Source organism: Mya arenaria, chromosome 5 (assembly GCF_026914265.1).
Source record: "Mya arenaria isolate MELC-2E11 chromosome 5, ASM2691426v1".
Classification (NCBI taxonomy): Eukaryota; Metazoa; Mollusca; class Bivalvia; order Myida; family Myidae; genus Mya; species Mya arenaria.
The window spans coordinates 49608258-49680346 of NC_069126.1; the positions used below are offsets into that span (position 1 = coordinate 49608258).

General features: G+C 33.0%; 1 protein-coding gene across 6 annotated transcripts; it reads right to left on the minus strand.

Annotated features, from left to right (window-relative positions):
- Window positions 1-295: 295 nt before the first annotated feature.
- On the minus strand, window positions 296-41549 carry LOC128234693 (uncharacterized). 6 transcript variants are annotated; one of them, XM_052949102.1, is made up of 10 exons: window positions 41454-41549; window positions 37990-38052; window positions 29549-30604; window positions 29161-29223; window positions 27986-28048; window positions 26479-26541; window positions 22357-22408; window positions 21905-22005; window positions 12207-12400; window positions 296-3902 (listed from the first exon to the last, which is right to left on the minus strand). In XM_052949102.1, exons 3-10 carry the CDS (start codon window positions 30458-30460, stop codon window positions 3776-3778), a joined length of 1575 nt encoding a protein of 524 aa, XP_052805062.1. In that variant the 5' UTR covers window positions 30461-30604; window positions 37990-38052; window positions 41454-41549; the 3' UTR covers window positions 296-3775. The 6 variants fall into 6 exon arrangements, with proteins under 6 accessions (XP_052805062.1, XP_052805060.1, XP_052805065.1 ...); XM_052949100.1 differs by lacking the exons at window positions 37990-38052; window positions 41454-41549 and adding an exon at window positions 37239-37475; XM_052949105.1 differs by lacking the exons at window positions 37990-38052; window positions 41454-41549 and adding an exon at window positions 37049-37183.
- Window positions 41550-72089: the final 30540 nt, after the last annotated feature.

Here is a 72089-nt window from a genome sequence, read left to right on the forward strand (position 1 = left end):
TACCAGTACGTAGTTTGCCCAGTTCTAGTTTGTTGCCTCGACAACAAAATGAGTGTTTTTGATATTGTCGTTGATACGAGATGCTTTTTATTGGGAATTATAGCCTATACCTTTGGTTTTGGACGCCTAACAACGGAGGCATACGGGCGATTTTAATTGCATGTACATATGTTTATAAGAAACAGAGGATAGAGAAATGACAAACCGTTCAGATATAGAACTAACAAGTTAAAGTTTTACCACATAATTTTGAAACAAGGTGTTGGGGATGCAAGGTCAAGTTGGTACACAAACATGCATTATATGTCCGTCTTTATTTTCCGATTAATATGTTAATTTAAAATACATATATGATATCGACTAATACAAGTATGACAATTTTTAACATTCAGAGATTGTAGTATGATACGGCTACATACATTGAATACAAAAGCATGATATTATACGATTGCAATGGATACTTGCAGCGCTTTCAAAACAAAAATATTCATTGTAAGATAGAATACGACAATATAAGATTTTACATGAAACTTTCGTGTATATACAATTCATTTATATCGTATTAAACTGCATAGCAGTACTTTTGTTTGTTTAACACAGTTTATCACGTTTGTATTACATTTACCTCACAATCATTTACTAGTATCACTTCCAAACTGTTTATTGCAGTACTATGATTGGTCGTAGATGATAAAGGTATAGTACACCTAAAATTAAACGATATAGGTGTGCGAATGTAAAAAATATCATTACCTAGATAATTGACGTATGCACTAACGGTTACAAGTGATATGCATGTTAATACCTGTATTGCTCTAAGTTTTAATGATTTATTTTACATAAAAACACATTGCTCCACAGAATATCGCTGAAAATGTAAGAACTAATATCGCTCTAAGCTGTGACGTATCTTATCTACAAATTTGTATTCAGTGTGTGACTACTGCGGGTTGTACTAAGTACAAAATGCATTTTGATCATTTTTTCAAATACAATGAAAACTGCATGGTCAAGCCCGGTAGTCAAACATTTAAGTAACAATTGTCTTTAGTTGCAAAACGCTAGGACCCAAAATACACAAACAACACAGTTGGAACAAAGAGGCATGAAAAAATATTTATTTATACCAGTTACGATTACCGCCATAAAACGGTCAATGAGAGATAAACTATTTAAGGGTTTACCTGTATGCACACAACCTCACAGTTGACTTAAAGTGACACTCTTATTCAAATTTAATACATTCACGTGTATAACAAACATGAGTGATAAACCTTTAAATACTTACCAAATACTGCATTGATGGATAATAATAATTACTGATAACATGATTGCAACCATGTATTAAATAGCTGAAAACGCAAACAAACAAATAAATGATGGTGAGTGCTAAAAGATGAAGTATGATCTACCATCGTCTCATGAGAAATATCGGGTTTTCTGCTACGTTCTTTCAAATTAAACTCGGTGTCCTTCTAAAGAACGACAAAATTCATCATTTTCAGTATATAAAAAAACAATAGTATTAGTTGTGGTAAATTGTATTCGGTAGCAATGGTGCATCTTTAAATAAACATAATAATACCAAGCGCCTGTCAAGGGCGTTATTGGTACAAAAAACCTCGAAACATTTTATGACTCGGTAGGGTATTAAATCGTATCTTTCTTCAACCGAATGCTAACGTAAATAAAACAAATTCGCACATTATGTACGAGTTCGGTAAGGTCAAAAGATTGGCTTAACCCCAAAGGAAAAAAGCGTTTCATTTTTTACTGAATTTTAAACAGATGATAAGCTTGATATTTGTTTATTTGAAGATCCATAGATTTCGCTATGGTGCGATGTTATAATGTTGTTGAGGATGATTTAAGTATGTTGTATTGTAACTTTGAACAATGCTACAGATAAAGGATTGCATGTTTTAATCTGTTTCATGACCGTTTATTGCTGCTTTATTAAAATGTGAGCATTCTTATCAGAACAATATAAACCTATACGATATAGTTGTGTTTAATTATATCTTCTATATATGGGTAGGTATCAGACTTCTTTTATTTTATTTAAAGTTTAATGAAAAGTACACACTGTTTTCAATGAAGCACATTTTCATATATATTAAGAAAGACTTATAATTAAAAAAGGAAATAGATTATCCTCACTAACGCACTTTTGGAACTATTTTTACGTGAAAAGTGTTCCGAAATCACTACACGGCATCATTTCAGTAAGCAACAGCACTCGCGCTTTTTTGGTAAACGTTTACACACATGAGTTATCTACGTCTGTTTTTCCACACATTGGTAATTGTAGGTATATAAGAAATATAATATATATATATATATATATATAATGTTTTACTCGCACTGATAAAAACGCTGAGTGGAGCCTCGAAACCAGCTCACTAGTGGGTCCTCGGTTCGCATTTTTCTATCTGGACCCGGAAAAAATAATATATAAAATATTTTTATGACTTAGATGCAAACTGGTCATTTCTAACTGACATTTAACGAGGGACAGACAACAGAGCATCCTAAAACAGCCACACAAAACAAGTGTCTAAAATGTCTAAGAAGTACATATAGTGGATTGACAATGTTATTAAAATTAATTACATTAACAAAGCACATTTGAACTAATAAAATACAGTATGAACAAAATGTGATCAAAATAAATGATATATGACGATTAACATTATCAACATGGTTCACGCTTAGCCAATATGTCTGACATATGGCTTCCATGTGTATCATCTTATGGAATATTACTTATCTGAAAGTATATTTAATGACAAAAAAAAATCATCAAGAGTAATAAATTGTAATTTCGATTTAAAACAATAAATATTATCTGATTTAATTTTGGAACATCTTTAGATAAACATCTCCCTAAAACATCCTTTATAACACGTTTTAAACATTACAATACGTTAAATATTTTTAACAATTATACTTTGATAATAAATTTATCCACAGACGACCATGGACAATAGACAGACGACCATGAACGTTTGTTTTCAATATTTAAGTTTTACATTCGTCTCCATTATTTTTTCGTCTGTAAATTCCGCTTATGTTGCATACTATAACTCAGCGCAGCTTCGAGCACATTTGAACTTGAAATAATTAACCATATTTAATGTACTACAATGCTTAAAGTAAAATATATATATATATATACATATAGAAATACTCATCATGTTACTGGATATCACATTTAATTCTCTAAAATATAAAACGATATGAAAGCTAAGCTACTACATCAATTATACAATATTGAGACATTGAAAAACAAAATTGTCTAGATGAACAAAATACTGTCACAATCTGACTAATTTTAATACATTTTATAATAAAAGCTTACATGCAAATTGCCAAAAACGTATAGATTACATATATTACATATATTGATTCAATTTCTTAAAGATGATATTTAATAAAAAAAAAAGTTCGATTAAGTTTTCATAAAAAGACTCATATAGTTGGTAGTAAAGTAATAATTATTTGTATATCTGATGTAAACATGACAAAACATTTAATAGAAAGAAATCGATGCCGTAACGAAGAGCTCAGTTTTAAATCAACTCTCCCTCTTTTCGACAAGCATTTCAAAACAAAGTTCACTAAATGCACAAAAGCAATTTCGATTTTTGGGAGATCGATTCTAGATTGGCATATCATGTTATACACAATCTATATACAATAACAACATGCACCTTTTTAATATATGCCATAATCCTTTGCAGTGGGTGTTTCGACAACATAACACTAATGCAAGTTACCGACCGTCAACTGTCAATGTCTCGTACAGCTCCTCCGTCTGCTCTATATTCGCCGCTGTGATACCTTTGGCTGACAGCTCCGCTTTCAATGTCTGTGTGTATGCATCGTATACCTCCCATTCTCTAAAAATAGAATTTAACTACATATATACATGTACTCAACGTAATGCAAAGGTGATCCGCAACTTTGTTAGATTCACGGTATACTATAACTTTACACACACTGTTTATGTTTATAGGTAACATCTGAGGTCACACTCATCGCGAGTCTCATTAGTTGGATAGTTACGTTTATAATATACAAATACATGTTACTCATACTCACCACGTATTATATGATAATTTGAACTTTGTTTCAAATGCAACGTATAAATCAAAAAAAGCAAACAGTACACATATAGTTGTTCCTGACCTCTTTAAATCTGTCTACATTCTACAGTATATATAATAATACATTTCAATTATAGTGTGTAATTGAAAAGTTTAATTAAACAGTATAAATCAGTAACTTGTTTAGCTTGAGTACTGGGGAAACGATTTGAGGCATTTAAACAAAAGAGCTGCATTGCAGTTTATTTATTTTTTGAAAATTCTTGAATTCAGTGCTGCAGTGTTCAACAGTGTTAAATTTCACGGCAATTGTGACAGTGACATACAGGATATTTGTTCAATTAAGTATAAGAGAGTAATTTATTTCATGAGCTTCATGGAAAAACATATCTTTACGATTGGCGAATCCACGAGTAAAACTATAGTATTTCTTTGATCAAGGTCGAAATTAAAAAAAAACAAACCATGTTTCAATAAAATAAAAATAAAAATATTTTCGGAGTTTATTTAGTATTAACTTTTTCTAAATACCCATTTTAAAAAGTATTTTCCCCACCGCTACCCAACGGACGCACTTAACGCCCTTAACGCAAAATTATAGCTGATGACGTAGCGTTGGGGAAAAGTTAGCCGATTGTTTATAGTTTATTATTCAATAGTTTTTGTTTGTGCAAACATTTCATGAACATGAATTATTGAACTTTCTTTTATGCATCGAATAATAACGAAAGCAGTTTCAAATAAAACAGGGCATTGGTACATAACCAAATTACTACGTGGCCATTTATTGAGCCAACATTTGAAAGATCGTATTTAAAATGATATTTGATAACATTGATATAATATCCTATTTATATCCGAGCTGTTGTTGTCGTCGGTTTTAATGAAAGCAAATGTTCGCACATTCAGCTTCAAGGTTCATGAAAAGTTTGAAAAACATTATTACCATTTTCCTAATAAACGGTAAGTTGTTTATTGCCAAATATATATTTATTTAAACTTATGCAACTTCATGCTATCTTTAATTGTTTTGACAACATTTTGTGTTTCAAAGCTGACGTGATTAGTTTTGATCAAGAGGAAGTACCTACACTGTAACTGTAAAGGAGTTCTGAAAGTTGATAGTTTCACTCCTTATTTTTTCACTGATATAACTTCGTATTGCATCGAAAGGCATAACATAAAGTAGTTTAATTCTCATTTATTTTCACACCTGAGGTATGTTAAATATGAAATATTTTCGCCACCGTCTGAATTAATATAGCTCTACGGTACAATACGGTGACTTAACTGTACTGCATTTGTATTTTTATATTTCACTCCATGAATAGTTTGCGTGAAGACAACCCATTGTTCAAATGCTATTTTGTTTCAATAGATGGAAAAAAAAATTCTGCTGGTTTAAAAACATATGCATCTTATCATTAAGTGCACATGGTATAAGTCATAAAACATACGGACGGTATACAAGCAATATAATTATTTAACAAGAGTATCATAATGGGGTGCTCAACGCTCGTCCGTTTGTGTTTACTGTATCAGGCGGCGTAACTTAAGGTGATGGGATACGTTGCTCCGTCAAAATTGACGTTCAAAATTAAATATATTTCAACTTCTTTGACAATTGGCCAGAATGATGTGTCAGTCATGTTTTTCTCATTTTTGCTAAAATGACTTATATCGGCGGCGTCGGTTAGTGCAAAAAGACGCTATCTAACACCATACCCCTTTTTTACAATTTTGATTAGTGTCACTCAACTGCCGTTTGTCATTATAAAGTTATGAAAACTGTTGTAAAGATGCCTTACTACAGTTATATAACTATTACAATATGTATTTTCAACAAATGTGTCTATTAGTTCATGTGCAGAAGATAAGCTGCGTGTCATTACATAATTGTGCACGTTAATTTACGTTCAACGACTGGCCTGTAATGAAAAACACTTCACTAGATGCCTGGCACTTCTAATATTTTTTTCTAACATTTTGTAGCCTGATATTTAGCCTTTCGTGTTATGTAATAACCTATATGTGTTGTCGGGCTAATTAAGCAACCAATTTTAAACAATGGGTTCAGAAACGTTTGTTTTAAACGTTACTGACGTCAACGTTGTTTTGATGTACGTAGTCGTAATGCTGGCGATAAATTGTGATATTTTGAAAACGGAATGCAAAGAAACCGTAATGTCGTCCAATAACTAAGAAAAAAAGTCAAAACAACATTAAGCAAATGGAACGGAAATATGATTTTCTATAACAAAATGTGTTTTTGATAGATTTGCATTCATGTTTGATAAATTTATCGGTTGCATGAACGATGGCGATTATGCATATTCACGTACATGCGTATTGGTAAAGGTAAGTTTTATTAAAATTTGCGATGATCATCTATACATAAACATGATATATAACTTTATAAAGATATGTCATATACATGAAATCATAACCATTTAACATTCCTGGATGATAACCAGAACTATCATCAAACGATGCTCCGAGTGGGGATCAAACCCGGGACCTTCTGATCAAGAGTCCGATACGTGCAATCTGAGTTAGCAAGTTCGCGTTTTGTCGAAACCGTGCACGTGCTTAATAAAACCGGAAACAGCGTCCTAAAAATACAAATGCAGAAGAACGAAGCAGACGACATGAATATTTGGAAAAAATGGAAAGTTTACCAAAGAAAACATTAAGAAACGGATGCAGAAGCTGGTATAGATTCGTAAGAAATGCAAGCGTGACCTTCTGGATTGAAGACGAGTTGTTGAGTAAAAGATTTTAATAGACGAATTGAAAAAAAATGCTGCAAGTGCGCGGAACAGTTGTTGTTTACTAACATAACTTCAGAAACAAAATACGTTCTCGGGAGTATTCTTCATAAAGAATGCATGTCATGTCTGGCTGACAACACAGTGCCGACTGGAAAACGACACAAGGCTTGTGATCACAAAACCGTAACTACTGCTGTAACTACAAAGTTAGCTGCAGGTAAATGGTTCTTTCGAAAATTACAAAAGTAAAGCTAAGCAATAGTTCAGTATGCATCAATATTACTATAATCTCAATGAATTTTACCCCTAAAACTACCTAAATGACGTCAAATAGCTTGTATATATTGTTTGAAAAGCTTCAAGTCTTTCAGCCATGATCAACGCTGGCGTTGGGGAACAAGAAATCAATAATATTCTGCCTACATGAACCTTCGCTTTGTTAATAAGAAGAAACTCAAGAACAGGGAGCGAAAAATCGGCGAGAGCTTTGAGGTAGTTGCCGCCCAGTCATGTTCACGTGCAGTGGAATATGAAATTCGAAATTCTAAGTAACTTTTCATACATCACAAATGAAAATATGGTATACAAATAAACTGTACTAAAGTCAAGTAAAAGCTTTCCAATGACGGATATAATTAAACTGACAGTAGAACTATAGTTGTACAAGGAAATGCTTGTGACTCTTTGTTGACATATTTCTTCTGAATACATACAATCTAAACAGCGGAGTCTCCACTATGACAAATTAATGTATACACTCTATCCTCCGCCGGAAGTATCTTTCTTATTGTACTAAAATGTTATAATTAATGGAATTGTAGGGAAACAGATGAACAGTGGGTGGAGGTTTCGGCGGATGGCGGCTGGCAGAAACAAGGAACTGGTCACAGTAACAACAGCTTGTCCGATAAATAGGATTTCAGTTACTATTCATATTGTAAGCTTGCATCAAGCGCAGTATGCTCCTTAATGAGGGGGCGGGTGGGGCGCACCCCCCCCCCCCTCGCTTAAACTCATCCAAGTTTCCTTTTATTTCAATACAGAAGGAAAAAAAATAGTACGCCCAAAATGTAGCATTTTGGACTAGATATTGTTATTTTTTTTAAGGGGGGAATACGCCCCCACACGCTAACTCTTTAAACCAAATAAATTTCTGTTCTGAGGGAGGGACACGTGTCAAAAGTGAACGCTTCCTAACGTATCCTGGATTCGCCCTGCCATGTCATGTACAAGCATGTCTGCCAATCATATTCATAAAGATTTCAACCGAAAAGTGAGATTATCTTCAGTGTCCATATTTTGATACTTTTTTTTTGATACTTTGCAAAATATTTATATAAATACAATTTTCGTCTTAAAGATTCTTAAGTATATTTTGATAAAAACGAATTAATGAATTCATGCACTTTTGAAAAAGTCTTTAATGCATGTATTCTTCGTTTCATCAGGGCACGTGACAGTTGTCGGCAAATCTTCAAGAAATGTTCGAGATTTGGCGTTGCTAAAAAATGTAGATTTTGCAAGAATGCAATCAGAAGAAAAGTTCCAGCAACAAAGCACAAATGCGGGAAGAACTGGACGGGCTCGTCAAAAGCGATGGGGCATTCCTGACATTAAAATGCCTTCAGGATTTGAAAAGGAAAGGCCTCGAGGTGAATGCATTAACAATGGACGACGACATGTCAACATATACTAGATTGAAACGATGCCTTTTTTCCGTCCCTTCGAAAAATAATACAATAATGATATAAACCATGTTGTGAAAAACGTGTCCAATTTACTTTACAAAGTAAAATCAAACAACAAAAACAAACCATTTCATTTGTGAAGAAGTGCTTTTCTTACGCTGTATCTTACGGATCGGGCCGTACGAGAGAACCTTGAAAAAGTGATAGACCCCTACACCACCACAAAAATGACGGAAATGCGGGCAACACTTTCAACAACGAGTCCAAACGAGAACATAGACATGATCATATCAAGAAAAGCGCCTAAAGGGTCCCATTACTCTGAGTCTGAGAGCCTTGATTTTCGTCTTTCGGCGACAGTAGCACAAAATAATGAAGGACACGCTTATATATTAAAGGTTTGTTTGTGTAAACAACTACGACCTCAAACTTACATATTTATGAAATAAATGTAAAAAAAATTGCAATACCCTATACAATGAAGACGATGATAATGCTGATGCTGCTGATGATGATGTTGTTGTTGCCGTTGTTGTTGGTGGTGGTGGTGATGGTGATGATGATGATGATGATGATGATGATGATGGTGGTGGTGGTGGTGGTGGTGGTGGTTGTGATGATGATGTTGTTGGTGGTGGTTGTGGTGGTGGTGGTGGTGGTGGTGGTGATGATGATGATGTTGTTGTTGTTGGTGGTGGTGGTGGTGGTGGTGGTGGTGATGATGATGATGATGATGATGATGATGATGATGATGATGATGATGATGATGAATGATTTCCTTTCAGGTGTACGATGCCCATGGTCTATTAACAGGACATATCACAATGAAACGTTGCCATGAGTTAGATAAGGTCTAGCGTACCACCGTTCCGGGTGCGATTGACTATCTGTAGTGCTTATTTAAAAACAGATTAGTTAAATCGGCAAAAACAATCGCGGCATTATCATCTTATTTTTCTGAGTTAAATATTAATTCAGGTTGTTAAACTGCTTCGCATGAACAGAATAAAGTAGTGTTTTGAAATGAATATGTGAATTTTTGTCAACATTCTGCAATCGCTGTACAATTAACGAGCGCATTTGTATTGTTTAGTAAATATTATTATTATCGTTATTTATTTATTATTAATATCATTAGTCAGTATATAGACGTTTAACGTGATTGAATATGCTAGTTAGTTCATTATAAACAATAATGTCGACGTTCAACACTTATAATGACGTTGAAGACAATAAGGGTACTTTTAAAATTGAACAAAATGAATGTTAAAAATGCGAATTATTCTGAAATTTTAAATTTATCTTTATTTTGTGTGAAAATATCAAAATCAAAATAAATTATGCTTGTTTCAGTGCATATATATAGCAATCTACATGTTTTTTTCGATGAAATTTAAATATTTTATGTCGTGTTTTACGATGAAATTAAAGAAATTACGGTGCCTTATAAGATAGCTGGTGTTTGCACTTAACTTCATAGGAAAGGTATTTTATTTCGCATAAATGATTAAAGGAAGCTTAGCAATTTATGATGACCAATATTCAGTACAATATTTCATTTTTGACGTCGAAATATTGTTGAGCAACGTATCCCACCATTGCACTCAATCTTATTATTTAGCATGAAACAAACACAATTTTAAAGTTTCATATTATGATTTTATAATTGAAAGTGATTTTTTTTTATCAACAGGTCTTATTTAAAAAAAAACAACAACATCTTTCAATGTTTGACGGCATTCTGTATTATCAGATCCTGTACATGATCATAGAAAGTGATTTTGTTTTTAAAATTTTGAATAATTAAATTAATTCCTATAGGGCTGTTCAATGCAATGAGAACTAGAATATAAAAGAAACGAAAGAACAAAAAGAATATTTAAATGAACTTAAATAATGAATCACAGTAATCGCAAATGCACTACTTCTTATAGATCATGAAAAATTATGGAGTCATAAGGTGTGACATATAATACTTTTCAGTATCTGTGTCGTTCAGGACATATTTTACTCTATGTATCTTACTGTTTTACTGTCACCAGTCCTTTAAATATACTGAAACCTGTGCGATTAAATCAAAGACTACGAAGGGAGGACTGAAATATTCTACAGTCAGGCGAAACACCTGACTGTCTATAAAATGACGAACCAGCGTTAACGTACAATTTGACCAATTTAAAGACCTCCCGCGGAGAACGCGGAAATACCCTATTAACACAGAAGATACATTAATTATTTCACTATACCGCATTGTATCTTACTAAAAATATCACTGAGGAGCAACTGCTATTAAGGTAACACTATTTGTATAACTGTTTATGATTTCCAATTTCAATTCAAACTAATGTCTACATATTTAGAATTTGACTGCAAACACCCTAGAATCTATGGCGTCAATCGTAAGGCGACATCTCTGCCGAGCTTATTGTGTGTCACTGATTCGTATCTCGTGAATACGTATAAACGGGTTGAAAACACGTCAAGATTAGTAGTGCAGGAAAGACAGTTAATGATTAGACTAAGGTTACACACTCAATGTTACGTTACGAATATGGACCTCATTTTATACGAGGACAACATAAATACTCAATCTCATGGACGGCGACGTTGTGTTCCGTGAGTCGTATATATGGTTGTTATTATACTATAAATACCAAAACATGTTGATTAAACGTTGTATTAATGTTCTAGATCATTTGCGCATTCTTTTGTATAAGTAATTATATAAGAAGTCCAATCATTACGTAAGTTTGTTATCGTCCGCAAATTTACCGACATACACTTTTCATACATAATAGTTAATAGATGATGAGTAGTCATTCAGTACTACATTTATTAAAAGAGTCTAAGGTAGTATCAATAAGTGTTAAACACATCTTAACTGTTCCTCTAATGAGCAATATGATATCAATACTTTTGATCGCCGTATTTTAGCAGAACTACATTGCCTTCTTCACCACGCTTCTTCGGTTGAGATAACGATTGGCGATGATTTTTTATTTCATTATAGGGTATTTTAATTAAACAGTCAAATAGTTTTGAAACAAAAACGTTCAAGAATTAGGATTGCCATTTCCGTAATAAGCTATCAGTTTTTATTATTTATAAGAAAATATTTATTCATCGTTATAATCAATTATTATTTTTCATACTTTAAAGATTCAAAAGTGCCGTTTTCATTTGAGTTAAAGGGACGGTAAAACATTTGCAAGTAGTTCTTGAAGTTGATATTTTCACTCCTTAGTTTGAAGGGTTCTTTTATTTATATTTTAGCTGCTGTTAGTTTACTGATTAAACTTCTTATCTTACCGAAAAAAGTAGAAACATTCATTCGCTGCTTTAGTTATACTTCATGTATACCTAACTAATTTTACCTATATTAAACTCGACCACAGACCTATGAAAGCGGTATATGCTTTCAAAAATGGCGTACCCTTTCTACCACTTATAACATGCTTTATACATGTGATGCATATAATAACTGTACATTAAAAAGTAATACCTGCATAAAAACGTTCATACATGACTCTTAACGTAACGGCATTCAGAACATATTTCTTTACTTCACAACAAGTAACTCTAATCCTCTTCTGAACATCCTAAACTGACTCTTATTATACCTATAAGATTATTCTTACCCGTAAAACACTGCACCATTATACAATGAGATGCCATCCAGGTCAACTTTCCCTTCCTTCCTCAAGTTGAACATCAACCCTCTCCTGAATGCCGCCTTTAACATCCTACATATCAGCTCGCCCTCAGGGTCTCTTCTCAAGTGTCCTGTGAACGTGCCGCCTTTATACGGTTTTCCCGGGGACGGATGGTGCGTCTGCAAGTAGGGAAGACAAACGTTGTATTAGACGTGATGGAATGGATATAAGTACAATTATACCATACAATACATTGAAAATTTACTGGTCAGGAGATTTGATGGCCAGATACGAACGAACCATTTTGATTGTAATTTAAGCATCCTTGAGATTTCAGTTCTGATGGATGTTTTTTTCGGCATATGTTTATCCCTAAACTGTACAATTAAGGCGGGGGGATAAAGGGAAGAACATGATTGATTCAATTAAAACAAACGCACGGGAATTGAAATAGGTTTTGCGTAAATGGAATAAATTTTGATATCTACACGTTTAAGTACTCGTATTTTAAGAAAAAGTTCAGGCAAAAATATTCATATTGCTTTACTTTATATAGATTATACTGGTTAAATTAAATTACCATAACGGAATAGGTGTTTGCTGGTGTGTAATTTCTTTTTGACTCAAATATATATCGAGTTTCCAGTAATATCTATATAATAATAGATTGCACTGTGCTTCATGATCATGGATTAGAAAAGATTATATTTGCTATATAAACGATCCTACGTACATGAACCTACCAAAAAAAAATTCCATATAAACATAATTGCAGCCTAATATTCTGAAATGAGCATAATGTGATTGCGGAATACAAATTGGTATCTTTATATAAGAGCGGAATGTAATGTCATGATTTAAATAAACTTTGGTATAAACATCGTTAAAGATGTTAATGGTGTTAAGAAATTTAGCGAAAAAAAATGATGTAAATTTAATTTAAATTCTGCTGAAACAAAGAATAACACATTGTTGATTATTTCCTATTCTACTGTTGTTATATTTATAAAGTTATACTTCATTCATTTTACCAATTTAATTTTGATATGCTTGCCATGTAAAGATTTAGGGATGCATACTTACATGCATTATGAAGTATTATGACGAACTTTTTCTTTGTATTTGCAAGTAAAATATGTCAATTTCAATCTTCACAATAAATAAAATGTTCTTTATAAAAATAAATGAGGAGAAGCAAATAGCTTTCTGAATGACTTTTAATGAATTAGTGCTATTGCGGAAAAATATCAATATTGGTTAAATAAACATGGGCGCAAAAGTGAATAGTTCCAATATTTTTTGCCTAACTTGTTTGGATGTGTTTTTGATATAATTTAAACAAATATGTTTATACATTTGTTTTCTAAGGAAAAATGTTTTATAATTAGACCAAGATAAAGATTTGATTTAAATTCAATAAACAAACACTACCGACAATTAATTCCGAGTAAAAACACATTAACACGTATAGAACAAATATTCCTTTTATTATACGCCTATATTCAAATCTTCAACTTAATAGGAATCTTGTCATTTATTTAGTTTGTGCATCGTAGTATATGCAAACGTAGCATTCACTCATTAAGAGTGCCATTAAATTAGTTTATTTTATTCTTTGTAAAAAGACATTAGTATTATCAACTATCTTAGTGCGGATTTCAACATGATAAGTGACATTTGCAACCATGCTGAATTTCCCGTGGCAAAAATAGTCTTATTGCATGTCATATTATCAGTGTATATTATCCCCAAGAGCTTTAAATGCATAGCAAAATAATATTGGCACGCATGATGACATCAATGAATATGACGTACGGTGCAAAATCGTATACTTGTGAAAAATATTATTTTATTATATGTATTTTCGGAGAGCTCCGTCTCTATTCTCCTTCACCCGACAGCCTTTTAAGCTTGTGTTTTACATAAACCATTTAAAATAAAATTTACGATGTATTATGTATGAGTTTCATCACATTACCATAAAGACTTAACTAGCTTATGATTTATAACACTTTTCTGTAAGTTACGTCAGTAAAATACTTAATGTTGCATACAGTGTACAGCATGATGTATATATTCATGTATACTAAATGAATTGTTAACTAAATGAAAAAACAAAAACATTTATATTGTCAACAAATTATATAGTTTATCTAAAGGATTAACAACCAGGTGGCGCTTCATAAGCACGAGTGATTCATACGCACGTGCATTTCGTGCGCATATAAATGTAAAAGCAATAAGCTTTGGGGAACCGATACGTTCAAATCGATACAATTGATTGTTAAATTTGAGGTTGTATCGGGCAGTAGGCAGACGTCCGTGTTTAGAGAAATGACCGGACAAAGCATGCTTTTAATCCTCTTACAGAGGATAAGTCGTATTGATAATACATGTATTATCATGATGATTCAAACTATGCAGTGGAAAAATGGAACATGTAGATATTATGAGTTAATTCAGTTCATAAATAATGTATAACCAGTGAGAACATGTTTCTTTTGTTTTTAAAGGCATCAATTAAAGTGTCTTAAAGGGAGTTATTTTCGCCACTTAAATATTACGTGCTTCAGTTTTACTTTGAAAGTGACTGTTCTATTGGAATACTATTAAAGAAATGTATATGTGATTTTTGTTTTTGTTTTGCAATAAACACGTAGGCGATCGCTCCAAAACAATAAGGTCGGGGCTACACGGAATCCGCGTTTCTACCACGTGGCTGGAACCACATGAGGTGTATCACAGCTGTTCTTCGTTGACGTCACTTCCTGTCCAGGTACCCGTTCCGATCGTGTTCCCTCGCCTATTGTGGTTTTCTGTTACATTATTACCTCCTGTCAGCATCAGCCAATGATTTAGCCATATAGTAAACATATAAAGATAAGTATTATAAATGAAATTTACTCTTCTCTATTAATTGAACGAGAAAGATTTGAAGCAATGCTTAATAATTCTGGATTGTTTGGTTTAGAAGATTTCAAATTCAGAATGATGGCATTAAAATACGTTAATTTTAAGAATACTTATTTTTTTTTTTTTATAAGTTGAGTTGTTAAAACACTGAGAGATAATAAAGAATGTGTTATGTAAGTTTCAAGGATTTGATCTGTATCTGCTAATGAATATTGTTTTATATTTTTATATGATGGAAAGTACTTTGCCTTGGCTGCCATTATAATCTCTAAACAGATGAATTGCCTGTCTTGGCTGACAAGCAATTATAGTATGTGTTCCTTATAAAAAGATTGGATTTGTAGATTGTGTTTAGTTCTGTTACATATTGAATGCATACGATCATGTCTTATGATATTGTAAAGATGCGTTATTCAAAGATTGTTATACACAATTATGATACGCTTAATGTGACTGCACTACATAATTCTTGCATTATTAAGGAATATAATCTGAATATCATATGAGCTGCATCGCTGATTCACGGCGGAATCGCCAGAAATAAATAAGTAATACTTAGATGATATGAAGTAAATTCGCAATGATTGAGAAGGGGCGGAGTGAGTTTCAACCTCATTGGTTGACCTATTGTCAGTGACGCAGGGAGTGTGTATTGAATGAGAGGCAGAAGGCGGACTTTTAAACACGCGCGAAAGATGAAAGTTTGAATTGTAAAGCTTAGCACTTAATAACTGCTTATCAGCAGTTCCGTTAGCTGAAAATCAAGGCTGTATTGTAATCAAAGTATACGGTGGCCTTCTAGTTACGGTACTAGTAAATATGCAAATATTGTTATGAAGTTATAAAATTCGGCATTGATGATTTATGGCGGAATCGCCAGAGATGAATCATAATGACATTGTACACGGTACACGGTGGAATCACCAGTGCTAGTGTATATATAAATATTGTTATGAAGTGAAGTAATAAAAAGCGGCATCGCTGATTTAAGGCGGAATCGCCAGAGATGAATTGTTAAAGAATACGGCGACGTCATCAGTAACAGTTTAAATGTATAATTGTTGTTTTATTGATTGATACGAATGTACTAATTCTAAGTCATAAGTCATGATTGCTAACCGAATTAATTTATCTGAATACGTTATAAATTATGTTTTTAGAAATAGTTTCTCCCGGATCTTCTACAGAAGTTGATGGTCACAGATATTATTCATCAAAACGGAAGTTGTTCTTTCAGTTAGAAAGTTTGATTTAACTTACGGTCTAGGGAGAAGGAATATTTTGCCTGCTAAACTTTTAACTTTTGCATTATATTTATTTTCATTAATAAGAAGTGCTAAAAATGAAGGCAAGTGTTTAGTGATTTGCTGGTTTCATCTGTAATGGCTGTAGTACAGAAGTCTTCAATGGTATGTATTTGATACAACTTAATAAAATAAAAACAATGTGTGCACAAAAAAAAACATTTATAAGATCATCATAGCAAGAACTCGATCCAGGTTGTGTCAAGTTTAACTAACGATTCATTGATCTAAAATAAAGGATGAGTGTATCCATATTTGTATTATCTATACATTATTTTACTGTTTATCTATATGTTATATGAACATTTGAAATGTATTTATTCAGGCACTTGCCCCTGAAGTTGACAATATTAAGACATATAGTGTTCATTGATTAAAATTTGCTGGTGAAACGTATGTTGTCATCTATCGTGTTAACGAGAGGATATCGAAAAACATGGATGTTATTTTAAGTGAATCTAGTAAAAATAGATATGTGTCAAGGTTTCTTTAATATTAGTCTTCAGCCTTTAGTTTGTATGTACAGAAGTTTAAAATGATTTTACCAATCAACAATGGGTATATTTGAAAAAGATCATCAAACTAAAAAAAATGGATTATTTATATAAGATTTCTCGTTCTTTTAATTCTACCGGTTTCCTAAGTGCTTCTCTGAAACTTCCAACATAATAACATTGAAAAAGTATTAATTTTGTTGTTTTCAATAAGAGTTTATAGAATGGTATTAAGGAAAATATTATTTTCTACGTTTGAGTAAAACAAATAGGAAGAAAACTCATTTCCCTTGTTTTAAACGGAATAACAAATAGGTGGCGTTTTGTAAGCACGAGTGATTCTAACGCACGGGTATTTCGTGTGCATAAACATGTTAAGACAACGAATCAATTGATTGATCAATTTTATAAGAAATGTTTATAGTAAAAGTTTTCTGTAATTATGCAAATTCATTATATAAATGCTCTATTCGTTTTCAATTATCTACAAAAAACATAGCAATACAATAAACACTTGTACAAATTGATATAGTTCGTATACATGAATAATGTAAATGATATGTTTTTAAACATCATTGTTAAGGAGCTGATGGGTAGTGAGGCCTGACATCTAGTGGTACAAGAAAAATCCTGTATATCTGGATGCTAATTGGGCAGTTTCTGAGTTTTCCTAACAGGGAGGGTTTTATCTCAGTTTTTCCTCGGCCATTCGACCACGTCTGTAAGGTCCATTTTGGTTAAGCATGTTGTTATATAGACATTCTTTGCTGAAGTTGCAAGTTCATGCTGTATGTATTAATCGGTTACACAAGTTTTTCAAAGAATCTTCCATAATCATATCATTGAAATATAATTGATTTTTTTCTAGAGGAGGTAATAGAATAGTATAGAGGGAATTGATTTCTCGATTATTGGGCTTGTTCATGCCTTTTCACCTGAATTATTGTAACACACGATAGTCCTTAAAACTTTTTTATTTGTTTCTCTTACTGAAGATTAATGTCACTTTTACAGTTTTTACATTTATTGCCTCCTGTGACGAGGCTACTAGCACATTATATCACATCCCATACATGCCCTGGTTGCTATCACCAGATGTGACTCAATAAATTCTAATGTTGTGTCTAATAGTATTTTTAAACTAATCGGCATATGATTTCAAATAAAACGACACATTAAGACGTGGCATATTAACAATAAAAAATTTTATTCAATTATATAACTACATAACATTACGGTTCACAGAGCTGTTTGGTAATTTATAAAGAGAATATTTCGTGATTCCAGTGTTAGATTATTGTATTTCACAAGTTTCATCGAAATACATATTTTCACATGTACAATAAAATACACTTACACTGAATTTTAAAATAAATTGTTTGAGATACTTTGCTGCTTATTTTTGTAGTTTATTTGGTATTTTATTTAAATTTCTGAATACCCCGTTTTTGATTAACCCTTTTCTATACCCGAGGGACGTCCCTCAAGCAAAACCTTTGATCGCTAATGACGTAGACTGGCTAGCCCTCATAAACATTCATCAGTCCACTTTTTAATGCATGTACAATCCTATTTATAACAGTTTATGCACTAATAAAATAGGGTAGGGACACGTTATCAACATAACAGTTGCCACCATTTACTGAAAACAAATATTTGAAAGTGATTAATCATGAGTGGATTAACATATTTTTAGATTAAAAGCCGTTCTACCAGTTGTATAGTTTGTTTCGTGTTTCATAATAGAAAATGGGTTCATGATACATGCATATCAAATGACAGCCATTTTCAGAAAATATCGTTTACCGTTTGTAGCCGGGTTGTTTCCAAGATGGGATAAAGACCACGCTTCATTGTTGCTATCACATGTAAAGGTTATTTAAGTGTATTGGCAAGGTTGGTAACAGACATTTTAAAAACATAGTTATAACGAGTTATAGCATTGCATTTATATTCGAACAAAAGTTTTCGGCCAATGTTTTGTACCTAAACAAATATACAAGGAACGTTTGGGAGAATGGAATTGCCGTTTTCCTTATAAACGGTGAGTTTATTTCCAAAACAAATCTTTTTTTTTCAAGCGTAAGCGATATTTTTATAATCAATGCACTAATGTGCATATTTGAATAGTAAAAAAAGAAATGTATAGTTTTGGTTTTGTTCAAACGGAAGTAACTACATCTGATTTTAAAAGCAGTTTTTATAGTTGTTTTTCCACCCAATGTTATTATTATTTATATATTTGTAATTCTTACTGCATATGGTAAAGTACAATTCACGCTGCTGAAATAAAAATGCATGCCATTCTCTTAACTTAAAAATGTTATTGCTTTATATTTGTTATCTAGTGATATGAAGGCAACTTTATTTTAGAAAAGAAATAAAACTACCTTGTGATAAGACATGTGTTTCGTGAACATATACTTGTAAATCTATTGTACATACAATACAACCATGGATGCACATATACTCGATGTGGTTTTATAACATTAACTGTAATTATAAGAAACTAAAGTAGTAGCATTTTACTGAAACTTTTCGTTGTGTTATTCATCTCTCTATTTCTCAGGTTTAAGAGTTCATGGTTTTGAGTGGTTTTAATGTACATACTGTTATTACTGTTATTAACTTGAACTCCTATCATCATTCAATTCCCATATTTAATATAAGCTTTTCGTTTACGTCGTTTCCGGAACATTCCATTTTATAGGGCAGGCCAGAGGTTATAATTGTAGATTAGACTGCAGTCAATAACGGTCGATAAGGAACTGTCCTTATACCAATAAAGACAGTACGGAACGCACTGTATTGTTATATGTAACACGCATGTTTATAAAAATCTGATTTGTGTGTTGTATTTTGTTAGGCGATTTACTGTTGTGCAAACACAGTTCGATCAACATGTGCTTTAATATGTACTTTAATACAGACAGGGCTGTTTAAGGGCCTTACGTGCCTAAGTTTAATAGAACATGTCATTTACAATAAATCGTTTCCAATTAGTAAGCGGGGTTACTGGCTTAGAATTTTCTTCTATTTAATACAATGCATAAAAAATGTACTTGGTATGTACAGCTATTTATTAGTTATATATTCATGTAGCAATCCTTTAAGTCGAGTATATGTATCACATGCTATACCTTGTTTTTCGTATCTTATAACCATGTCTGTTGTGTTTTAAAGCTATATGATTTAACATTGCTTTTATTTCTGATGGTCAAAATAATAAATACCCCACCACACACACACATGTATTTTAAAATAAACAGTAGGATTGCTTTTGCATAATTGTCAGTATTTCAGTAAGTCATACGTTTATATCTCATGTTCTTATATGGTAAAGATTAATTTAATACAATAAATCATTTGTTTTCTGTAAAGTGATATTTGTTTGATTTTATGAACAAATGTTTGAGGACCTTCGGTATATGCTAAAACAGGAAAGGACGTCATGCACAAATACAAATGTTTGTTGTCACACTCTAAATGAAAGCAAATTTCAATTGAGTTTCTGACTGGATATCACTTAGTATGCATTATACTTATAGACGGAGTAAAATGATCGGATGAATCTTAGGTCCAATATAAATTACTAAACATAACCAATCCTTGTATGTATCAATTCAAACAACTCATCGAAAGTACTCAAAGTACTAATCTAATAAAATTAAGTACATATTACATTAAGCATATTAAGATCAAGTTAACGAAGATAAAATCACTTAGTTTGTTGTTAAATTATGTTTCGTAACATTTACATTTATGTATTGGAAAAGCCATTCATTGTTGTGTAAGTATTGAATGGTCGATACTTGTGTCTTTGAAATGTGTATATTCAATATGTTAAAAGTTCATTTGCACTATGTTGACACTGTATATATGAGTACGTGTATTGACACCTCCGTCTATGATGTGAACATTCACATTTCAAAGTTCACGTTGTCTTTAAACATGTCCTTCCTAATCTGTATAAGGTATTGCAAAAATATCAAATTCTAAAAGCTCGTATCTTAAAATGCTCCACTTGCTTTGTTATTAGTAAATGTTTATTTGTGTATTTCGTTTTTCTCACGGGCCATGTGGCTTATTGAACCCGTCTTCAAAGATAAAGTATCTAGTATTACGGGTACAATATTTCAGTATTGCATGTAGCTAGAGCTTGATAAATGTGTTTAAATATGGTAGTAAGCTCGTCAATTCCTCAACTTGTTGGATGTAATATACATTATATGATGTTACGTGACATAATCTTAAATTCAAATCATTATCTCCGTACAAGGTGATTGTCTTTTAAGATTTAAACTGTTCTGCAAAATTAAATATATTGAAGAAAAATGGAAATACTATGTACATCGGTCTGTGTATAGATGTATTGATATTACTTACTGAAGTGTTAAAACAAATCATCTTACATGAAAAAGTTTAACATTCACAAATCGTGAATGGAATTTTAAGTAGATTATTTGAAGAAGATGTCTTGAGCTATTATACTTAAACAAAAGGTTAATACCGTCCGAGATGAGAAATTAAGATAAATAAAAGGGTAGGTTAAAATGTTTTTTAGAACAAAAGCTAGTATGGAATGATACAAAATATGACATGACCCTGATATGTACAAGCTTGTAACTTTAATTGATATAACTAAGCTTGGACTATGCCTCTTATTATTTAACGCATGTCGTGTTAGTTGAATTGTTCCCACTGCCCGTCATTTTGCCTTAGAGCTAGTCTTCCACCGATCTTGTTTTTCTATCAAAATAACGCTTTCCTTAGTTTAGAATGACTATTAAAATATATAAATAAAATCATTTTTTGCGTAGAGAATTAGTCTGATTATGGCAGTATTTCAATATAACGTAGGTAATGTTTATTTGTACAGGATTATATATTTTAGCAGTATTAAACTGTTTTTGCAAGTACTTGTTAGCTTCAAACACGTGATTATAAGTAATAAAAAACACAAAATGAATACCGTCTGAATGCCATCCGGGAAAGTAAAAACCAAGTGAATTATATGGCAACCGTATTCATCAAGGGTTTTCTTGACATCAACTGTTCCAGTTGGTTGAGTCCCTAAAAAACAAAATGAAATAAAACATGTTAGATCAATAATGGATTTAAGCACATCTTGCTAGTACGGAAATGTTTTGTTAGTAGCAACACAATTCTTTCAACAATTCGTGTCGAGCGGGTAGATGCACCGCAAATCTTATTGCTTAAAACATTGATTTTATAAATGGCATAACAACTTAATACAACAGTTACAACAGTTAACAACAGTTAATATTATCTAATTACTCGCAACAATTTACAGCAATCCATGCAATGAATAATACATAACAATTGCTTTTAATTATTTTGCATTAACATAACCATTAATGTTTTGTTACCTGCACAATATGTAGTTTATACAAGATTACTTACACGTGATATAGTCTTGCATGGGTGAAAGTTGTGCCTTGACAACTCCCCTTCCCTTAAAAAGACAAAATATGGATGACTTAAACTGTCCATTTATGGTATATACTAAGCATTTTAATCAATAGATTCATAATAAAAAAAGGTATACTAAACGAATTAGAGTATATACTTTATCAATAGAGCAACATACAAAACCAGTGCACTAAACACCACGCCTATGTTTCTGCTTTGGATTCGAAATGCAAACCTCCCTAAAATAACACACACACCAGTACACCTATTACTTACACAATCCAACGCGATTAATCAAACATGTTCACCCTTAACATTCCTACAATTACAAAACGACCATTGCGCTTAATATAAAGCCTATTTAACCATTCTCGAGGATTCAAACACCAAACCCTTCTACAAGTACTTGCATCAGTGAGGTAACATAAACGCCTATTGTACCACTCGTAGGTTCAAACACTTTACCTTCATACAAGTACGTGCACCGGTGAGCTAGCTGTCACGCCTTGTTAACCTCTCGGGGATTGGAACCCATAACCTTCGTACAATTACTAACACCGGTGCGCTAACTATCCTAGCCTTTTAACATCTCGGGAGTTCAAACATCTAACATTCCTACGATTACACAAACTAATGCGTTTCATCTCATACATATGTTCTCGCTCGGAGTTTCAACATCAAATGTTGCTAAAATTCCACAAACTAGTGCGCTTAAGATCACGCCTATAGTCCCGCTGCTAGAGAAGAACCCCTTACTTCCATAAATTGCACAAGAAACACTGCGTTTAATATCACACGTTGTCCCCGCACTTGGTTGGAACCAAAGGTATTCATATGATTAAAGTAACTAATTATTTCACAAACTTTATTATCACGACCATTGTCCCGCTGGTGGATTCGAATCCCAACCTCCATTAATTACACAAAAACCAACGCATTTTATCACACCTTTTTCCATGCACATTGGTGGCACCCAATAAATTTCTATAAATATAAGACAAAATAACAGAAGATAATGGCAACACTCTATCGAGCTAGTTTGCCATCTGTGGAATATAAATAATTTATAAGAATTCACAATTGGAAGGTAATCTATTTGTTTAAAATTGAAATTATACACTGTTCATTTTGATTTCATTTTAAGAACTAGTTTAGCACCTTCCGTCATTAACAAATGAAGAAACAATCACCATACATAATGTAAAAAGTAGTGTGTTACAACTAAATAATATGACTATATTTGGTATTTTGGTATATAAGAAAAGCCCGAGCCCATACATTACACTTTACTGGCATATTTCCGTATTTCTAGGTGAATCGTTCTTTATTGCATTGTTCAAATAATGAAAATTCAGCAGAAAAAAAGAACTAATTCTCTTATGCTGATTAATCTTGATAGAGACCATGTGTGTAACTGGCATCTGAATACATGTCCATTTAATGTTGTTTGTAAAAAAGTTGTTGTACTTAATACCACAGTATTAGGCTACTTCTCATGTACATTGAATTACTTTACAGTACAGTGATGTGTTATTTAAATGAGGCTCATATTTTTAGACAACGTATTGTTAAATGTATTTCTGTGGACTAATACCAGCACTTAAGGAATAGAAAACACACTGGACAGATCTCTGTTACTTCCAGCTAAAACCACTTCTAAACAGTTGTACATACGACCCGCTTATAAGCACGCCTTAGTTCTCGATTAAATTATATATAATAGGGGCTTTAACCCCAACCTCAACACAGTTGAACCAAAAAACTAGTACACCTAGGTTCCCGATCGGGAACGGAGCACCAAACCTTCAAACAATAACCCAAAATCAGTGTTACAATTATATACAACTGCTCTCGGAGTATCCCACTCAAATTCCCTATGCCACACAAAACTCAGTGAGTTGACCATCTTGCCCATCCATTCATCTGGTTTTTTTGTTTGAAATCTTCATTTGATATCATGCAATGGTTATAGCATCACACAAAAACAGCTAAATGCCTTAGCACAAGGACGATACCTTTATTAAAGGTTCACTCATGCATTCTGCTTGTAGCAATAGCTCCAATGTTATGTCTGAATAATCAAAGATCACGTGATACGGACAGCAATAGGATCCGTACGATATGGAGAAAAGACCATGGCTTAGTTCTTTATGCTTTATTTTATTGGAGTCTGTATACATACACATATGTCAGTATTGTTAACATTCGTTGTCTTGTTAACATTTTTAATGGGTTAGCAATTGTTGGAATGCTTAACAGATCATTCAGCTGTATTTATTTAGTGTTGTAACATATTTTTGTGACGCTTGCACCGTTTTGTATTTGAATGAATGTAGTAGTTATGTGATGATATATCTACTTTCGTAACTAACAGATGAGGGATTATGTTACTGTTGATAATCAGCATGGATATAATACAGCCACCATGAGAGAGCGATTCGGGTCTTAAGAGCGTTCAATTCTTTGAAGAAACTTGACACCAGATGTTACACCAGTCGTCTTCACAGTAAGTCCAAATTCGTATTAAATAACTTCCGTATATGTATCGACACCATCTAGTGTCTTTTACATGCTAAATAGGCAATTGTATAGCCTCCGACAATTATATGGTTCTTTTGAGGATATATTGTATTTGCCGATTACTGATCATGGTGTCGAGTCCTTTAAAATTGGGAAGATCAATATTGACGTGATGTTTTGTGTCATGTATTTAACGATTTAAAAGTACGGACTGAATACACATAATCGCCGAACATATTTGTCTTGTATACTCGTGTTTTCCATAATTGCAGCGATAGATGTTACCCAAAACAAGATATGATCCCACAGTTAGCTCAGGCTTTATCTTGATTTTCACATAAGTAAAGCATAAAACTGCGTTTATGCATCGATTTAGTTTAAAAACAACCATCTCTCTGGATCCGTAACACTATTATTCTGAGTTGAAATAGCAAGAGAACTAGATATCATGCCATTCTGTCAAGCTAATTAGAAAAGCTTTAAATATATGACTTTCGAAGTATGCTATAGTACAGAAACGTGCAGACATGGCCTTGTGCCTTATATATCTTTTCACAATGAAATCGTAATATGTATTGGTAAACATACATATTGTATATGTGCTTAACGGATCAGCATGTTTTACAAGTTTCACAATGCGTTGCACTTTATCGCGCATAATTTGAAATATATCATTTACAGCTTATTCAAAATATGACGAAAAAACAATTCCTCGATAAATGACAATGTCGATAAACATACTATTTAGTAACAGTTCCAATTACTCCATATTTCGAATGTCGTTTATGCCCTACTAAATCCATAATTATGAGATCAAATCAAAGTAAAAATGTTTATCAAAGGTCATCTCACCTTTTCCGAATTATAATGGTCTTCTTTAACGTATTTTAGCTAATGACAAGTAACTAATACTAATGAAATACGAAACATCATTTGAATTTTTTGTCGATTGATTATGTCAATGATTACACATATACAAACATTTGCTCTTGTCAGGACAAATATAGGAGTTTTACAACAAGTAATACCTCTGTTTACAGGCACGCTTTGATTCATAAAACCTCTTAGTAAATATCTCACCATCTTTTTTGTCGTCAATGTCATGTTTTACTGTTATCAGCTCATCACATAGCTCGTTCCTTGTTTGAAAAAGTGTCGGTTTGTTCTAACACCTCTGACTCTTATAAGGCACATTTATTAGCCTGTTCTGACTTAACATTTGAATAGCATGGATTTAAAAAAAATTGCCTATGTCATTTTTATGCAATTACTTGTACAAAAACTTATATTGATTAATGATCTTTTCTGATTCCTCTATGCCCGGTTTCGCTTTAAGTAAATTTTGTTCGAATCCCTTCCTTGTCTGAAAGCGGTAGAACGGCAGGAAAGTACGTATAAGGTTTTAGTTGGATTATAAGACCAAAAAGACATCACAACGCGTTTAACGAATTTTATATATAATAACTACATACAATGTACTTTTAAACATTTGTTTTATAGTGAGGGTTTACCAACGCTAAAGGTTCAGTATTCTCGCTTTCCCTTTAAATCCTTGCGATATTATCCGAAACAAATGGTTGTAAGAGGTTTTACCTTTCCTGAATGATATAGTTCTTCTTTCACTCGTTTCAGCTCATCATGCAGTTCCTTCTGTGTCTGAAATAGTAACATTACATATCAGTATGCATAACGGTGACTGTTTCTATTGAAACTAATTAAAGCATAATACTATGGCCATTTCACGACAAAAAAAAGACGATAACATATCTGACCCCCTGATATCATTAAAAGTTTCATTTCTCGCTGCGTAAGTATTCGTATGTCCTGCCGATTACAGCTTGAATTCATATTTGTCAATACGGTTTCCCTGTTAATCTTGTATGGCAACTTATTACCCCGTCAATCATACTTGACAACTGTTTTTTTTCTGGTAATCAGAAGGGACTAAACGATGGCCTTTATAAAAAGAAAATGCTTTCCGCTTTTCAAGGTTAGAGCATTATTGTGTTTTGTATGTAAGGTTGTATAATACAGGAAAAACAACGCCAACAAATACTGCGTTAAAAGACTATGGACCAACACAGGCTATGGACCAACACAGTTTAAGCCAAAGACACACAACGTGTTTAACACCACAGATCGACCGTATATGCATACATAAACTGTTTTAAGATGTTTACGCTGTGGGATTAAGTAGTTTATAATGATAAGGCGTTACTTTTGTTTCGACTTTATTAACAAATTGTTAAGATATTCAATTAAAAGGCCACAATCGAAGATACCACACACACAAACGTAAAATAAATGTTTAACAATTTATGAAGTAAGCGACCATTAATACTCAGTTAACATGCTGTCTACTGAAACATATTAGGGTACCGTCTTCAAACAAGCAAGCACAATTTTACACGGTATCATATCTCTGTATAACTTATATTGAAAACTTATCTTTTCATATTTCTCTATGTCCTGTTTCGCTTTCAGTAAATCTCGTTCGAAGAGCTTCCTTGTCGGATGCGGCAAAACGGAAGGATATTATAACGTTAGCAATTTAAATTGCACTATCAGAACAGAAAGGAAATGCAATGCGTCTATTGACTGTTATATACAATGACTAAATATTGTATGCATCCTAACAGTTGTTTTATCGTAAGGGTTTACTAATATAAGAGGTGCACTACTTTGGCTTTCTGTTTTGAAAAATAGAAAGGAAATCATAGTAAGGTATACATAAAATGGAAAATTATAATTTGACGCGCATTACTAGTGACCGGTTCACATCTCCTTCGAGGAGTTAACACATATTCGACTCGACCTGCAGTTTTGCCGGATACGTGCTTACAAACCGAGCTCGACGTGAAACAGGTCACTAGAAAAGCGTCAAATGATAAATTCCCTTATGTCTGCTGTCAGATTGAATAGTTGCCGTACCTTAATATTGGAGTTTCATTCGAACTTTTCGATGAAATATTCTTTTGTACCTTTTCTTCTTAGCATTTAAATAGCATGGTATGAATTTAGTATGCCCGTTTTACTCAGACTTCTTAAGTGTCATACATTTATTCACCTTCTTGTCAAATAACTTTTAAAGAAAACTTACGTTTTCAGATTTCTCTATGTCCTGTTTCGCTTTCAGTAACTTTTGCTCGAACTGCTTTCTTGTCTGCAAGCGGCAAAACGGCATAATATTATTAGTTATATAATATTATTATAAATATGGCGTTTTATCAGTAACATAAACAACAGTGAACATTTCACTACAAAGTAAGAAATCAGTTTATATATTGTACCCTATCTACTTGAAGTCATGATAGAATGGATAAGACAAGAATATACGTTATGTCTTGAAATTGTATTACAATTTTAAAGAAAAAATAAAAGTTTAATTAGGATGTATAAAGGGCTTTAATTCTTGTTTTGAAAGTATCCCTAGAACAGCTAAAGTAATGTTTAATTTTAAACGTTTTACTCAGGCATTCTAGCGAGTTAATACTTTGGAAATAACGAAATATTAAACACAAACCTAAACTATTTATCAACATAAACTCAAAAGATGGGTAGACAATTGAAATATTAAAGCAATACAAACCTTATCGGAGCCGACTTGATGACGCCGCACATCGTTTTAACTCAAACAGTGCATTACATACAGAAATACAAGAACTCAACGATACAGATCTCATAGCCCATTACCTTAAAGTAAAACCTTACTGTACACACTGTAAATATAGTTTGATGCAGTGTTGTTTATACATTATGTATCTGCCGTTTAGTTCATGGCTTGCCAAAGCATTGTGCCATTACACAGGGCCTCTGTCAAACATTTAGCTATTTTCAATATAGCTTCCATTCAATAGTAGGACAATGAGGTATATTGGACAAAGGGCGAAACAATTACTAAGACCTTTTCTACAATTCAATTAAATGTATTTATATAGACATCTTTCAAAAAGGTACTATCACTAGTTTTTGATTCAGTTGAAACCATAAAGTCCATTTCAAAAGGTTTACATAGTAATGCGATGGAATTATTGTTTTGTTGATCGGCTTCAATTGCTTACGAGAAGAAACAAAACAGTGTCATTCTTACCCCAACATTTGTTTGACGATGATATTGGTGTGATATTTAACCACAACATGTTATTCTGTGGCTGTTTAAGTATTCTGGCGAAGACAAAACGGCCCCGATGATACTTGATCATAGTTGCTACGTTATATTGTATCGTATTTAAGACAATGTTGAGTAATGCTTTACACGATCAGATTTGTACAAACCTTTTCTGAGTTATCTAATTCGTCTTTGGCCTGATTCAAGAGTACAGTGAGCTCTCGCCGGGTCTGAAATCAAACATGAAAACCTTTAACATTAAAAGTTATTTAAAGAAATTACACGTTTGAAAAATGATTTTACTATCGGTCAAATTTAGTGAAATCAGAATATTCTTATACGTATTAGTACGATGCAATATGGTATGTTTTCACGGCCAAAATAAATGATAATTTAGATTTTATGAATAAGTTCACAGAACACTACATGTTTCAATAAGAAGACAATTTCGTGATGTGACGCTCAAAAAAATTCGTTGATGTTACCATGCAACAGAGATAAAATGCGACTTGTGGCTGGAAAAGATTAAATAGCAACCGACATCATACGAGATACCTTGTTTATTTTCGGGGTAGATGCGAAAACATCGTTGGCATTTCCATCGTCGCTCCCAGTAACTTCGTCTTGTTGTTCACAAACTTCATCCAAATCCTCAAACAGGCATTTAAGAATAACATTGTTTTCTTTGAAGTCGAAACCTTTAAAAGTATGTTTGTGTTTCATTTCTTTCAGGTGGGATCTGACATCCGAAGCTTCTTTCTCAAAATGTCTGCTCATTAGGTACAAATGCCCAGCCAAATTATTGTCAACAAAATTGTCAATTTTACTGTCCTCATCGTCACACCACTTGGTTTTCTCATCACACAGTTTAGTAATATGGGAATGAATGGTCAAGTTTTCGTTATGTTTGTCTGTTATCCCGTCTCTAATGCCACTTGTTAGTTCATCTACCCGTCGTTTAATTGTATTACCTAACTCCATACAATCTTGCACACATTTATCTGCAGTTTTCTTGTAGTTGTCCTTGCTTTGTTCTGCCTCATTTTTCAAAAGAAGAATTTCGTCTTTTACCTCCATCAACAATGATTTCATTGTGTTGACTTTCTCGCAGTCAATGGTAATTCCTTCCTTCAACAAGTCAACAACTTCTTTTACACAAGGAATATGTTCCGAATGAAGGCATCGGCCACATATCATGGACTCATGCACATTACAAAGAAAAATAGCTCTCTCTGTCGGATGCTGCTTACATTTTTCTTCTGTGATGTCCCGCATAAATATATTTGTTTTATCTCCACCATCCTCATGCATTTTTACAGCCTCATACAACACGACAGTGTGAGTTTGAAACACCTTTCCTTTTTTGTGAATATCTACACAATTTTCTCCAACATCTCCGCAGGTTTCGCAATGTCCAACTGCGTTTTCCTTAAAGCATATTTCACACTGATTCTGCTTTGATGCCATGTTATCTGTTAATGCAGCTATGGTGAAGATATAGTGAACAATACTTGAACGTCCTTTAATGGGCAAGAGCGATATTAGTGATGTTTTTGTGTAAATTTATGATTTTATTGTTGTCACAATATATTCATATGAGAACATCTGTCACTGAAAATATGAATATTTACATGTTAAACAAGATTAAACGATAACAGTACTTTAATAACGAGTGTATTATAAAGCTGACTATCAGAAGCGTGGTTAATGACATATGTTTAAAAATGTTATTAAAAACCTTACCCCGTACCTATATGCGTATAAATCACAAATCATAAAGGCTTAATGCACATACATGAGTTAAAATATTTAAATCGTGGGCTGTGTAACGACATATTCTTTCATATTTGAATGCGTCATATATAAATAAACAATGCATGATTTAAGAGAATCAGTTATGCTTTGAATAAATACAGTGTTTTGCACTCTAAAATGTCCTTAATAAATATCGCATCAACACTTAAAGCATCCTATGAACAGCAAGCTGATTGTTACAGATGAGGTCAATGGACAGAAAAAAGGATACTTAAGACTTAAAGAAGCAGCAAAAAATATACCTTCCCTTATATGTTTTAAGTAAATACGTGTTTTTGATCAAATGACTGTCAAAGATGGACATTCGTAATGGGGATACTAACATTGTCCCATTTGGACGTCTGAATCAAAGAATTATATAAATTAGGCATCAAATTAAGCTGATGATTTCATACATATTTAATTTGGAATGTTTGTTTGAAATGTTGAGGTTTTAGGAGAGAACATTGTTTTTAAAACCTCGCGGCTTTGTCAATATACGTTAATTCAGGTTAAGTTTTAGATAATAAAACGTGAGGGGAACTTACGGTTAGTTGCATTATTTGTGTACATAAGATGTTGATTAATGTCATCACGAGGTAAGAGCTTTTCGCATTTTTTTTTTGTATTGATTTTTACAGACCCATTAGCCTATACCACGATAAGGAAAACAGATTGCTTAGAATGCATTTTAAGGAGCATTGAATATCAATCATAAAAAATATCATACACAATAGAATTAAAATCATTAACATCTAGACTTACATTTGAGAAATACTGTTCAGATTATTTAACTATGACCTAACTTATTATTTTAAGTTGCACTATCACATATTGAACGTTTTTACAACTTTTTTTTATTTTTTGTATAAGACTGCTGACAAAAAATAAGATCGCAGGCTTTAATATTTAACTTCAAAAATTGATGTTTTATGCATTTTTGTTAAACCTTTAGTAATGGTTTAAGCCATAACACATTAATTTTCATTAATTTTCGATCGGAAATATGAAAACCTGCGATCTGATCTTTTGTCAGTAGTCTTTTATCTTTGGTTTAAATATATTTACGCATAAAATTGCTCTTCTAAGACAAAATATGAAAAAGTTGTAATAATGGTATATCTGTGAGAGTGCAGCTTTAAGCTGAACGTATTGTACTGTGCTGACAATCATCGATATTGCTCAATGTACTGGCAAACAGTTCATATATATCTATTACGTCATGTGTAAACAAAATTAACTAGCTGGCAATATATCATGGCCTTTTAATCGAGTAGATGGTAATACGAAACGACCTATTCATTTTCAATTTCAGTGTACTTAGGTTTATAGTAAGAACTAATTATCGACATTTTGCCTTTTGCGTCGGTCTTGTTTAAGAAAGCAATACTTTTATTAAAATTCCGAAATAAGCACAAGTCATTTCAGTCGTCACAGCTTAGTGAAATGTATTATATTGTGTAAATTAATGAATTTAATTAAAGGATTGACTTCAAAATCTTAATTTCACATTATATACTCACTAAAGAACGGGAAACAAACCAGCATTTTATTTAGCAAAACAAATAACTTCCTTCTTTAAATTAGATCTCGATTTTAGGTTTGGTACGCTTAAAACCTATTATCACCATTCAAAACACAATAATCCAAGTATTGAACACTGTCCAAATGTGTATCTGTTTTAAACATATTGATAATAATTAAATCGGAAAGTCAAATGAAAGCACATCAAAATAACACTTAGGCTAAGTCAATGCCAAAAGTTACGCGTCAATCTTATCTTAAGTAACAATACCTTTACTAACATCCCACGTGAATTCAAGTATATTTTGACAGCAAAGCTAAGTAAAATATGTTTGAAAGTATGAATCTAAAACATTCAAAATTTGAATTCATGAAACGAATAGTGTAGATTAATCTGCATTGTATACAGAAGCAATTTATAGTATTGTTTCAGTCAGATCTTCTTTATTGTTCTGTATCGCTTAAAGCACTTGACCATTTAAAAACACATTTATCTAAATTTTAAACACGCTCCCAAATGACCTCTCTTTAAACCATTATTTACAATAATCACAACGGTTACACACAAGCAAGCTTAATTAATATAAACACCTGTCGTAGATTACGAAGGGACCAGTCAAGAGTCTTGTAAGAGTTAATAATCAGTGTCTACTTGATATTAAAGCAACGCTTTAAAAAATGATTTTAACCTCGATCGATAGTAAATTGCTTTATAAAAGGGAAGATCTAATGGTATGTAATCGTATTGCACAATCTTTAGGGGGAAAAGCCAATAGGCAACTAAATGACAAAGACCCTTTTTAAAGAAGATCATGTATGAAGAAGAATATGTATAATGAAGACTCTCTATAACGAATACCATGTACAATGAAGACTCTGTATACCGAATACCATGTATAATGAAGACTCTGTATAACGAATACCATGTATAATGAAGACTCTGTATAACGAATACCATGTATAATGAATACTCTGTATAACGAATACCATGTATAATGAATACTCTGTATAACGAATACCTTGTATAATGAAGACTCTGTATAACGAATACCATGTATAATGAAGACTCTGTATAACGAATACCATGTATAATTACATGTAATTAAAATGTAAAGCAAGAGAGTAAGTCACGGATGAAAACTCGTAGAACTGAGACTTAAGAAACGTTTACATGATATTGTCATCTAAGTGAAGCTTTCAAACGTAAGCGTGAACGTTGCATATGGCTGAGGCTTTAGAACGTTACGAAAGATATGTTTGTAGAAATTTTCCACATTTTTTATAAAACTGAGGCTTTATAAAGTGATTCAAAACAGTTTCATATAACTGAGGTTTTAGAACATATCAAACAACTTTAAACTAAGGAGATTAAAAAAGAAGATATTTTATACAATTCAAACAATTGTGATCAATGTCTACAATGTAAAAAATAATCGCCCCATAAATAAAAGAAATCCTCTACGCTCCAGCTTACTGGTAGCCGGTTATCAATCAAAGATAAAACTCTAGTAATTTGAAAGGCATTTGACCTGGTTAACACTTGAGTACATGGCATTAAGTCGGGTGCAGATTTTACGATGGCGATTTGAGAGCAGTGTACAATATAAAATATATCGCACAACCATTTGATCACAGCAATATGTATAACAGCGTAAGTTATTAAATGGCGTCAAGATTGCCCGTTATGCATGATAAATTTTTTCCCTTAAATTATATTACTTTATACATATTAACAGCAAAATTTCTATTGACATTGACATTTCTAATTTAGTAAATTGATTTCTGTTGGAAACATTCGTGTCATATTTTATGTCAAAATCTCAAGAGATCAGCTGGTCGTAAAAATTACTTGTGTGACAGTATACCGTTCTGTCTGAGTGAATGTAATACACACTTAGATATTGTCCTTTAGTGCAAGCTCAAATCAAATTGATACTGATAAAAAACCTAACGGGTTTACTAACAATTCAAGAGGCCGGCAGCGATACGAAAGTCGATTGAACGACAAAAATTTTAAACGCAGGATATATTAATTTCTATTTAGTTTTAAGGTTCAATATTTAACACGTATGATTCATATATCCGTTGTAACATAAAAAGCTGTAATTAGGAGTTAAGCATATTTAACGAAAAAATATTTTATCAGATTTCCAATCAAAAGGCATTTATGTTTTCCCGGAAATGTCTTCCTACAAAAATAATATGTTTATGATTCAAATTTATCGGAACTGCCTAATCAACAATGTCTTGGAGCTTGGTTTTGATTGCACTATTTAAATAAAAGATAATTGCATTTTTGTAACCTGGAAATGAATTACATCCACCACTTTTGATTATTTTTCTGAATAACATTGATGTAATGTTCTAACAATTGTGTTCGTCTTATGTATTGTACGGAATGAAACGTTTTGAAGCAAAAATGTTTAAAAATTAGGTTTGTCATTTCCCTAATTAGCGATCAGCTTTGTTTATTTATAGAAACATATTGAAACATTTTTACGATCAAATATTATTTGTCATAATTTACAGGTTCAAAAGTGCCGTTTTCATTTGGGTTAAAGGAACGTTAATACATTTGCTTTCAAAGTAGTTCTTGAATGTGATATTTTCACTCTTATTCTATCAATAAAGCAAATAACTTCTTTTTTTAAACAAAATCACCTCTGTAGATTTGTTACACTTAAAACAATTGTTTGTCATCATTTGAAAACACATTTATCCAAATATTGAACACGCTCCGAAATAAACATTTTAAACATATTGGATAGAATTAAAGTCTAAGACAAGAGAAAGCACTTCAACATAACAATAATAGTAAGTCCAAACTAATGCCTCGATCTAATTTAATGTAACTTAGCTTTTACTAAATTCACAGCGTAAGCACTGTAGTTAACTTAAACCATCCAATTTAGTGAATATAACTTGAAGTATAAATCGAATACGCTTACAAATTGTAATCATGAAATGAATAGCTTAAACTTCAAAATCGTAAACTTGAAAACAGAAAAACAACCTGCATTGTATTCAAAAGCAAATTACTTCCTTGTTTAAGTTAAATCGCCTTTATTGTTCTTTTTCGCTTAAAACACTTATTTGTCATCATTTAAAAACACATTTATCCAAATATTGAACACACTCACAATCGTCCTCTTTTAAAACAGCTAATTAAATTAATCATTTGGGATAAACACACACATACATATCAATGTAAACAACCTACGTTACTTACTATGGGAGCAGTCAACAGTTTTGTTAAAGGACGATATTCACTGTCTACATGTCACTTAAGGAATATTTTAAGAAATAATATTTACCACTTGCGATAAAAATCAGCTTTAATTAAAGGAATATCTATGTTGTGGTAGTAGGGACAATTTATTTATTTAAGTCTTATAAAGATTGTACGTTTTCGAAATAGATCGTGAAATGCATAAACGAAAATTTGTATTATATGTTTAATTGAAGGATTCGTGTGTTGATACTTTTCTAAGCACAAACTCGCTTTGTGAGAACACGTTTGAAAAAAAAACAGAACGGTACAAGAAACAGCAATGGTTCAAATGCAACGAAGTGGAAACAAATATTGATGAATATGAGTCCGTCGGTTATTATTATGAGGTTTTGATATTAACTCCAAACATCAGAAGATGAAACCCGGGACATCGAGCTCCATTTAAAATAGCCAGAATACTTAAATCGCGATTTCATATTTAGTAACAAAACTCATAAAACTGTCGGGACAAAGTGCTATTGGCGGCAAATGTAGATGTTACACATTTACTTAGAAGTCAATAGTTCGTATAATTTGTTTGCAACGTTTAACAATTATTTGCAATTGTTATAAAATCAAATTAAAAATAAAAACATCATGAACATCATATGATTTATATTTATTCTCGCTTGATTTTCGCTTTAACGTTTTTTGTATGGACAAACAACGGGTTACAACACCAATGGACATGGAGTAAATGATCCCAATTGTCCGATGAAGGGCGACCCAAAAGCAGCGGATAACTCAACAGCAGAGGATACTATCTTGTATCTCGAATTAAATCCCCAATATATGATTTGCTCTTGTATGTTTTTAATCTTGGTCGAAATAAGAAATGTTTCATATTTACTCTTCGTACATTGGTGGTTACAGTATCGAAAGTACGATTTAACATTCATGTACGTACAACAATTTGCTTACTCCCTAAACTATAGGCAGCATTTCATGAATTTCGGACACATTATACTTTTAACAAATTTATCAACTTGCAAGTACGACAAGGTTAAATAATAATGAGTTTATTTTTTAATTTCACACAGAATGAACGACGGTTATGCACTTATGGATCGGACAGCTACCCGCAAAGGGAGGTAATTAGTGTTCATACGTTAACAGAAGTGTTGTCTGCTTCGAGTCTATCTTGATGTAAATATTGATTTAAAGGAGTTTTCGTAATATTTTCATTGTTTTAAAGTTAGGTTTGCTAGTAATAGGTCGTATTATATGTTTGTTTTAGTAACACAATGTTGATGAGTTTTTGACGAATTTGTTTTTGCGAAAACACAGTTAATGATATATCGAAAGTAGAATTCATTTACAGCAAATAACTAATAATAAAAACCGGAAATCGAAAGTAGACGTATTTTCGGAAAGTCCACATCAAAAAGGTCTCTTTTTATTGTTATTCTTTATTTAACATTTAACTTTCTAAACAAACGAGCTTATAATGGCATTAACGAACCAACCTGAATTATATTCAGAAGCAATTCACTTCCTTGTGGAATAATCTAATTTCTGTTTTGAAGGCTTAAACTACTTATATTTCATCCTTTAGAACACACCTATCTAAATACTGACCACTACCAAACATAGTATCCTTTTTTAATCTATCGAAAAAATAATTACTTTAAAAAAAGCAATTTAAAAATTACTCACCGAAACCAATAATATCACTAAAACAACCTGCACTATATTCAGATGTAAATTACTTCCTTGTTTAAGTCAGATCTTCTTAATAGAATGATACGTTTAAACACTTATTTGATATCGTTTAAACACACATGTATCCAAACATTGCGCACACTCTAAAATATTATCTTTTTAAAACCTATTTACATCCATTATTACGGTTAAAGACATGCACACATATCAATATAAACAACTGAGGTCAATTGCAAAGGGAGCAGTCAACAGTTTGGGTAAGAGAAAATAATCAGTGTCTACTTAATTTTAAAGGAATGCTTTTAGATATTTTACAAAAGCTTTGAATAGTAAACTGCATTGGTAATTTTAGTGTGTTCAATGTATGTTTTAAAGATATAGATCATAGAAAGCATGAACTAAAAATGAAGTATTTGTTTATATTGAAGGATGTCTGTTTTGATACTTCTAAGCACAATTTCGCTTTGTGAGAACACGTCTGAATAGAAACAAAATGAAACAAGAAATAACGCATGCCTCCGATGAAGGAAAGTAGAATCGAATATTAATTAATATGTAACTGGCGAATACAACTACAATGCTGTTCTTGAGGACAATGAACCAAAACATTGAAGGTTGAAATTCAGGCAATCGAGCTTCAAACTAGCAAGAATAGCCGAATTACGATTTGATTTTTGGTAACATAACTTATTTAACTGTCGGAACACAGTGCTATGGACGGCAAATGTAGATGTTACACACTAACCTTGAAGTCAATGGTCCCGCATCTGATCCAGTTTGCAACGTTTGACTATAATTAGCACTTGTTCTGAAAAAAGGAAATAAAAACTTTGTAAAAACACATATTATGTTAATAAATATTTTTGTACATTCTCGCTTTCACGTTTGGTCTTTCGGGTGGTCGAAACACAAGCATCATTGAATTTGAAGTAATTGATCACAAGTGTCCAATGAAGGACAATTCAACAACATTGGATAGAATCCTGTACCTGGCAAGGATACAAAACCATAATGCAATTCGCCTGTTTCTTGCGTGTAGACAGAAGCAGTTTGTCCCAAACGAAGGGTTTATTATTGTGTGTTTTCTTTTGGTCGGCCACAATAACTGTAGAAGATCTCCTCTGAGAACGATGCCCATCACATTATCACAAGTTATGTTAAACAGTCATATATATATAACGATGTTCAAACGTCTAAAAATAAAGTCAGTCATGAAACTCTGATACCTAAAAAATCTTACAAGTTTACATTTTGTTAGTACGACAAGTTTAAATAATCATGAGTTTTATTCTTGGCACACATCAGTAACGCCGGTTATAGACTACAACACTATTGATCGAACAGTTCCCCGCAAAGAGAATTAACAATTGCTCTTACGTAAACAAAAGTGTTGTCTGCTTCTTAGTCTGTCCTGCTGTAAATATTAACTTGTTTTTCGTAATATGTTTAGTGTTTGGTAGTACGGTATTGCTAGTAATAGTTTGTATTAATCATGTTTGTTTGAGTTACACAAATTCGATGAATTGTTTACGAATTTGTTTATGATATATCGAAAGTGTAACTTTCACTTACAGCAGAAAACCAAGAATGTAAGCCGAAAGTAGACGTATTTTCTGAAAGTCGACAATATACATTTCTAGTCTAATACATTTAACATATTGGCCCATGGATGTAGTTTATTGAGCTTTCTTTAATAATAGTACAACGAAAAATGCAGGAATACTTCTTTTAACTTCTTAAATCAATATTTGTTCCCTCAGTTTGAGCTCTTAATTTTTCTGCAGAACGTTAAACATACTACTGTACATAAAAGACCTTGAATAAATCATATAACGCGCTTAATCTGGAGATATTTGCGTCTACAATATAGCACGCACCATCAAGTGTCGGCATAAAACCAATGAACTTAAAACAGAAGAATTATTTTTCTAGGACATACAGTTACTAGTTTCTTGTATTGAATCATTTTACAGCCCCACAGTCTTACATAGTTACTAAACTATACAAAAGTATGCGATTACTTATACAATATACATAGTTAAAGCATGGCGTAATTAACGTACAAATAATGCTCGGTCTCTGTCGTTAAAGACTAATCCATTTCCGCTTTCGAAATAATTCGACAAACTTCAATCTGTAGGCAAAACTTTTGAATGTTATGAACGTCATGTTCATAAAACTGAGTGTTTAACAACCCAACGCTAGAGAATTTCGAGGGGTGAAAGCGAAAAGTTTCTAAGTGACATTAAATAAAGAAGCAGATAGAACCTTTTCGCTTTCACCGCTCAGTTTGAAGCTTGAGCATGTTACGCAATAATGTTCCATATTACTTATGCTTTAGAAAGTTACGACGATAAGTTTAATGGGTCTGCGGTTTTATGATTAACGTCATAATAAATATTATAAGTGAGATTTTAAAACGATTGGTATGGAAATTTTAAGAACTGATTTTGTTACAGTTGCTTTAGAACCTGATGTAGCAATATAGCTTTGATTCGCATGAATAAGCATCACAGAAAGGGGGCTTCATAATGTAAAGCAGGAAAGTAAGTTATGGATAAAAACTCCTAGAACTGAGACTTAAGAATCGTACAAATGATATTGACATCAAAATGTAGCTTTAAAACGTCAAGCGTGACCGTTGAATATGACTGATGTGTTAAAACGAATGAGATGTTTGTATAAACTTGGCGAAATGTTTTATCAAACCGATAATATAGAAACGCAAGAACTCATATAACTGAGGTTTTAGAACGCCTCGCAAGACAATTTTATGGAAATGAGGGTTTAGAACGTAACAAACAACATCAAACTAAAGAGTTTAAGTTCTTTCAGTGTGATTTGAGTATTTAAAATATATTGTGAAAAGGTACATCACTTTCCTTTTTAGAAAAAATATATTTTAAACGATTCAAACATGAAAATATAATTAATGTCTACAGTGTAAAATTTAATCGCCGCATTAATAAAGAAAGCCTCATTTCCACGCTCCACCTACCTGCTACACGGCTTTCATTCAAAGATAAGACTTTATCAAGTCTGTTCGTCAGTCTATGGCTTTCAATACAAATGCTTGATCTATTAAATAGATAGGATAAAATCGCTCGGGTGTATTGCAAATAAAATCAATAATTTAAAAGGCAGTCGACCCGGGTGAATGCTTGAGTGCATTGAATTAAAGTCAATGTATATTTTTACGATGCATATTTAAGAGCAGGGAACAATATATAGTACATAAGCATATCGCACAACCATTTGATTACAGCAAGATGTCTTAAAGCGTTAAGTAATTAAAGGCGTCAACATTACCCATAATACATGATAAATATTTCCCTTAAACTGTATTACTTAATACATATTAACAGCAAAATATTTATTGACATTGACATTTTCCGATTTACTAAATTGATTTCTGCTGGAAACACTGGTGTGATTCTCTATGTCAGAATCTCAGGTAAATGGGAGCAGTAATGTTATATTATACCGTTCTCTTTGAGTGTATGCAACTCAAACTATATCTCAAGATCATGTCCTTTTGTGCAAAATGTAATTAAAATAATACTGATGAAATACCTGACGGTTTTATTTGCAATCTCAATTTGTCTTGATACATTTGATTAAAAAATGACTTATAAAATAATATCATTATTAGAATAATGTATATAAATACATTTATTTTGATAATATATTGTTGTATTTCTGCTTACAATTTGAAACCTCTTTAGAAATACAAAGATTTGCTAGAAAGTATACTTGAACAGTTGAATGAAACGCGTTTTATTTATAATTTTATAAACTGTCATTATAGTCATATTCTTATACGAAAATTAATTTTAAAAATATCGGTGCATGAACTTGTTTGAACGGTAGCAAAATTAAAAATCAATAATGCTATTTGAACAGTCGGTTTGGCCTAATACAGTTTAATAACCGACATAACACAACCAAGTTAAGTCGGTATTGCCTAATACAGTTCATTAACATACATTACAATACAAAGTTAAGTCGGTATGCCCCAATACATTTCACTTACTCAATAACCGACACAATAAAACTAAGTTCAGAATTTCTACAAATCATGTACATGATCTAGCATTGAATATTTTAAATGAAGCGGTAATATCAAAGTCAGTGTTTAATATAAGACACCGTTTGTAACATAGCTCGTATATAAATAACTTAACAAATATAAACATAATAAGATCATACCGCAGTTTAAGCTTAATCACATAAACTTGTAATGTAACACTCTAGACCGTAACTGGGAATGTAAAATGTAAAAATAAGGCAAATATTTAACTGTTCCCTCCATCCTCAATATTTGCACAAGATAAGCGGGTTAAGGTATGACCCAAGGGTAAACATATCATATCACCTCGATAGAGTGCATGTAACTAGGTCAGTAATAAACTCATGGGAGAAAACTAGGGAGTATATTATTAAATGTATTTATTATCGGAATTGATAATGTAAAATTCGGTTGTGAGGTAGATTTTGTAGGGTACTGTAGTTTATATAAGTTTTACATTTTCCTCGAGGAAATTACAAGTATCGGGTTATGTACTGATTTGGGAAATCATTCGATAAGCAAGTGGGGTACGGAGAGGATCGTGTCATCGTACACTAGTAGCGTGTTTTATTGATTACAAAAAATGATATACAAATAGATGATTGTTTCTGTGTTATTAACGCATATTTATTTTTCAGTTTGGTATTGTTTGTGTTACCAACGTACGAATGGGAGTTTATTCGTGTAGAGGGCTGTGAGTGGCATTGATTCCGGACATTACTACAATGCAGAAGCATTCATCACTGTGTATAGGAACATTGAGCCATTCACCATGTTATGGCTATTCAGGGAATCAGTGCCTGTGTGAATGTTATTGAATTGTCAGAATATACAAAATAAAATACCCCGCTTGTTGGCACACCTATATTGTGTTCCTTTGTTTGTCTCTACTTAAGGTTAAGATAATAAATATTTTATGTTTGGCATAAAATGAAATGAAATATAAAACATAAATGGTTCCAATTACCGTTTTCACGGTAGGATATAGATCAGAAAATCCGTTTTTATGGGATTGTAAGTGTATCATTTTTTTTCAATGCGTCCGTCTAATCCTAGCAAAAAATAGATATACTGACTGACAGTTTATTTCTGACATGCATATTTTATTTCGCGAAAAAACATAAGATTTACAACGAAATATTTCAACGTGTACATATATAAAAGCACTTCATACAAACGATAACAATCCAGAAACACAGCACGTAAAAATTGTTTTTAAAACTAATTTTTATTTTTTAGTGTCTTATGGATTTCAATTAAAAGGCAAATCTGCCACATTTACTTCTAATCAGATTTCTTTCATTTATATGATTAGCAGTCATCGCATTTTGAAATGGGCCGTTCATCTTTTTTCTTATATTCATTTATTTTCAGCATTTATGATAATTTGACAAGGAAAAGTTATTTTTTATTTTTTCCTCAATTTCTTTAACTTAAGCTTAGCAACTAAAGTAGCTTAGATTTAACCCCTTTTTAATTTATCCTAATTTAATGTTACCGAAAATAATGTCCTTTTAAAGTCAAGATAGTATGTGAATCGTGCACATATGAAACCAAACCAAAACCAGTTAGCTTAGCTTATTCCTGCTTCCTTAAGAATTTTCGAGACAGTTATATACGAGCGCTACCATCTGGTTCTGTATTAACATGCCGATGACGACATTACTATATACATCTCCTCAATAGCTAATCGGATGTCATAAATGCCCATGTACTATGAACGTTCATCATAAATACGTTGAAAAGCACCTGTATTGTTTGTGCTGATATTTACAAGTGTTTTACAGGTCGATTGTTCTGGTCAATACCAATGACAAGAAAAGCATGACAAAGCATTTCAATCAAAATGACACGGGCGTATGGTTCATTAACCGTGATGAAAGCATTTTTGCAAAACCGATAGGCGCACATAACCTTAACAAAGATGTGTTTCAAACTGATTGCGTCAGAGACATGCCGTCGTGTTTTTTGTAATCGTAAAGTAGTATTGATATTAAGACATAGTGTCATAAAATACATATTTTTTGTTATTTTTTATTTTAAGATTGTGCCTTCATACTGTCCCACAAAATAACCAATATAGCGGCACAGGAATTATATGATGAAATGAATACCTCAAAAGCAATGTAAACAATGGACTTTGCATATTAATTTATATCTACACGGATATATCTAAAGCCATGTATTTTAAGACGAAAATAATATAACAGCGAAACCAGATAATGTATATGATTGAAAGCATTACATTTTGGATGAGTGTCATACATGATCAATAAGAAATTCCAGATCAGACTATTGATAATGTAACTATAAACGAAGCACAATTATCAGGAAACTTGAATGTTACATCGGCTAAAGGTCGTAGGAAATGGTATAAATACGATATGACTAAGCTTTGAAATAAATGTATGATGATGCTGGTGGCCAAAATATTGGTAACATGTACGTGCATGTATACTAAATAAAGGGAGATATTCTTCTTTAAGACAATGGATATAGTATTAACGGATAGATTTATTCTTGAGCTGCAGAATAGATGATAAAAAGTCAGGGGGTCATATAATTTTCTGCGTTTGAGTGAAACGAATTAGAAGAAAATTATTTTCCCTTGTAATGGAATAACCGCTAAATGGCGTTTTATATGCACGAGTGGTTCATATGCAAAAGTATTCCGTAGGCATATGAATGTAAAGTCATTCAGCGCTTGTATGCCGATACGCTCACTTCGATACAATTGATTGTAAAATTACAAACAAATGTTTAAGGTGAAGGTTTTCTGTTAATATGCAATTTCATCATATGAATGATCTTTTTGTTCTCACTTGTATACATAGCGTTGTAATTGGCACTTTCATAATTTGATATAGTAAGTGTACATGAAGCATATAAATGATATGTAATTTTTACCTAATTGTTAAGGAGCTTACGGATGATGAAGCCCGACATCTAGTGGTACGATACATATTCTGTTAATCTGAATGTAAACCCTGCCAGTCGACCACGTCTGTAAGCTCCATTTTTGTCAGGCATGTTGTTAATAAGACATTTTTTGCTCATGTTGCAAGTTTATGCTGTATCGGTTTCCCAAATCGCTTCACTGAGACTTCCAAAATAAAACCATTGAAAAGTATTGAATTTGTTGTTTTCTTTAGGTTAGGTTATAAAGTTGTATTAAGCGAATAATATGCTAAGCTTGGAATTATTGTACAAATAAAGGACCAACTTTACGGAATTATATAAACGTAAATTTGGCGTTTAAAAGTGATGGCATTGTCACGATAAAGGATAAACGTAAAGAACCAATACAGATTGGCGACTTGGCAGTACAAAAGATTCAGCCCCCGCGAAAGGGTTTGTCGCTTCCAAACACGTCCACAATCAAAATGCTGAAGTACTTGAGTATCAAAGTTTCTAGTTGGACATTCATGTGAGGCATTTGCAGGACAAAGTGATAGCTTTAATTCAACATTGACTGACCTGTTCACATCGTTCACTCTCACCGTTTACCCCTCCTATTATTCATATTATATCCACCTTATTCATTCTACTAATCATTTGCCACATATCCCCCCTTTTATTCATCATACCTTATTTTGATAATATTGGAACGTATGTGTGAACGTATGGATGAACACAAGTAGGAAGATGAAGATGGTACTTCTCGGAAATAAATCGAGCTCTGCAAAGATTAACACAATAATAAAACAGCTTTATTTTTCCATTACATCAATTTAAGAAAATATGCCTGAATTAAAATCGAAGAACTATGCAACACTTGAAGTAAAACAGAATTTCAGCATAGTGAAAAACCTAAATTTTAGGCGAGTTTCATGGAACCTTAACATACATTGAGAGAGTATGACAACACATATTATCTATCAACGAGATTAAATTACTTACAACTAAAATTGCAATTACTTATAAAAGTTCGGATACATATTTATAACAACGTTTGCTTCCATGCTTCCATACTGGTTATTTTATTAAAAATGAAAAGCAGATATATATTTTAACGGAAAGAACAATGACAACAAATATAAATAAATTAGAATACAGCTGCGTAACCAGTCCTTGGTTATTCTATAGCAGATTTGAAGAAGCATCGTAGTAAAAAGTAAAAAATGACTGATTCACGTTAGCAGAAAACAATCGCATATCACTAAGATTTCTTACTCTAATCATTGAGTTAATAATTGTATTTTCAGCATTCATCAACGCTGAACATTTCGAGGTTGTATATTTGTGTATATGCTAAATATATATGCTATGCAAATGTCACTTATTGTTTTATCAAACTCTTGCCAACCAACACATTTTTAAATGATGAAACTTAACCTAAAGATGAAAACATGTAATTATTTAGGCTAATCTTGATGATGTCAAAACAGAGGTACACTTTCATTTGCAGCAATTAAACAACTTCTGAAAAAAACATTTGTCGTAAAATTAATATGACTATTCACTGTGCATCAAAATAAGCACCATCACCTGAACAAACCACCTACATCAAACGGGAAAATTCTAAGAAATGGCAAAGCAGATGCCCCGCTTTTGTCATTTTTCTTTTGACGTTTAGTTAGCAAACGATTCTTTAGACACTGTTCGGATAGTCTCAAAACATTGATGCATGGTAGTTGTTCCTTTAAATTATATTAATGAGCAGCTTAAAATAAGATTAACTATATGTACTTGACATGACATCATTTTGCTTCAGGATCCCGAACCCATTTAAATGACCAACTTCTATCGAGGTCAAACCAGCAATACAATACAGAGCTTCAAAATAAAAAAAAATAAAAAAATTAGATTGAATAACATACTCATTTAGAAAATGATCAGCTCATCAATGAAATGTATGGAATTACAAGATCAATTGGTATAGTATTCAATGCAGCACAAACAAGCATATATTTTACATGTATACACAGTTTCACATCATAGATTGATATTCGTTGTAACACAGAATTGGGATGAATAAACAAAGGGTTTTCCGAACAAAAAGGCGTATCCAGCTTCAAAGCTCAGGCTAGTGGATTCAACCTATATTCACATAAGTTTAAAAGTAATTTTCATTATAAAGATTGTGCATGGATAGTTGTTCTTGTAAATATAAGTTGAATTATGAATATTGCTGCTGCTGCATGTAAGAACGGTGAAACACAGCGATACAAATAAATTAAGATGTACAAGACCATTTACATTCCTTGATGACCTGGAACTGATTAAGTTATACAACAAAATAAAAGATAACATTCCTGCATGTCCCTTGAAAAACCTTTTTATAAACATGTTCACGATAATCATATTCGATGGTTTTCATTAATCTTCAGTTTTGTCTATCTAGATTGTATACATTTTAAATTTCTCTCACTCCAGCAATACTAGTAAACAAAGTTTTGGACTTGTATTGGCAAAATAAATGTTTCACAACTTAAGACACCAATATTTTCAAGCCGTAATCCGAATTTCTGTATTATTAAGTCAAGAACCAATCATCTTACCAGCCCAACTCTATATGAATTATAGTAATATTTTAGTTGACCGAAATTATATAAATTATATTTTTTCGGGTGTATGCTTTTTCAGTCATTCTGAGCGTATATTTTTACAATCATTTTTTGTGAAGTTTTAATACAAAGTTCTCTTTCGTGCTTTTCGATGAAATATGGGGTTTTAACAGTGAAATAACAACAGTGAAAATATCAAATTGATTTTTTCACTGCAAAATATGGAGTGAAAATAGCAACTTTAAAATTCCTGTAGTTATTTCCCTTGATCAAAACAAAACACTTCACTTTACATCAGTAAATGTTGGCATTTTTTTCAAATTTAAAGAAACGTTTTATAAATTTGAATAAATATATATATGAAAATTAAAAACTTACCGTTTAGTCCCGGTTATCCCGTTTTTCAAATATTTTATGATCTGGAAGCTGAGTGTTCGAACATTTGCTTTCATAGCACATTACAGACGAGAACAACTGTTCGAACATAAATATGATTTTATATCATCGTTCAAATGTATTTTGAACTGTTTGACGTTGTAATACGTTGGATGAGCTTTCCGGAAAATGTACACAACAATTTACAGATAATCCGATAGTTTTTACCACACCAACGCCTAAAGATTTGTCAACAAACTAGCTTGGCGTTCACTCTTTACCTGGAAAACAAACCTGTTTTGAAGCGAAACAGACTGGTCTCTGATAGTAAGAATACTGCATATACATGTATCATGAAAAATATGCAGTCTTTAGCTTAGAAAACTGTTTAAAATCAAATGTGTATCCGCATTTGTTTTGCTTACACATTTAATGTATTCATACCCCACCTAAAATAAAAGTTTTTTCGTTATTTATGGGTACACATGTGCACTATATAATAAACTATACGAATGAATAGCAGCAGAATATTTCTCAACAAACCGGAAATAGAAAAGTTAACTGCTTGAATTTTGCGTGAGGGGCGCCTCACGGATAGCGGTGTAAATAGCACCCTTTTTTAAAAAAGGGAGGTTATTAAGAAATAAATTTAAAAAAAACACTAATGAAACTCCGAAAATAAGCATAAAAGAAACACAGTTTGTACAATATATTTGTCATGACATAGAGGATATTTGTTTTTTTTCAGTGTAAGATCGTATTGTAATAAACTCGTGAACATAAAAAAAATATATATTTTCTATGACACTCATGAAATAAAATACTATCTTACATTGAAATAAACTAATATCCTCTACGTCATGACAAATATATTGTACAAACTGTGTAGTATGTAATGTACCTACATTTCTGCGTTAAAAATACGCACAAGCCCGCCAACTCTACACTGTTGAAATGCTATCTGGGCTTGTTTATATTCTGGAGTTTATAAAACAACGTTTATGAAATAGCTTGATGCAAGAAAAACACTTTAGTATAAAGGCATTCGTAATCATTGTGACAGGAGTGTACATGTATCCATTCATGACAGCGAGTAGATACTTCTTTCTTCTTGGCACAATTCCAGTCAACAAAACGGTCAACAACGTATCATTTGATGTTACCGAAAGTGAAATTTACTGAAAAATACCCATTTTGGTATTACTTTCGTTACGGATTCATTGACGATTGGCATGGTGTTTACAGTATCTGCAGTGATATACCGGATGCTTTTCAAGAAACAGAAATTCAGGTATAAAATGACCATGCATTCCCTCCCTACTGGAAGACCAGAAGTTTCCCTTGAAAAAGCTACAAGTTCAGAGCTAAGGATTGACAAACCGATACCACAAAGCGATGGCAACATATTGGAATTGGAAACGTCCACTCTGGACATGAACAAACAGACCACAGATGAGCTACCATCTCAAAAAAGCGACAACAAAGTGGAAGAAATAATGAACAAGAACAGGAACATTCAACTGATGTTTACAAAAATGATGTGCTGGATAACTGTCGCCTCAGTTGTATCGTACGTTCCTTGCTTTACTCCATTGATTACAACAAATGTTGTATCGTACGTTCCTTGCTTTACTCTATTGATTACAACAAATGTTGTATCGTACGTTCCCTGCTTAACTTCATTGATTACAACAAATGTTGTATCGTACGTTCCCTGCTTAACTCTATTGATTACAACAAATGTTGTATCGTACGTTCCCTGCTTAACTTCATTGATTACAACAAATGTTGTATCGTACGTTCCCTGCTTAACTCTATTGATTACAACAAATGTTGTATCGTACGTTCCCTGCTTAACTTCATTGATTACAACAAATGTTGTATCGTACGTTCCCTGCTTAACTTCATTGATTACAACAAATGTTGTACAAGTACAAGTATCAACCCTTACATAATTGGATATTTTAATGCGGACTTTAGGCGTTTTCTGAAACGCAAAATATTTCGTTGCTCTCAAAGGTAAAAGTACTCGTTGAATTACCTTTGATGTGTATCGATAAATAGTTTTTTGTATGTATATTTAAACACAATACGTGCTCTGAAATTCATTTTCATTTTCTTGTGCTATTACATGAACATCGTTCAAAAGTACGTGTTTTGCAGTGTTATATTTTGTATAACATATTCTTAACTTCGAAACGGTAAAATATTGTCGTGATGTCTTGTTGACATTTTGAACAAAACATCACGACAAAATTTAGTCGGTTTCGGATTTGGATATTCCGTTGCTCTACAGGGTGAACGTATTCTTTCGATTGACTATTTTGGTTATCTGTAAATAATTTTACCATTTTTCTATTAATATGCGATAAATGTTGTAAAATTAACTTGCATTTTCTTTTGCCATTATATGAATATGTTTTTATAGTTAGTGTTCTAACAATATAATATGTGTGTATATATTTATATAAAAACACATGAAAATATCTAACCTGTGACGAGTTCGTATCAGGTGAAGATTTTCCTTTGTCTTAACTTGTTAAGATTTCACGTAAGAATTTTGTTAATTTGCACATTCCTTTTGTAGAATATGTTTTCGATGTTTATTTCAACTGTCACAACTATTGACAAAAGGGACAATTGTATATCTGCCAAGGATAAGATAGTAAACATGATATTCGAATGCTATAACCTTCTGTCATGATTAAACGTTGATGTAATTAAAGATCCTTTACATGTAAATACAATTGTATCACAAAATAATAACGTTTCGTTTATGGCATAAAAAGCTACCATCCATCATTAATATTGACAATTTAAATTGGATTGTGTGTGTAAAGTGTTCCTCCCCACCCCCTATTGCGTACCGAGTACTTGATTTTATTCTTCTCGAATCCTGTGCAAAAATGATATCAAACTGAATTTCGAAACTGCAAACCAAATATTTTAACTGTTTCCGAGTACCGCGCATACTCTTTTTATCATAATAATTTGAAACGCAGGATTTGGGAAGAAGTAAAGGAGTATAAGGAAATCAAAGAGGCTGGCTTATCCGCTGTCGGAGTTGTTGGACTTCTTCATCTGTAAACATGAGTAATAAAAATGCAAGCTACATTTTGATCGACCAAAACTCAACATAAAACCGACTTCATGGGACTCAGACGCAGCAGTTGCGTATGCTTATGACGCTAATGGATATGTTAACGACCTCTGTTTCTTAACGTCACTATACAGAATTGTTAACTGATGTTTTATTGCAATAAAAAACGCATTAAGTTTTTGAAATAAAACAGTATACAAATGATTATTGTATTGCATTATTCTTATTTATTATTTTTTTCTCCTGTATGAACAATTCCATTTTTAATCACTGATCACTAAAAAATTAAACCCGGAAATTGCAAAATAAAGAAATTCAAAAATATATATTCAGTTTAAATATAAACTGTAAATCAAGCTAGGAAGATGTTCTTTATTATCAAAAAATACAATTTTTTAAATGTTTTGAAGTAATATATCACAAGTGGAAAGTAGGTGAAATGCTAAAGGTTACCAATCTGGAAAACAATCGATACGACTGGGTCTGATACATACTAGAATTAAGCAGGCGGAGTACATAACCTGATGAATTCATCTTAACTTTAATGCTTAGTGATTCATGGGTTTAAAACTATAATGCCAAAATAAACCCCAATTTGTAAAATATTCTGCAGGTCGTGATAGACCCTTATCAAACCAAATGCTTTGAATTCATCCTTAGCGTTCAATCTAACATTTATATGTGTGTCTATTTTGTAATGCCTTTATCTAGACCCCTTTGCTATAAATATACATGTATTGATTTGACAACATACGAACGAATATCTCATAAATAGATTTTCTATAAATTCGCAAATACATGGAACAACTTAAGCATAAACTTCCTTACATTGTTAAATTTCGAAGTGATTGTTTTACGATGTTCTAAGAAGCTGTTAGATTCTCATACCGGCTTTTTGCAGGATCCGCTATGAATAACATCAAGATTAAGCGTTTCAAATTATACAATTGTTTGTATTTCCGTTTTAATAAATTTCATTAGTTAAGGTCATTGTCAATTAAGCATCTACTTCATATATCCATAAATCCCTTTTGAAGTTGAAGCGTTTGAAGGAGCTTCTCAACTAAAGTAACTGAACCCTGTATTTTATACTACCACGAAAGACAATGAATGCAAAATGGTAAAAATATGATTACTTATTTTAGAAAATTGAGGGATCGATCTGTTATTAAAAAAGAATGATTTGTTTTAAAAATATAGTTTTCTTATTTGGTATAGTCAAGCCACGGGAATAATTTCTCACTTAACGAATTAAACTGGTTCAGATTACCACCCAGAACGACACATCAACTTACCACACTATATCCCCCTTCAGCTAAACTCGTCAACTCGTTTAAATAACACGCAGAGACGGTAAAAAAATTGCAACACGATCCATTCCCCGGTACATTATCGTGGAGGAGGCAGATTAACGTCTACAATTAGCTGTTTTTATGGTGTGAGGCACTCCTACCAAACCATATAAACCACCAATTTGAGAAAACTCGTAAATAGTTAAAAGGACTTGCAAAAATGATTATATTTCATGGTAAGTTCGGTTTGGTACTCAATCGGATAAAGTTAGCGATAACCACCTACTTGGTGTTTACGAGATACGTCTGCCTACCGCATCGCATATAGGTTTACAGTTTGGGAAGCACTTGCTTAAGTGGCAAACATTTGCAAAAAAACCGTCTGGGTCTGCTACTAAATTGAATGAAACAGGCAAATTACAGTCTGGAATATGAACCAGGGGACACGCATATTTGTTCACCAATAGTGAACAATTTGCTAACTTGTTGAACCAATTGTTAAGCTGGCAATGAATCGCCGCACAACCGTTTCCCGGTAACATCTGGTTCTTATTTAGATATAAAGGTAGAGTTCCACCTGGGTTATGTTGTGAAGGATCACTACCACAAAAAGAGATCACTACTCAATAAACACGTTGCAATCGATCTCCGGCTTATTCAATGTCTCACTAGAGGGAAGACTGAGTACTATTAACAGTTGGGTTAGGAGATGAGACCTACACTTTACGTTAAACCCTACTTTATTTTACGTCCTTTTGCTACTTTGTAAAGTATATTGTACACTACGTTTCATTTAATTAAATATAATGGAAGATAGTGAGATGTACTTGCAATCAATTAAATATATGTTGTTTTACATGCACGATAGGCTTGATCTTTAATCGAGACATTAGCTAATAGTAAACACCACACCCCCATGATTTGCCGTTGTTTTCCCGTTGTATTTAAATACTTTTCAATGAAGATCACTTTGTCAGAGTTCAATTGTTCATACTGGTGTGGCAGGTATCCAAATCTTGTTCCGGTCTATAAATGAGTATAGTTATGATAAGTTTTTATGACAATATTTTTTTCGTACCGATTCGAACAAGTTTGATACCTTATCATAACTACCAATATCTAATCATTACGCTTAAACACCGTAATACAAGGCTCGCCTACTGTGCCCGTCAATATACAATAAACAACTTGCCTTTTTGACATGTTTTATACTCGAAGAAAGGATGTCGGCTGCGTACCAAATGTTAAGCCAGGTATGCTCGTCTTTAACCTGTTATAAGTTCTTATCGAAAGAAAAAAAGCTACTTGAATTAAACATCAGCTTAAATTTTCTATCAAACGACAGATAAGGCAACAATAAGCTGTTTTGGTATTGTTGTTTTTATAGACACAACAGAGATGTTTTTTGTTGAGTTGTAGACATAAGCGGGTCATGCTGGGTAACTTGATATAATTGGCTTTCCTAAACGTTTTAACCTCAATCCCTTTGGACCGTGATTTGTGTTTAAACCTATACAGCTTACGATTGTGTCAGTATATCATAATTATACCATTATAAGTGTTAATGAATTTCATAGTGTTGTTGCTTGCGCAACACTTCAACTGTTACGCGATAAGTTAGGTTAGGTTTAGCCTAATGTGAAAGGTTCAATGTAACTTTTTCTTTCGATAACTTAAATTTAACCAACCGAATTTAGAATGACAAGTCAGAGCCATAACAAAACTAAAGATAAAATATTAAGAATGGTTACTTAATTTTGACAAAATTCAGAATTTCCAAATTGTTTAGAAACGTGGGTAACACATGCGGGTGTTTTAATAAAAAGTGCACCATATCATCATAAAACATCATATTTGTCATATGATCACATTTATCACTTAAAATATCAATACATATATAATGAGCAAGATCACGAGGATAACAAGAAAATAAAGTGTATAAAAAGCTAGAGGCATGTTAAGTTGTGATTAAATTACGTTTAAACAGATAATTAACAGTCTAACTCCGTATCGATCTTTGTTTCAATCGCAAATAGCTATATCTTTATATGAATTTCTGCGTTTTTGATATTGGATATTTAACGATCGATTTTTTTTTTGAGTGTTTTAATGTATATCTACATCAGTAGAATAGATAGTAGAATGAAGAAGAGTATATATTATACCTATATGTTTGATCGATAGGTACAGAAACACCGCATTAACATACAACGTTGTTATGTAAACATAAGGTGTTCCCTTACATACATTGCATCAGATTTACAGCAAGCTGATCGTATGTCAACGCCCTGACATCTAGAGACAGAAATTCCATATCATGACTAACATCACTACCTCAGAAGGAACAGTAAACATACTTATACTTCTATAAAGTGTGAGGAAAAATTGTGTTCTTCATCTGTAAAACATGGGCTCGCCTTCTGATATATTTCTGAATTATGTGTGTTGAATAAAATAGTTGACGACACGTGGTAGATCATTTATGTATGATGACAACATTATATGCAGCTTTAAGCAAAGGCTCGCCTTCTGATACATTTCTGAACTCTGTGTGTTGAATAAATTATGTGACGACACGTGACAGATCCTTTATGTTTTTTGAGAACTTAAGCTGCAATGATGTCAAATCTTGCTCTGGATCGAAACTTTTTTATCTCCATTTTATCCATTTTTTCTTTGTTATTTGTTAGAGCTTATTTCATTTATAACATTCATGCTTGTTTATTATCTAAACAGTATATATATTTTGGTATTTAATTCCCTAGCTTATGGGCCTTGCGTAACAATGTATAGGATACTGCAGTTTGTGTTTATATATGAGAGTTTCCGTTTAACCGAAGAATGGGAACGACAATGATTAGTCTGGATAATGATGACACAGTATATCTGAAGAACTTTCACTTAATTTAGTCACAACTTTTGCTAATACATCCTTATGAGACAATTTGCTACACTTCGACAAACGGAAATAGCAACAATGGTGTGGATTAAATCGCTTGATCACATCATACACACCATTGTAATATCAGATTGATCAAATTAATTGAATATAATAAATAAAATTCAGTGAGGAAAGATATTCTCAAGTTGTTCTATGTATTTGTGTATTCATATAACCATTGTAATATCAGATTGTTCATAGAAAATAGGTCTCACATCGCTATACACATGTTCGAATTAAAGTGAACTTAATGCTAGATTTAGTTCAAAGTTTTCAAAATGACCTTTATTGGGAAAATATAATCTCCTAACTTAAAAAAGGGAAAACAGCAACCTGAGGCATATTTACCGAATTCGGAAAATATACAGGAGCCGAAAACACACGTCTCATGTTCAATGATACTATATTTATTTATGTTTATTAGTGGATACATATAATATGAGTTTTGAATATCGCTCCTTTTATGAAAGTTTTTCTTCGTTGGGGCTTGTTTAATTAAATAATTAATTGATAGAATCAAATCAAAATAACATGGAAACAAACAATAATTCCATATCTATATGCTACATATCAGAAATACAAAGAGAAGTATAACCATGAACACAAACACAATCAGGTTTTCTGGTTAGCGTAGTGGTTAGCGCACTCGCTTCTCACCACGGTGACCAGAATTCACCCGGTCTGGGCGCATGTGAGTTTGGTTGGTGGTCACCAAGCCGGAAAAGTGGGTTTGTTCGGGCACTCCGGTTTCCCCCACACTACAAAACCACACTCTCGCACAACATCGTGCCAACGAGAGTAGCATAGTATAAGACAATTCAAAGACAATTGACGTTGCGGGAGTTGACGAAACTGAGTATTAAGGCAACCTCACTTGCAGAAAGTGAATTGAGTTAGCAAGCATGTTGTTCATCTAAGTTTATACCTGAACGATGGTGTTATACTTCTGTTTATCCAGGCTTTCTCTTTGAACATCCAAATAGATAGAATTACAAATTGAAGCATAATTCATACATTCATTACTTTAAACTCACATAAACATATTCAAACGGCATTGGGTGGGAAACAGCACAGCCTTTATAGTTTCCAACAGTGTTCTTAAGTATTGAACTTTGTAGGACACCGATATTGATTTGAAAACTACACTGATTTATATATAATGACGACTTTGCGAGAAGAATACAATAACCAACTTATTTTGATTGCTTCGGACACCAATGATCTTTCTTATTTATTAACAACATGTGAGTTGTGTGCGTAATACTGATTTCGATAGCTGTTTCATTCAACCGAATAATGGGAACGATAAAGATTTGCCTTGATATGGATTTCTTCACTGAAACTTAGTCACATTATAAACGACTAAATTTTGTTCTTCTAAATAGGAATTAAGAGTTGACTGAATATTACGAAATAATATTTGGCCGATTTTGCAACCAAAAAGCATTTTCAAATAACCTATTTTGTCACGTACGCAATTGAGTTAGAACATATAGAGTGAATAAGGGAAATATATCTGACTTATTTTCCATACCAATTTCATGAGACATATTATTTCTTTCAAAATTCAAACGCATACAGCGATTTAATTGGCGAACAAATAATGGCAAATTGTTAACTATGATTGAGTACTACAACTACATCTGTATCTTTATATAAGTTTGAATTGAGCATGTGCCAACTCATTGGGTTAACAAGTTTATGTGAATAATCAACATACAGGAAAGAAACTAATACACAATAGTAAGAAAATGAAAATTAGTACGATATATACGTAAATCAATCAAATTGACGTACTATATTTTACAAGTATAATAGGACCTTATGCAATAAGCAATAACTTATGAGGTGTCCTGCGGCTTTACGTAAATTTACTTAATGTAAAACAACAATAACTTGGCTTAACAACTGAGACATACTGGATAACGGATCGGAACGTATACACGTAACATCACTGTCAAACCTTTACACCGTCTGTGCCATCAGCATTGTCAAGGCTGTTATGATGTTAGGACTGTCAAACAAGTATTAAATACACATGCAAAACTCTGATATAAACATACACCTGGCAATTCTTTGTTTTTCTAAATTAGATAATATAAGATTACGAGAACATGTGAACAATTCAGTAGTCTTCCCAACAAAATAAATGTATCAAATACTGTGGTTAAATATTTCATTTATTTCGTAATAAACGTATCAGAAGGTCTTAACTAAATAATACATATATCTTATGAATAATTATGATGATAATTACAAAACTTTATTTTTTTCAGGTTCCAATGCTTTGCTCCTTTAGAAGAGACGAGACGCAGAGTCATAGAGTGCGTAATAAAATTGCCAATGTACTGATGCACGTAATATAATTGATAATAAGTAATGTTATATCAGATAAAAATAAAGTTTAAAACCCTCTGTGAACGGATTGAGCACAGTGAAGGATAATGTATTGTAGGTTAAATGTTAAAGAAATGGACAGAAATGTATGTGATCTTAATAGTGGTAGATTATATCAAAACATTAGCATTAATAAGTGTTTCAATTGGACTTACGCGATAGGTCTCTGAATTAAACAGTACGAATAATTCATATTATCAAAAGAAAGGTTTATCTCATATTTTTTCTGTGAAAATTTCTCATTATTAGGATACAGCTGTGATATGTTCACATTCTATGAACTGGATGTAGTAGTTTTGTGTACAAGGTAAAGCAGTATACATGTACTAACAATTAGTGATCTGTGGATATTTGTATACTTGTTGTGTAATAGTTATAGTTATAAGTGTATGACGAAACTTTTCAGCATGAAAAATAATTTCTTCAAATTAAAGAAAAAGAGCTCTTATAGCAATAACTTTGTGGCTCAAATGGAATGCAAATAAGTCACGTTTGGCATACAGGATTTTCTTGGATTCCATAACCAATGGCCTCCCCTGTTTTAAACGAATAAAACAAGCGCATCTCAGATGTGTATACAAATTCTTAAAATGACTGACAAATAAACTCCTCGATTCAGAATTTAGTTTTTGACATTTACAAGCTTTAGTATTAAATAACTGTATTAAATCCTGTTCATGAGCGACAACTCACTTGTATTACTGTGGCTCATGGTTTTAACACCAGGTGTCTTATGGTTTAAGCCAAGAACCACAGTTGTGTTGCGGTATGTATACCTAGATGTCTTTTTAATGCTATACTTATTATTCATGGTGACAAACTTCGATTATTTGCAACAAAAATCTTACGATATCTCATATGGGCAACTTTACCATGTGAACGGTGATCCCCAATGATACTGGTCCGGATTGCGCTGTAGTAATTAGTAAACTATATCGTGAATGAGTATGTCATGTATGACGATACGATTGAGTTAAGCGTTGAAAATTGAATATTTCCCCTGATCAATTTCATGCTTGCACTTTTGAATTTTGAATCTATAGAATATTATACAAGTTGTATTGTAACTTACCGTTACCAAGTGCATGCACTTATTTGTGGACCAATTGAATTTTATTCAGATTGTAAAAAAATCGATTTATTGTAAGGGTCAATTCATTAACGAACTGTTTTATTTAACTTGAATAATTATATTGAATCTTGTACCAAAACGTATCATTAGTATCACGACACTACTTTCCACGTGCCTTTTCGTCAACCCGGTATTGTATGTTAAGTATTACTTCGAGAAATGTAAGTTAATTTTCAGTGTTTTTGTCATTGATAAACTCAGCTTTATAACATTGTAATGTTCTTTATCGTTCTTACCCATTCTGTAAATAGAACAACCCGACTATAACCGGAAACATTTTTTTCAAATGACCTCACAATAACGCGGGAAAAGATCAACCACTTAAAATCATTTTAAAACGTAAAATTGAAACACTTCTGGTACCAATATATTTAAAATATAATAAACTAACACTTTTAAAAATGTTGATCTATATTTTACGGGACCTGCAGACACAATACAACCAATGACAAGATCAATAGCTTTCATGTACATTGTTATGCAATGAATTACGATCCGAACATATCCGAAGATGTTGCGTTCATCGATTGTTGAACGCAATTGCCGGAAGGCAGTTCATTTAAGGAATGGAAGTTGAGGTGTAAATATTAGTATTTGCACGAAGGTTATAGTTAACTTAGCCAATAAATGAAGGTTTAAATGCATCGTTAAAAAAACTTATCGCTTGGTTATAAATTCGCGACCTTACAAATTTGCACTAGGTGGTGAATAATACATTTCTCCAATATGTCAGGACAAATGTTCGAATGACGAGCTGTTTTATAACACGTCATCAGAACTTACACCTGCAAAATGCGATAAGATGATTTGCATTTATTTATTTCATGTAATTGACTCCAGGAACCTTGGAGCAAAATGGTTTCGTTTTATTGTTTTTATTCTGGGGAACAGTTTAATTTTATTTTTAAGAAGTTGTTGGAAGCAGGCCGTTTTGTGACTTATTTTCTCATCCCCGAGATGAGTTGGAGTGGCTGACTGGGAAAAATAGCGAATATAATTAAATCGCAATTGGATGTCATGACAACAGCAGAACAAAACTTGATAAAAAATCATGTTACCAACTGAGATATATAAACATTTTTCACAGGAATATAGCGCGATGCCACTGATGTGCTGGAAAAGTAAAGTTTAAAGGTAAAAAGGAATTTACTTCGTTGCACTATAATAAATTTACTCACTTTACTACAGTAGAACATTGCTATTTCGAAGTCGTCGGGACCCAGCTAAATTCTTCGAAATAACGATTATTCGAAATAAACATTGAGATAAAAAGTTCCACCAACGATTGTCTCCGAAATCCGGCGCATCCGAATTCTACTCTACCGGCGTCACAAATTATTTGTGTCGTGTAATTTCAAATGGCTGCATTATACCATTGTATTTTTGCATTATGTTAAGCGATGTTTAATAAAATCGGGACCGAAATACCGATTAATTCGGTTTATTGGTGTTCGAAACAGCGATGTTCTACTGTATATACTTTCTAACTGTTAAGATGTACAGAACGAAAGTGTAAACAAGAAATATGGAATCTATTTCGTTACATTAACGAAGGACATGGTTCGCACCAATATACGTTATTGAACTATGTCCAAACGCAGCGATATACAAGTATAAACAGTTTTGTGCCAGATAACGCTATTTATAAATCAATCGACTGAAAAACTTCTTTATTTTAACATATAATACATATCATGTCATGCTAACATAGGAAAAGATGACGGCAATAATACACATATCAAGATTTTTTGACAAAAAAAATAATTCGGACACTGTTGATGTCAGTGTACCCAAGATGAAAACGATGTGTTTTATATATGTATTACAAAAAAGGAAAGTATCCCCGTAGTCAGGAAACATAGTTCAACGTGACAAATATTTGAGTGACGATAATATGAAAGCATAACAATTATTCACAAATGAATTATTTGAAGACGTTAACCACGACCTGGATATAACATAAGCACGTGCTTTAAATGAATTTTTATTTATTAAATATGTATTAAAAAATTGGTCAATTAACTGCAGTTTCCTTTAATTGCAATACAATTCTAATCAGTTATTTATTGTGACCAGAGCAACCAAATTGAAATACCGTGATAGAACGGTGAGAAATTTCCTGATACATTTATAGCTCATACTGGGATACACACGTTCCTTGATAAGTGTGATTTATGAATATTAAATTATCAAAATGAAGGTGAGATTGATATTTTTGGCAACGGTAAATATATTGAATCATTTAGTCATTGCTTAAGGTTCAACAAATAAACCAAAGTGTATACGACAATTACTTAAGGTGTTTAAAAAATTCAAAATGGATAGATGTTCTTCGGAAACCTTCCCTGAATGCCATTCGAGATATTGGCTGTGAAAAACTGTACCGGTTTTACTTCTTATCACTGGAATTTGTGGAAATATCGTCGATATCATGGTCCTTAAACGGCCCTATATCAGTAAGTTTTCGACCAGCGTCTAATTAATCTGTCTTTCGTTTTCTGACCTAACTTTTTTATGGTCGTCTGTTTTCACCAACATGATTGACTACACAACTACAATCCGAGTGAAAAACCTGCATACGGTGTTTTGTGAGACAGTGTCATGGATAACCTAAGTAGCTGCAGGCTATTCCGTCTGGTTACTGGTCTTGTCAACGACGAAAAGACTTAATGATCAGATGCCCAGTTTGCGCTAAAACGAAACTCACACAAAAGAATGCTGTGATTGCATCGATGATTTTGCTGGTGTTATGCTTCTTATTCCTTTCCTGGTACACTGTTGGTTATGAATGAAAAACTGCATACCACTGTCATGAACTGTTCTTTCGCCTCTAAGGGATTTGAAGAATTTTATTTGATACAATGGAGAGCACTGATACTGATGGTTCTAGCCGTAATCTCAATGTTGTTAAGTTTCCGGAAATGTTATAATTATTGTTTCATTATTTGTTCAAAAAAGGAAACTACGTCAGACGTATCCCAAGAATGCCAGCTCAATACCGAATGAGAATGAACGAACATCACGACGTAGGATAAATTCGTTGACTAGGTTACTTTTCTTCGTAAGTGGATTTTTCGTCTTAACTACCCTACCATTCACTGTATACGGTGTGCTCAGATATCGCTTGGATACGTCTTCGCCAAAAGCAATTGCAAGTAAGGACCTATGGACTTCGGTGTTAGTGATGCTAGTGAACTGCAAATTCACTTTTAACTTTATATTCTATTTCATTAGTAGTTCAATGTTTAAGCAAGCGTGGAACGCTATGGTAAGGGAGATGTTCCAGTGTGTGCTTAACATTTTGACATAAAACGACATTGCTACAGGTTTCCAACAACCACACAGCGCTTTTCACGCAACCAACATGAGACATTGTTCTGAATACTTTACAACTTATCGGGCCGTTATGAGTTACTCGGGCTAATTATAACGCATAAAACCGGCGCTAAAACGGCATTCCTTGGAAAGAAGGCACTAGCGAATGCGCAATGTCCATATTGGAATATAGAGTACTTGAAATCGTACATTAGTCGTTTAGTCACTAACATCTTAACGTCTAACTTTGATATTCATATATATATGTCTTGCGTGACCAACCTTTTCTTGGCATCTTATAACATCTGGTACACAGTGTGATTGGTTGAATATACATTTTGGGTACTTTTTGATGTGCTTAGTTTAACTACGGCATTTTAATTGAAATACGTTACTACTTTAAGACTTGTGTAAGGGTAAGTTATGATGTTGTTGTTTTTTTCGAAATGTCCATACTATGTACGACATATATGTTATAACTATAGTCCGAAACCCTGTAAAGAATTAAACAGTATTTCAATCCCAATTTAATAGATCGTGCACTTTTTTACCTTCAAGCAAAAACATCAAATGTGTCTGAATCATGTTTCTTGTCAAACTTGAAATACTTATCATAGTTAGTTCGTTATAATACAATTTTAAATGTCGTTTTACTATAAAGTAGTTGGTTTTCGATTCGTAAATAAGGATAACTCCTGTCACTTGCATACAAATCGATCCAGTTACAAGGTGCCTTGTAAATATTGCTTTATTACGTTATTTGACCACGTGGTTTTTATCTACAGTAAGTTGGTATTGTGACCAAGATATCGGACAGGTCGTTAATTCTGAAAGAGTATAGTATCCTGTCAGAGGAAAAGAACAAGCATTGCTCCATAGTCATATTAACATTCCGCCAACAAATGGCCTCAACAATCGTTTGCTCAGGAAGTTTCATTACACAGTATTTTATGATACTGACACTGGCAGAAAAATCGGACAGGAAGTTTACATTTACCTTAACCCCACTCACTTATGCTGAAGAAAATATGAAGCATTTAACAACAGTTGATTCTATTTTTGTGATGAATGGCAACATCTCACTTACAACAGAAATAAATGATTAATTTCCTAGTGCAGTTCTAAACAGCTCACATTTAATTCTTTAAAATCACCATGAGTTTCATCCATTAAATATATGGCGATCAATAACACATTCGTGATCTTGAACTATGACAAGTGAAATTGTTATATGATTAGATTAGTGTTTGGTGACCGATCCAGATTGAGGCACTTTAAGAGCTTTTCTGTTTTGAATTGATATTGAATTACTGAAATGCTAATACTTTGACTATAAATGTATTGAATACATTTGAATGTATGGGGTACTTTTTGGCACACTTAAGCACTGCATGAGTTGTGTCTTGAATTCGATAGCGAAAATAACGATTGTCCCCCTTTTTGTTTATTTAAAGGTTATGTATGTGTTTTGTATATTAAACAAAGTAATAAGATTATTAAAATGCAAGGTAAGTGGCTTGGATGAAGCAATATTATCTGGCTCGAAAATAAAATAACGGATGATAAATTCCCACGCCTTGCGTAATAAACCTTCTCCATCAACGGTACTAACCTAGTATTTGGCATTTACACGGCACCCATAATCATTTTGCATTTTTTGTGTGTTGTAATATCTATTTATGGCATAAGTGTTTCGAGTTTTACTTTCGATTGATACATGAATCGAGCTTGTTTCATGTGATGAGTCGGTTGCCAAAATAATAGATATCTAATCCCTACTCTAGGTTTGTGCTTCGAATCCTGCACTCCAATGATACCAATTTGTTTCAAAGCAATGATTAAATATCTTTTTCAAAATGGTCAAACATTTATATTGATATATTATTGCCATGTGTTATTCGTTGAAAATTAGGTCCCAATTCATGGTTTAGTCATTCGGAAACTCACATTCTGATGCATTAATCGTCTGCTAGGTTTTACCGTTATCCTCATTTTTTTCTAATGCATTATTTTGTTTCAAGTTATATCCCTAAACCGGATCTATTGGAATTTAAGCTATGTTGAGATATTCTTTTTTTTCTTATATCTTTTTGTCTGAGCGGTCTTTAAAATGCCAACCCTAGGATTTCTTAAATTAAGCTCTTTAAAATAATTTTGGAATAAAGTAGTTTTCTACGATATCATAAATGCATTTTGTAAATACTTTCCTGTTGGTCTCCCTCACAACCTCAATCGAGCGTGCTAGTTATGTTCTCTGCAGTCTTGGTTTTAAAGCTGTAAATAATTGAAGTTGTAGTTAAGCATATAGTTTGTGTAACCTTTCCGTCATGCGAGAAAATGATTAGACAGAAACAAAGAACACACTCTCAACATGGGCTCTTAAAACCTGCTTTAGGATACTATAAATTTCATCTCGTTATTTTTGTACATCACTTACGATCTGATTATTGTATATTATAAGTTAATAATGTCTAAATAATGGATCATTGGCGCAAACTAATGATGTGAATTTTGGATGTATGGTCAACCATTTTATATCACTACCATTTAAAATAAATAAATATGTAGAGAAATAGTAAAAGTTCATAGAGGCATTGTCTGACCTTGACTGTCAAAATTCATATTCGACTTCAGTTTACATAAAGACTAAACGTATAAATTAAAATATTATTTCAGTGTTGTTTCGTTTTCTGTCGGTTACTTAACATATCAGTGATCATTCATCCTTGACCTTTCAAAGTTTACAAAACTATATTGAGTTACCGGGCACCATCATGTAACAGTATCGCTAATTACTTAATACAAGTTAATGTGTACAGCCGATTTCTTAACCGACTATATATGGAATTGCTAGGATGTTCTACTCCGACGTCGGCATTATCCATTCATTAAAATTTAGAACATAACTTCACAGGATGCCGATTGAATTGGCGATTAGTATGTAAAGTAGGTGACGAATTTCACTACTTGATTGACCTGTTAGATACCGTACGTTATCAGTTTCTTTAACCAAACTTCTATAGACACCAAATGCATATAAGATAGACAAATAAATGATAGTAATGCTGGCAAACACAGACGAACTTGTAAAAATTTGTAACTTTTATTTCTTAAGCTAGGAAGTTAGATGGTCTGTAAATAATGTATCAGTTGCAGGTATACTGACATGTAAATTAAAGAAAGCTTGTGTGTTTGTACTATCCTGTTTCATTTTATTGTAAGACATATAGTGTTAGCATAAACTAAATGACTAGCTTATTTTATATCTATTTACTCAAGACGAATGTACATCTGATGGGGATACGTGATATGGTACAAATAAATACTTATTTCACAAGGGGCTATTTGCTAGAAATTAAATGAACAAACATTAACAATGTGTGTGTGCGTGCGTGCGTGCGTGCGTGCGTGCGTGCGTGCGTGCGTGCGTGCGTGCGTGCGTGCGTGCGTGTGTGTGCAGGTGTGTGTGTGTGTGTGTGTGTGCGTGCGTGTGTGTGTGTGTGTGTGTGTGTGTGTTAATGAAGTACATTTACCAAATTAAAACATAAGTATATACACAATACCCATCATGATACTGAATAGCACATTGAGAACTGTAGAATTATATCTTTATTAAGCTATTGCATCAATATTGTGATTTTAAATTTAAACGATAAAACTTTTTAAACAAAATTAAAAATGACAAAAAATTGTATCCAAATCTAATATTTTTAATACTCTTTATAAAGGAATAATTGGCATGCAAGTTGCAAAACACAATACATATATTTATTCAATATCTAAAAAGATATATATTTAATACACATGATTATGTTTTCATAAAGAATCACATGTCAGTAAAGTAATTATTATTTATAATAAAATTAAGATACTAAAACTATCCTATGTAAAGTGGACAAAGTAATGCTTGTTTGTATTAAAACAACCCAATGTCGTTTTGAAGAGTTTGGTTTAACCATTATTATACGATGTTTTAAAAACTAAGTTCAAGAAAGTCCCAAAAACGAAGTCAATGGTATTGAGAAAGATTTAAGATTGGCATGCCATGTTATATACATTCTATATACAATACCAGCATGCTAGTTTTGTTTTGAATATATAACATTATCATTTGGAGTGGGTATTTCGACAACATAACAGTAATGCAGGTTACTGACCTTTGACAGTCAAGGTCTCGTACAGCTCCTCCGTTTTATCTATATATACGTCTCTGTGAAACCTTTGGCTGACAGCTCCGCTTTCAATTTCTGTTTGTATCTACCGTAATCCGGTGTTGTCCACCCCCTATAATATAATTACACTGCACGTATACATGTATTCAACGTAATGCAAAAGTGATCCGCAACTTTGAAAGATTTACGATAAACTATAACTTTGCAGACACTGTTTATTATATAGGTAACATCGGTGACGACACCGAACGAAAACAGTCCCAAGAAAATTGAAACTATGCGATGTCAAATAGCGCCCCTCTAGTTATCGAAATAGTTCAAAGTATGCGTATAAACAATTCCTATGAATAATTTTGGTAAACACACAAAGACAAATAAATCATATATCTATAGATTGTTGTAGCTATATATTTTGTTTTCACTTGTTTATTACATATATTCATACGCATTGGTTACCATTCTAAACGAAGGTCAATATTCTGACAGTTCATTCTCCAGTAGTCGTCATTATAGATTTTACAATTTCGGTACTATTTAAATGTTTGACAATTGTTCATCGATATGAATTCCTGTTGGATTACCGAATTAATTACGACTATGGATTACACCATTACACATAGCAGAGCAAGTCACGTACATGTAACAGGTATGATTATTTTGTAAAAAACACTTTTCAGTTAATCATAAATTGGAAGTAACAATTTCATAAACTTATGACATGCGGTTGACCAGCTACGAATTCGCTATGCCTGAGTGAGATATTGTCACTGAAAAGATGGTATGTTAGCCACAACCATGGCTGAGTGAGATGTTTTGACTAAGATAAAGGATGGAAACACCTTTCAATTATCTAAACGCTGGTTGAGAGATTGAATCTAAAAAGATATACAGAAATTGTGTGACAGGGGAACTCTAGTTGCCGTTTTCGTTAACACACAGCTGATTGTGTAGTTATCGTCGACAACACACAGTTATGGGAGTTTGTTGTTTTTTCGACGAACAGTTGTCGTTGTCGTCAACACACAGTTGAGTATGTTATCTTCATCGTCAACACAAAAGTATAGATATCAATAATGTGTCGATTTTTGTTGATTTTTTTCGTAGTGTAAAACGGTTTTAAGCGAGTTAACGAGTTTTCTCAATTTGGTGACTTATATGGGATGGTAGGCGTTCGTGTCTTCTTAAAAATCTATTACCATGTACTTCGCCTAAAGTTATCTCATGAGTACCAGATCCAGGCAGAAACCGTTTTTTATCGGTTTTTATTGGGTTTTGGTGCACTTTGACAATGCTTTCAACAAGTTGTTGAGTTTTCCAAGTATGGTGACCTATAGCGGTTGGTAGGCGTTCATATCCCCGAAAATGCCTACAAGGCAATAATCTATCTTAATTGAACTAATAAGTACCCGACCGAGCGGGAAAGTGGTTTTCGTGACGATTTTGGTTGAATTTTGGCGTTTTCTGAATGTGCTTGAAACCAGTTGACGAGTGTTACCAGTTAAGTAACGTATATGGGTTGGTAGGTGTACCTATTACTTACACCACCTACTAGTTGATTCTCCGCGTGAACCTTTTCAATGAGTACCAGACCCAGCTAGAAATCGTTTTTTTTGTATCGATTTTGTTGAATTCGGCGTATTTTGAAAATGCGCAGCACGAGTTACGTTGTTTGATGATCTGTATAGGTCGGTAAGTGTAGTAATCCCATATGACACCTTCTAGGTGTTACTCCACCTAAACCTTTCTAGTGTCTACCAGAATTATTAGGAAAACGATTTTCGTGTCGATTTGTTTTATCTAATTGCTTTTTGATAGTGCTCCAAAGGTAGCTGTAGGTGTCCACCTACTATACCTTCTCGGGGATACAACGTCAGTCTTCGCTTTTTTTGTCGTTTTGGGTAAATTTTGGCATACGAGTGCCTTAAACGAGTTGAACAGTTTACCTAGTATAGCGACCTTTTTGAGGTGGAAAGTGTAGGTGTTCCCTTCCATACCTTCTCGGTGGAACTCTTCCTTAACATGAGTACTAGAACAAGCAGTAAATGGGTTCTAGTGTTAATTTGGGTATACCTTAAAAGTGCTTAAAACAAGTTAACGAGTTTTTCAAGTATGGTGAGTTATTTGGGTGTTTAAATGTACGTGTCCCATTTTATACCTACTTCGTTGTTTTTATGTCAGTATACTTTCTTGAATTAGCTTTAATCAGTATATTATCTTAAATGGAATGGGTTTAAACTTAAATATGGGCAGGATACCTGAGTAACCTGAATATCCTTTATATGTGTGCATCTTCATGGGCGCGTCTATAAATGCATTGCAAATGATGTAGGTTTTTGTACAGCACTGCTTTGAAAACCATGGATCAGACATAAAAAAAGTAACCCGAAACCAGGCGTTAAATTTCACAATCGCGCAGTTTACTTACGCATATAGGCGAAGGAAACATAGTCATGGTAGACGTATGTGTGTGTGCGCTCGCACTAGTGCGCGCGCGCGCGTGTGTTTGTGTGTGTGCGTGTGCGTGCGTGCGTGCGTGCGTGAGCGTTTGTGTGTGTGTGTGGGTGTGTGTTTGTGTGCGTGTGTGCGTGCGTGCGTGCGTGCGTGCTTGCGTGCGTGCGTGCGTGCGTGCGTGCGTGCGTGCGTGCGTGCGTGCGTGCGTGCGTGCGTGTGTGTGTGTGTTATGTCCAGAAACTGACATGCAAAGTTTTTGCGTACTTGACTTCAGACTTCATAAACATAAATATATCATAGAGGAGAAGTGCAGTACAGGGGAACCAAAACTCTTGGTGCAGTGTTTTTAGTTATGCCCATTTTAATTTTTTTATACTTTGTTTTGTCTGGAGCATAATTTGAAACGTCTTTGATGCATTGACCTCAAACTTCATATACATACATGTTTTAATAAGGAAAAGTCCTATACACAAGAGTCATAACTCTGGGTGTAGTAATTTCAAATTGTATCCTTTTATAACTGTTCATTTTTTGTCTTGAGTATTACTTAGATATTATTTGAGGTTTTACCTTCAAACTTCAAATACAGATATATCTCATACAGGAGAAGTGCAGTGCACGGGTACCATAACTTTAAGTAAATTTTGTTTTTAAGTTATCACTCTGTTAATTATCATACTTATTGTTTGTCTTCAGCATAACTGGACAAGTCTTTCAGATTTTGACTTCAAAGTTCATATTTAGAAATATCTCATTTAGGGGAAGTGCCCTGCACAGAAACACTGACTCTGGGTGCAATATTTGTTTAGGTAATGCCTTGTGTGAATTTTCAATGTCATCCTTTTACGTTAAACGACATTGATACTGTTCTTAATTCGGTGGGGATTTTTGTCCACTTATAAACGCTATGTAAATTTATTTATGTAAACTGTTTAATAGTGAAATTCAATGCCTGAATAAGCGACAATAGCTCTGTCGTATGCATGATTTTGAATGCAGTGGTATACAAAAATAACATTATATATCATTTGCAAAACATTCATAATCGAGATGATATAATATGATAAAGTTGTTTTGGTAACCCATCCATAAATAGTCTGGATGCAAAGTATAAACCCATTGCATTTAGTTTATTTGAAATATGCAGGCAATATGCAGGTATAACCATGAGTGGCCCGCTACACCCATATTTAATGAGGCTTAAAGAGGAAAGGTGATGGTGGTAGTTGTGGTAGTTGTGGCTGTGGCGATGATGATGCTAATGATGTTGATGCTAATGTTGCTGCTGCTGCTGCTGATGTTGATGATGATGATGATAATGATGATGATGATGATGATGATGATCCTGCTGCTGCTGCTGCTGCTACTCCTGATGATGATGATAATGATGATGGTGCTGATGATGATGAAATACTAATATCAAATATCTTATAGACACCCGTCTCCATTTAAAGTATTTGAATTATGTAAAAAAAATCAGACCATAACTTCATATATCAAATTAAAAAGCCCCTGTTGGCAACCTTGGTTTGTTTTATAATGAGGGTAACTTGAGTGCGCATTTAAATTTCTTTTTTCATTAGACTGGGACATCCTGGTACTGTTTTTTTTTAAATATTATTTATCTTGTTTTCAGCAGTTGAATACCCACACAAATATGCGTTTTAAGCCATTTTATATCGCTAACAATATCAAGTTGCATTAGTTTAAAGCTGCATTCTCACTATTTGAACGTTTTGATACCTTTTTTTATTTTTTGTCTTGGAACGAGCCGATTTTCGCGAAAATGCATGCAACCAGTTATATAAGTCTGTTGACAAAAAATAGAATGCACATTTTTATATTTAAGTCCAAAAATTAATGTTTTATGCATTTCTCTTAAACCCTTAGTAACGGTTTAAGCCATAAAACATTAACTTTTGAACGAAAATATGAAAACTGCGATCTGATCATTTTTCCGCAATTATTTATCATTGGTTTGCCGATATTTACGCAAATATTTGCTCCTTTCAAGACAATCAATAACATAAGTTGTAAAGATGGTATATCTGTGAGAGTGCAGCTTTAAAGGCTAAAAGCTGCAGTATTGAGGAATGAAATTATTTGATACATGTGTTAATTTTCAAACAATGTAAAAAAAGTAAACAAAGTAAAAAAATCAATGTCACTAGACAAGTTAGAACGCAAAAAGTACAAGTCAGAACGCAATATGTACAAGTCAGAACGCATTATGTACGAGTCAGAACGCATGATGTACAAGTAAGAGCGCAATATGTACGAGTCAGAACGCATGAAGTACAAGTCAGAACGCAATATGTAGGAGTCAGAACGCAATATGTACGAGTCAGAACGCAAAAAGTACAAGTCAGAACGCAATATGTACGAGTCAGAACGCAAAATGTACCAGTCAGAACGCAATATGTACGAGTCAGAACGTAAGATGTACAAGTCGGAACGCAATATGTACGAGTCAGTACGCAAAATGTACAAGTCAGAACGTAATATGTACGATTTAGAACGCAAGATGTAAAAGTCAGAACGCAATATGTACAAGTCAGAATGCAATATGTACAAGTCAGAACGCAATATGTACGTGTCAAAACGCAATATGTACAAGTCAGAACGCAATATGTACGAGTCAGAACGCATGATGTACAAGTCAGAACACAAGATGTAAAAGTCAGAACGCAAAATGTACAAGTCAGAACGCAATATGTACAAGTCAGAACGTAATATGTACAAGTCAGAACGTAAGATGTACAAGTAAGAACGCAAAATGTTCAAGTCAGAGCGCAATATGTACAAGTCTGAACACAAAATGTGCAAGTCAGAACGCAATATGTACAAGTCAGAACGCAATATGTACGAGTCAGAACACAAAATGTACAAGTCAGAACGCAATATGTACAAGTCAGAACGCAATATGTACAAGTCAGAACGCAAGATGTACAAGTCAGAACGCAATATGTACAAGTCAGAACGCAATATGTACGAGTCAGAACGCAAGATGTACAAGTCAGAACGCAATATGTACCAGTCAGAACGCAATATGTACGAGTCAGAACGCAATATTTACAAATCAGAACGCAATATGTTAAAGTCAGAAGGTAATATGTACAAGTCAGAACGCAAGATCTAAAAGTCAGAACGCAATACGTTAAAGTCAGAATACAAGATGTACAAGTCGGAACGGAACATGTAGAAGTTAAAACGCAATATGTACAACTCAGAACGCAATATAAAAACGTCAAACGCAATATGTACAAGTCAGAACGCATTATATACGAGTCGGAACACAAGATGCACTAGTCAGTATGCAAGCTGTTCAAGAAAAAGACAACACGTCAGAACGCAATATGTGCGAGTCGGAACTCAAGATGCACAGATCAGAACGCACGATGTACAAGTATAAAAGCAATATATACTAGTCAAAACCCAATATGTACTAGTAAGAACGTAAATATGTACAAGTAAGAACGCAATATGCACTAGTCAGAAGGCAAGATATACTAATCATAACGCAATGACATGACAGAACGCAAGATGTACCAGTAAGAACGCAACCTGTACAAGTTAGGACGCAATATGCACGAGTAAGAACGCAATATGTACAAGTCATAACGCAAAATGTACAAGTCGGTCGCAATATGTACAAGTCGGGCGCGATATTACGAGTCATAACGCAAGTTGTACGAGTCACAACGCAATTTATACAAGTAAGAACGCAATATGTACAACTCAGAACGCAATATGTACAAGTCATAACGCAATTTGTACTGTTAAGAAGGCAAAACGTACAAGTCAGAAGGCCATATGTACATGTCATAACGCAAGATGTAATATTTGCTTCATTACCCGTCTTGAAGTTTCCATGTCAAGAGTTCGAAAAAAACAACACTTTTTCAATGCTAACTTATCCAGTATGTATGAAGTGTCGTTTGGATATTTTATTTTGAGCCATATTAAACAAAGAACACGGAAACCAAAACGCAGCAGAAGTTCACTGCTTGGCTTTTAGAACGCACTTTCTTTTTGATGTATTGTTATTATACTTGTTTAATATGTTTGCTGTAAACTTAACAACACCATTCGGG

Bases quoted from the DNA above. Each gene is read 5' to 3' on its own strand.
- LOC128234693 (XM_052949102.1), bottom strand. From the start codon at position 30,460: ATGGCATCAAAGCAGAATCAGTGTGAAATATGCTTTAAGGAAAACGCA. The intron at 28,049-29,160 runs GTTTGTACAAAT...TGCCGCTTGCAG, and splicing joins AATTAGATAACTCAGAAAAG to ACAAGAAAGCAGTTCGAGCA. The intron at 22,409-26,478 runs GTAAAACCTCTT...TGTCTTTTTAAG, and splicing joins AACTATATCATTCAGGAAAG to GGAAGGGGAGTTGTCAAGGC.